Source organism: Eleutherodactylus coqui, chromosome 3 (assembly GCF_035609145.1).
Source record: "Eleutherodactylus coqui strain aEleCoq1 chromosome 3, aEleCoq1.hap1, whole genome shotgun sequence".
In the NCBI taxonomy this organism is placed as follows: Eukaryota; Metazoa; Chordata; class Amphibia; order Anura; family Eleutherodactylidae; genus Eleutherodactylus; species Eleutherodactylus coqui.
In genome coordinates this window covers 206860578-206931725 of record NC_089839.1, presented here as the reverse complement: position 1 = coordinate 206931725, position 71148 = coordinate 206860578, and the positions used below count along the sequence as shown (strand labels likewise).

At 48.8% G+C, this 71148-nt stretch overlaps 2 protein-coding genes across 6 annotated transcripts; one reads left to right on the top strand and one right to left on the bottom strand.

The window, feature by feature from the left end:
- The first annotated feature begins 20938 nt into the window (after nt 1–20938).
- Nucleotides 20939–69614, top strand: HEMK1 (HemK methyltransferase family member 1). 4 transcript variants are annotated; one of them, XM_066596902.1, is made up of 11 exons: nt 20939–21008; nt 52158–52352; nt 61575–61666; nt 62724–62817; nt 63227–63349; nt 64280–64344; nt 64417–64466; nt 65926–66031; nt 66159–66254; nt 66329–66442; nt 68386–69614. In XM_066596902.1, exons 2-11 carry the CDS (start codon nt 52161–52163, stop codon nt 68417–68419), a joined length of 966 nt encoding a protein of 321 aa, XP_066452999.1. In that variant the 5' UTR covers nt 20939–21008; nt 52158–52160; the 3' UTR covers nt 68420–69614. The 4 variants fall into 4 exon arrangements, with proteins under 4 accessions (XP_066452999.1, XP_066452998.1, XP_066452997.1 ...); XM_066596901.1 differs by lacking the exon at nt 20939–21008 and adding an exon at nt 47889–48141; XM_066596900.1 differs by lacking the exon at nt 20939–21008 and adding an exon at nt 47889–48194.
- On the bottom strand, nt 33589–47792 carry C3H3orf18 (chromosome 3 C3orf18 homolog). 2 transcript variants are annotated; one of them, XM_066596904.1, is made up of 6 exons: nt 47649–47792; nt 46438–46670; nt 43146–43171; nt 41046–41163; nt 35844–35949; nt 33589–34279 (listed from the first exon to the last, which is right to left on the bottom strand). In XM_066596904.1, exons 2-5 carry the CDS (start codon nt 46612–46614, stop codon nt 35869–35871), a joined length of 402 nt encoding a protein of 133 aa, XP_066453001.1. In that variant the 5' UTR covers nt 46615–46670; nt 47649–47792; the 3' UTR covers nt 33589–34279; nt 35844–35868. The 2 variants fall into 2 exon arrangements, with proteins under 2 accessions (XP_066453001.1, XP_066453000.1); XM_066596903.1 differs by having other exon boundaries at nt 33589–35949.
- Nucleotides 69615–71148: the final 1534 nt, after the last annotated feature.

Here is a 71148-nt window from a genome sequence, read left to right as displayed (position 1 = left end):
GACTGCCATTGAGGACTTTTTTGTTTATCCTCTCGGAATTCCTGCAGCGTAAAACCGCGGGCGTATCCCGCTCCGTCCATGGGCAGGAGGCCTAAGCTGTTTATGTAGAGAAATTCTGTATATAACTGTGCTATGGTGTTTAGGGCTCTTTATGAGGTATTAGGCTCAGCGTACCTCTTACCTCACGATCTACGATCCCTGCCATGATGGAGACTTGCGGATCTGCCTGATCTCAGATGATTGAGAGGTTCTCTGTATAATTTGGTAATGACAGCAATGACATTATAATTAACAGGATAATTATGCCTGGCACCATGTCAGGGCTGCGCGAACAGAGCGGACAACATGGCTGAACTCATTATATGTAATTATGGACAAACATGGCGGATATGTCACCAAGACTCATTACCTGCATCTGCTCTACACTGTATGAAAGAAGCTGCTGAAGAAAGAGCTCCTTGTCGGGCTTAGATACAGAAGTTCAACAGACAGTGTCACACATGATGGGATTAGATACAATGGCTCAGCAGACAGTATCACACATGATGGGATTAGATAGAGCGGTTCAGCAGGCAGTATCACACATGATAGGATTAGATACACAGCTCAGCAGACAGTATCACATATGATAGGATTAGATACAGGAGTTCAGCAGGCAGTATCACACATGATAGGGTTAGATACACAGCTCAGCAGACAGTATCACACATGATAGGGTTAGATACACAGCTCAGCAGACAGTATCACACATGATGGGATTAGATACAGCGGTTCAGCAGGCAGTATCACACATGACAGGATTAGATAGACAGCTCAGCAGACAGTATCACACATGATGGGATTAGATAGACAGCTCAGCAGACAGTATCACACATGATGGGATTAGATACAATGGCTCAGCAGACAGTGTCACACATGATGCGATTAGATATAATGGCTCAGCAGACTATATCATACATGACAGGATTAGATACAACAGACAGTATTACACGATAGGATTAGATACACTGTTTAGCAGACAGTATCAGAGAATGACTGGCTTAGATACTGTGTTTTGAACATGGTGCTGTGTGGTTCTGTGATGCATGATACACCCCTCCCCCGCACTATATACCTCCGCTGTGCTCAGTATATACCTGTCTCTTTCCATCTTGATCTATTTTTACTGTTCACGGATGAGGGAGAGATGAAACTTTAGAAACTTGCTTGCAGCTCACATCTCCCCTCCGCTCCCCCCAAATCTCTCTCCTTCCCCTAGCTGTCACTGTTAATAACCAGGCAGACATCTTTATCTAACCCCGGAGCTGCGGCCTCTCGGGCTAATGCTTTATGGGAACCTTCCATTGATTTGGGTTAATAGAGAATAAAATTGCCTCTTAACTGCGTCCTGCTCCTGTTTTTAAATCACGTCCTTCCAGACAGCAAGAGCGACGCATCGTGGAGGGGGCCGACCTCTGCTTGTTGGGGGGGTTACAGAATCCATACCGAATACACCATCATTGAGACCTGGAAATAGGAAATGGGGGGAAAGGAGGAATACTACAGGGGCTTGCAGCATCACCTACCGCACCCCAAAATCCAAGCCAGTGGGTGCACAGGCCAAAATCTTACTGATGTCGCCACTGCTCTCTAGTGAATGGATAGAACATATTCTCTATAATGTCGTTGCTGCTCCTCTAGTAAATACATAGACGGCATACTTAGTGATGTCACCACTGGTCTCTAGTGAATGAATAGACTGCATTCTCAATGATGTCACTGCTGCTCTCTAGTGAATGGTTTGGTGGCATTCTCATTGATATCACCACTACTCCCTAATGAAAGGATAGGTTGCATTCTCAGTGACGTCACCACTGTTCTTTAGTGATTGGATAGGTTGCATTCTCAGTGACGTCACCGCTACTCTCTAGTGATTGGATAGGTTGCATTCTCAGTGACGTCACCGCTACTCTCTAGTGATTGGATAGGTTGCATTCTCAGTGACGTCACCGCTACTCTCTAGTGATTGGATAGGTTGCATTCTCAGTGACGTCACCGCTACTCTCTAGTGATTGGATAGGTTGCATTCTCAGTGACGTCACCGCTACTCTCTAGTGATTGGATAGGTTGCATTCTCAGTGACGTCACCGCTACTCTCTAGTGATTGGATAGGTTGCATTCTCAGTGACGTCACCGCTACTCTCTAGTGATTGGATAGGTTGCATTCTCAGTGACGTCACCGCTACTCTCTAGTGATTGGATAGGTTGCATTCTCAGTGACATCACCACTGCTCTCTAGTGATTGGATTGGTGGCATTCTCGGTGATGTCACCGCTGCTCACTTTTACATGGATAGGCAGCATTCTCAGTGACATCTCATGTAGGGGGGGGTAGTCTGGCTCTTTATTAGCAGTGATATAGTCTCCGTGTCTCCTGGAGAGCAGCGTGACGTGGCGGGAAGCATGTCATGTACATAAAGCAGCACTGTAATTGGAGATATAACTCCTGTAGCAGAACAGAACAAGCGCTGTAACATTTCCATCTGGATCATTACTCTGAACAGTTGTGGAATCACCGTTGTCTTGAACACTCATTCCATTCACGTACGGCCGATGATCACCAGACACGTCTCCGGGGACAATCGCAAAAAATGGCTTCATCACTGAGTGCAAATACACCAACCTGAGTGCCACATTATGTCCCCTGGAGACGGCTCTACCGGCAGTCGATAATCCCACTACTTGGGTTCGAGACGAAGTATAGAAGAAGGAAAAACATAAAAGATTTCAGTTTGTTTTCCAATGCAATTGTACTGATAATGGGACACATTGAGGGTGGAAAGAAATTGGAAATGATTCATTTTTGTCAGATTTTTTTTAACAAGACAATAACATAACATTTTAACAGGGGTGTGTAGCCTTATTATATCCACTGTAGGTAGGCAGATAGTCCAGTATAATCATACAATCCCAACATGATCGGTAGTAGGAGGTTTGGAGGTGTAGCGGACAGCGGAGGCGACTATGGTAGATTGAACATGTTTTCTATAAAGGCCTCTGGTTGTCCGTGCGCAGAACGAGCACCTTGAGCGCCGGCACGGCCCATCTCTTTCATGTCTGCCTCCTCTCAGCAGCACTTCAGCAATATTGCACAGCATGTGAGCAATTAACACACACAAATGAAAAACAAGCAATAGGATTTATGGCTCGTCTCACTCCAGCAGCTCCGGCACTGCAATAGGATTAAATCTAAAATATGAAGCGTAACTTTCCAGTTATATTACTGCCATTATTTATATCAGGTGCCGATCAGCCATTAGGAGAGACGCCATGTAAAGACGCCAGGCGAAAATAACACCCCAAAATACTGCACTACAATACACTCTGTTAAAAGAAAAAACAATCACGCCTACGAAAGAAGTTGTTGTTTTGCTGCAAAACTCGTCCCGCAATTCCATCTCAGACAGATATGTAAATGATGAGAGTTGTGGTGATTAGATGAACGGTCTTGTCACCTGAGGCCCTAAAAGTGGTTCCCCCCTTGGCCTATAAAGGCTCTCAGAGGCTCCTTGTGTGTAGTGACCTCTTCTTCTGCTTGTGTGGAGCTTGTTGACCACTAGACGCCTCTACAAGGCAGAGAAGAGATGTCACCCCGTTACCAAAGTCTGAGAGGGGCGCATTATTGGGATGTGAGAAGCTGGATGGTCGTATCGATGAATTGTCTGATCGTCCAACAACCATGAGTAGTTCCAACTGTTTCGTTGTTCGCCATCCAGAGACAGGTGGTGTCATCCTTATACCCCTGCGTCTGTAGGAATCATTTCCAGGCGCTTGGCTAAAGGACATTTGGTCTCCTGGCGGCCATTACATGTACTGCTTTGACCTCCACCATCACCTCTGTTTCCAGTGGTGTCGTGAAGAATTATACTAGATGCTACAGAGTGGGCCGGGTTTTCTTCAGCAACTAATCCAGGTTTAGTTTGGGCGCTGACAATGGCCGTAATCGTGTCTGGAGACCTCGGGGTGAGAGTTTCAATCCTGCCTTTGCTGTGGAGCGGCACACTGCCCCCTGCTGGTGTGATGGTCTGGGGGGCATCACATATCAAAGTCGGTCATATGTGGTAGGTACGTAGTAGTACGAGGGACAATGACAGCTCAGCGATATGTTCAGCCACATGCGTTTATCTCATGGCAGCTTTCAAGTGGCATTTTTTATCCGGATAATGGTCGGCCGCACACACAAGGGGGTCACAGGAATGTCTCCACAACATTGTCACACTTCCGTGGCTGCCCAGTCGCCAGATTTATCAGCAATAGAACATGTATGGGACCATCTGGGATGCGAACTTCAACAGCCTCAGAGTTTGCACGATCAGCTACAGCATATGTAAAGCGAAATGCCGCAGGATACCATACGAAACCTGTACGCCTTCATGCTCGCCCGAATCACATCTTGTATCCAAGCTAGAGGCAGACCAACAGGATACTAGAGCCTCCATGCCCCCTTGTATCACATCTTGTATCCAAGCTCTAGGCAATATAATAGGGTACTAGAGCCTCCATGCCCGCCTGTGTCACATCTTTTATCCAAGCTATAGGCAGTACAACATGGCACTAGAGCCTCCATGCCCGCATATATCACATTTTGTATACAAACTAGAAGTGGTACAACAGGGTACTAGAGCCTCCATGCCCCCCCGTATCACATCTTGTATCCAAGCTACAGGTGGTACAATAGGGTACTAGAGCCTCCATGCCCCCCCGTATCACACAAGCTAGAGTCGGTACTAGAGCCTCGCTTCAAGGGGTCAATATTCCACAATAAATTCTCCTTTTGCTCTGATATTGTAACCACTTATATCAATGTTACAATCACACAGAGAAAGTTTATTTCCATTCCGACAACTTCTATGGGAGGGATTGGTTTGATAACAAGTGTATATGACTTATCCTGAGTTATATCTATCTTTATCCATTTAGTCAGGGCCGACTCTCGGACACTGTATGGATCAGCCCTCTCCTCGCGGTTCTGTTTTGTGCTGCTTCTTTCAGTTTGCTCATTTGCACCTTCCTGTCGGCTTTGATAGTATCAAGTCATAGCTTCTTTGGCAGCCAGGTCTTCTGTAATTTAATAATGAATTTGTTCGCATTTTGTACCGAAGCACGAGAGTCTCTCTTTCATAATTTTGCCCTCCAATGAAAGCTTTGGTTTGATGCGGTCAAGAACTGTTTTGTTCGTGATCTTGGTGGTCCAAGGAATATATAGGAGTTTCCTCCAGCACCAAAGTTCGAAGGCATCAATTTTCATCAGGTCTGTTTTCTTCAGTGTCCAACCTTCGCAGCTGTAAGTTGTAATAAGGAAGTTGATTGCGTTCACTATCTGGCATTTCGTTACAATGCTTATGTCTTTGCTTTTCCAGATTTTATTCATACTTAACGTTGTGCTGCAATAGCGCAATTCTCCATTGCAGTCAATTTTCGATCAGAGGAAGATGAAGTCTTGAACTGCTTCAATTCCTTCATTGTTGATTATATTTTTTCCTGCACCGTAACCGGCTGTTGTCATGATATTAGTTTTCTTGCTCCTCAAGTCTTGGCCGACTTTTTCACTTCCTTCTTCAAATTTTAGTATCATTCGTTCACGATCTTTCTAACTTCTTGCCAGCAAGATTGTATTATCTGCAGATCTGAGATTGTTGATGTTTCTTCCACGCATCTTGATTCTGATGTTGGATTTGTCTAAACTGCATTGCCTCAAGATCGCCTCTGCATACAGGTTGAACAATGCAGGGAATAAGATGCAGCCTTGGTCTACGTCTTTCCTGATTCTGAACCATTCTGTGTCCCCGTTGGAGGTCCTGACCGTAGCCAAAATGTTCCCACCAGACGTTTAGCGCCAAACGGACCGCACCCTGGCTGAGTGTGAAGTAGGGGGAAGGACTATGTTGGTACTCCTTATTCATTTTTTCCTATGTGGCCATCCGAATCTAGTGGATCACCCCGTAGAGGTACACCCATTTGTTTTTCACACGCGGTCGTCCTGAAGTCTGGGATCACCGGGTGGAGGTACTCTCAAGTCTAATACCTGCACTGCAAATCATTGTCATTTGTGCCTTGTATGCAAGAAGTTGTTCCAGTAAACCTTTGCCAGGCCCTGACCATTCCCAGGGACCTGAGGTACGTTACTTCTGTCTGCGGCTTCATTTATTTACCACCAAGGGTCATACCAGTGGGTAATGGAATGGTGGAGTCACCCATAACATCTGCTATCCCTGTTCTCCAGTTTATTGGGCATCCCTATCCTAGGTGTGTCCAGAAGAGGCCCAGCGCTACCCTGGCCGAGGCTACGTGCGTCCCTCCGGGAGAGAGCATGGAAAGTGCCGCCGTGACAAGTCAGCATCTTGCCCTCCCAGCTACGGGACACTGCAGCCACAGCTTGTTGTGTTCAAAGCAATTGATGTCTTTGCTGGGCCTTTTCCATGATCCATCAGAGATTGGCATTTTAGTTTCTTGTTCGTTTTCTTTTATGAAAAATGGCTTGTGAATCTACTATCGCAGTTATACATTCAGTAGGGTTTTGCTTGCATGCGATATTAGGGCTATTGTGCGGTAGTTTGAGTATTCTCTGGGGTCACCTTTTTTGGGAAGCGGCATGAAAACTGACCTTGCCCAATTTCTTAGCCACGATTTGGTTTCCCAAATCTTGCAGCCGAGGGCTGTTGGTGTCTGGACTGGCAGAGCTGCATTCACTATTCTGCTGATGGAGTCACTGTGTACATACATTACTTATCCTGTACTAATCCCGAGTTACATCCTGTATTGTATTCCAGAGCAGCACTCAGTATTCTGCTGGTGGAGTCATTGTATACATACATTACTTATCCTGTACTGATCCTGAGTTACATGTTGTGTCATACTCCAGAGCTGCAATCACTATTCTGCTGGTGGAGTCACCGTGTACATACATTACTTATCCTGTACTGATCCTGAGTTATATGTTGTATTATCCTCCAGAGCTGCACTCACTATTCTGCTGGTGGGGTCACTGTGTACATACATTACTTATCCTGTACTGATCCTGAGTTACATGTTGTATTATACTCCAGAGCTGCACTCACTATTCTGCTGGTGGAGTCACTGTGTACATACATTACTTATCCTGTAGATCTTTTATTATAAAAGTATGAAACATAACAATAAAAGCAAACTGTAACAATAGTAAATAATAATAATACAACCGTATACAGAGATAAGGCCCTTCACCCAGAGTCCATGGTCCACAAACAAAAGAAACCCCGTGTCTGGACTCCCCTCCCCCCTGCCGCACACTCGCACACACACTCAAAGCAAAACACAATATACCTAAAAGAAGAGCATCCAGCTATCCAGAAGATAAAACTAAAACTAAAACTCCAGGTCCAGCCGTACCGCACTGAAACCCCATCATAAACAAAATTAGGCAATAACGTAAACATAACATATATATATACCAATAATTAACTAAATATGAAAATAAAGACCAAGCCAACCGGCATACAAAAATAACTAAAGAAAAATTTTTTTTTTTTTTTTTTTTTTTGGGTCCCCAGTGCAGCTCGGGGGCCATGCCCGCTCCACCAGTCCGTGCCCAGAGTTCTAAAGTTCAGGACGTGCCAAGCCACACCAGGGTTTTTGTTTTTTTTTTAATATATATAAACTGTACAACACTCTGCCTGCCGCAGCCTGGGGGCCATGCCCGCTCCACCAGTCCGTGCCCAGAGTTCAATGTTCGGGACGTGCCAGGCTACGGCTCAAGGCGTGAAACCACTCCCCCCCAACCCCCCACCCAACCTAACTACCACCCAGAACGTGAATATATACATATAAAACATACAATAACCAATATACATGACATACACGATATACATTAACATAACCCGAAAGCCTAAGGTCGGCTCACCTGCAGCCCTACTTCACTCCATTTTGCCCAAATCAAAACAAAAAGCTTTATGGTGCCCTCACAGCCCGCCACCGGGATTGGAGGTGATAAGCCGGGCACAGATATCTTAATGTACTATCCCTTGCATTTTCTCCCTATTCTTTCCCTAATTTGCCCTAGACTGTCCTTAGTCTGCCCCTCAGTCTGACCCTTCATGGAAAACTGTCCCTGCCCTATCCCTCCTCTCTCCCTATCCTGTCCCTCCTCTCTCCCTACTCTGCCCCTAGAAAATTAAGAAAAACAAACTGTCCCTAACGAAATACAAGCCCTCTCCATAGGAGAGAAGCTTTAGATGTGCCCAGCTTCTCATACTCCAAAGAACGCACCTTCACCAGGTCACCCAGGATGTTCCTACATACCGTATCCACGGGGAGGACTTTCAGTTCCGTCGAGATTAAACACCGTGCACTCCAGATGTGGAACCTGACCACTAGGCTAACTAGAAATAAAGTGCAGCGGTCCCTGCCACCAAGGCCTCTGAACGCTCCATAAGCCCACTCCGCATAGGAGAGGTATGCCAGCTGAGGCCAGCCTATGGAGACCCCTACCCGTTGGTAGACCTCTGTATTAAAGGGGCACTGAAGCAGGAAATGCTCCATGCTTTCCAGCACGTCGCTGCACTCCTGACGGGGGCAACCCCTGTCAATCAGAGGCCTGCTCTTCAAGTTACCCCTTACATACAGTCTCCCGTGAAAGCAGCGCCAAGCCAAGTCCCAAAACTTCAAGGGGACCCGGGTTGAATTCAGTAAACGTAACCCTCCCTCCAGGTCCCGACTTGGGCAGTCCTTGAGCGCCAGGGGCTTCTGGAAATGGGTCAACAGGACTCTTTCGTCGAGGAGCCTCCTCGTCAGAGTCCTGATCTCCCACATCCCCAGACCCCACCGGCGTATCACCTTCAGAACCAAGGTAGCGTAAGCCGGGAGATGTCCGTGCTGCGTGCGAAGGTCCTTCACTCGCCCTCCTGTCTCCCATTCCTGGAAGAAGGGCCGAAACCATCCCCTGCAGGAGTAGACCCACGGAGGAGCCCTCTCTTGCCAGAGGTTGCCTATGTTGATCTTAAAAAAAGTGTTTACAAGAAACACCACGGGGTTGACCATAGACAACCCCCCTAGTCTCCTCGTGCGGTATGTAACATCTCTCCTGATCAGGTTCAACCTGTTCCCCCACAACATTAGGAAGAACAGGTTGTAGACCCGAGTCCAGAGAGGTTCTGGCAAAATGCATACGCTGCCCAGGTAGATGAATAACGGGAGCAGGTATGTTTTGATCAGGCTAATTCTTTCCCGAAGGGTCAAAGACCAACCCTTCCACTGGTTTACCTTGTGAGTTGCACCATCCAGCCTGTCCACCCAATTTTGCATGGGGTAATCCCCCTGGCCGAATTTGATGCCAAGTACTTTTGCTGAAGTTTGGGGCACCGGAAGGGTGTCCGGGAGATCAAACGTAGGATCCCCCCTTCCTAACCAGAGACTTTCACACTTATCCCAGTTGACCATAGACCCGGAAGCTTCCGAGTAGCGGTCCACCTCCGACACCACAAACTCCGCCTCCTCTCTCGAGGACACGAAGAGCGTGACATCATCGGCGTATGCCACTGCCCTCAGGGTAGCCTCCGGCACCGCCCGGTCCATCCCGACCCCTGCTATAGGTCCACAATCAACCCTCCTAAGGAAGGGATCTATCGCAAACGCATACAACAGGGGACTTAGAGGACAGCCCTGGCGGACGCCGGACCCCACCTCAAAAGGGCGGCCGGGCCAACCGTTCACCAGCGGGAAAGTCTCAGCCCCTGCATACAAAGTTCGCAGCCAATCAACAAACCCCACTGGCAGGCCGTATCTCAGAAGGACGGACCAGAGGTACTCGTGATTAACCCGATCAAACGCTTTGGCCTGATCCAAGGACAGCAGGTACCCCTCCCAGTGACCAGCCCTACCCTGCTCCACTGCCTCCCGGACACCGAGAACAGCGCTAAAGGTGCTACGGCCTGGAACAGAGCAATGCTGCGCCCCCGAGAGGAGCCGGGGTGCAAACTTGACCAGCCGATTAAACAGCACTTTTGCCAGAACCTTCCTGTCCGTATTGAGAAGCGCTATGGGACGCCAGTTCTCAATACGGCTCGAGTCTTTACCTTTTGACAGAATGATCAAGGCCGACCTCCTCATTGACTTTGGCAGAGTGCCCGAGGAAAGACACTCATTTAATACCTCCGTCAAGAGGGGACTCAAGAGGTCCTTGAAGGTCTTATAATACTCAGATGTTAATCCATCCGGACCTGGCGACTTTTTGGGCCGGAGCCCATCAATCGCCAGTCTAACTTCCTCTTCTCTGATCTCTTCTGTCAAAACGCCAAGAGAGGTGTCCACCCCTGGCCCAGGGACAGTTTCAGCCAGGAAAGCCGACATCACTTCCGAATCTAGATCCCTCTTTCCCAAGAGTTGCGAGTAGTAGGATCTGACGACCTCCAGAATCCCTGATCTGGATCGATTCAGGGACCCCGTACTGTCAATCAGTCCAGTGACCACTTTACTATTCACTGACATCCTACAGTTTTTGTAAGGGTCGGGCGAGCGGTACTTCCCGAAATCCCTCTCAAAAACCAAGGATGCGTGTCTGTCATACTGGCACGTCTTGAGTAAAGATTTCACTCTGGAGATCTCCTCGCGGCTACCTCCAGTCGAAACGAGATGTTCGAGTTTCCTCCTCAGGCCATTGTACAGGCGGTACCTGTCCAGGCATCTGAGGTTGGAGAGCTCACGGAAGAACCTCGCCGCCCTCCTCTTGAACATCTCCCACCACTCTGACTTACTGCTACAGAGATCCAGTAATGGTACCTGGCTCTGCAGAAAATCCTCAAAGGACTGTCTTATCTCTGCTTCCTCCAGGAGTGATGAATTCAGTCTCCACAAACCTCTACCCATCCGGGGGGTCTCTGCAACATTCAGAGAAAACAAAATCAGACAGTGGTCGGAGAATTCCACCTCAACAACGGACACTGGTGAAGAGATGGCTTCCTCCTTCAAATAAAACCTGTCTATTCTAGACCTGCTCTGACCTCTATAATAGGTGAACCCCTCGTGGCCTGGGGTGTGCCGGATGTGGACATCCACCAGGCGAGCCTCGCTAGCTACACTATTAAGTGCGACGCCATCAAAAGTCAACCGCCTGTCTCCAGAGCCTCCCCTATCGCGGGCTCTTGTGACTGTATTAAAGTCACCTCCAAAGACAACTTGGCGGCTGGTAAAAAGGTAGGGCTTGATCCTCATAAAGAGACTCTTCCTGTCCTTTTTTGACTGGGGACCATAGATGTTTACAAGTCTCAATTCTTGTCCCTTCATGAGGACATCTAAGATCAGGCACCTTCCCATTTCTAATTCAATTACTCGTCGGCATTCGACCGCTGCGGTAAAAAGGACCGCCACTCCGCTATACGGCTCGGCCGCAAGAGACCAGTAGGAAGGGCCTGACCTCCACTCCCTTTTTGCCTTATGTATGGCTGCCAAATCAGACAGCCTGGTCTCCTGCAAAAATAAAATGTCGGCTTCAACGCGGCCGAGAAAATCAAAGGCCGCAAATCTAGCCGTATCTGACTTAATGCTGGCAATGTTAATTGATGCCAGAGTCAGCGGAGTGGGTGCCGCCATCATGAGTGATTAAATTAGATGGCTTTCTTCCTCACACCCGCTTCTTCGGGGTCGGAGGAAAGCCCCTTGCTTCTTTTTTTGGACACAGATGTGTCCATAGCAGGGGATCCCCCGACCCCATCGTCCTTGTTTCCAGGCTCCAGAGTAGCCCCCTCCCCGGAAGGAACTAGGCCTCCACGAGGAGGAGACTCAGTGCCCCCTGTTGACCCTTTCTTTGCCCCAGGCACCTTGCCCTTCGCTTCCCCCTCAGAGGAGGAAGAGATGTCTTGAAGGGCCCGGTACCTATTGGAGAGTCCAACTGGAGGCGAGCAGGCTTCTCCTTCCAGTACTTGGCCAGGGGTGGGAGAAGATCTTGAATCCCCCCTTCGCTTTCTCCTAGTGGCACCTAGCTTACGCCGTTTCTCTAACCACCTCTTTCCTTCCTCATCCACACTCTCATAGTGGGAGGAATCTGAAGAGTTGGTCTTTCCCTCCTCCCTCTGGATCCTCCTGTCCTCTTCATCCACTTCGCTGTCCCTCAAAGCCTCAGCCGCGAGATTTGCTTCAGGAACAGGGGCCACCATTGATCCACCTGCTGTGGGCGCTCCTGTCAGCTCCCTGCTCCGTCTGCGCTTGTCCTGACGCCTCTGCTCAGCAGGCGTCTTTTGCCGGTTCTTCCCTGGCTCCTGAGCTCCTCCACCTCTGCTAGTCCCCTCACCCCCAGAGGCCGCACCGTGGCCCCCATCCGTAGGTGCTGAGACCGCATTGGCAAAGGAGCGTGGACAGCGACTGAATGGGTGACCAAGGTCACCACACAGGTTACACCTAATCTCTGCACAGGAGGTGGCTAGATGACCCACACCCCCACACAGAGCGCACTTCAAGGTCTTACAAGCGGCGCTCAAGTGTGAGGGGTCGCCGCACCTGTGGCAGAGCTTCGGCTGCCCCTGGTAAAAGGCCAAGATACGATCCCTGCCGAGGAAGGCTGCAGAAGGTATGTGTGCCACTGAGTTTCCTGAACGCTTCAGCTTGACCATGAATGTCCAGGCCCCGGACCAGATGCCGTGCTCATCCCGGTTCTTTCTGGGCATGTCTGTCACCTCTCCGTATCGACCGAGCCACGTCATAATATCAAAACAAGAAAGCGACTCGTTACGAGTCAAAACGGTCACCTTCTTGACTTCGTTCTGGCGAGACACCACCTGGACGGCAAAGTCTCGCCAGCCGGGCTCGCTTTTCATCAGCTCGTAATTCCCCCAGAAGAGTTCTAGCCCCTCTGGGCGAACGAAGCTGATGTCAAACTCAGACGTGCCGAAGGGATGGATCAGGGCAAAGATGTCAACCGCCCTGAAGCCCATCTTCAGTAGAAGCTCCACTACTCTCGCCCTCGGGGGGCATGTATCATTGCCCCTCCAACGAAGACGGACCACATTCCTACGACCTGCGTCCTGCCCGGGTGTTGGTAGGGACCATACGGTCTCCCCCCTTTGCTCTCGGAAGGCTCCTAAGCCGTGTCTCTCTGTCCAAAGAGATAGGTTCACCTCTCTTCCTCCAACTGTGATTGAACTCTCCCCCTTCCGTAGAGCCCCCAGGAGGCGCTGTTGCAATACGCCCTCTCTAGAGCCTGGAGACAAGGAGGACCCCTCCCCTCCAGCGGCGACACTGGCATAACTCCTACCAGCTGTGGTCGCCACCGGAGGGGCGACTGGAACCTGTGATGTGCCCTGACCATCCCTAGAACCTGTGCCTATATTTACAGTAGGTGCCCCTGTGCCGTGAACAGTAGCTGCAGCCCGTGCCTCCGAGTGCGTCGGAGCATCAGACACACGGGCCGCACCAGACATATCCACACCTTTCATACCAAGACCTTTCATACCAAGACCCTCTGGACCAGACTTTGGGTTGGAAGCAGCTTTTTTATTTTGGGCCTTGGTAGACCTTGGGGGTGGCACTGCTGCCCCATCTTGCGCAGCTGCAACCACCGTAATGACCCCCCCATGGTCAGCACTCTGCATTCCAGCACTTTTAGTATTTTTATTTTTGCTTTTTTCCTTACTTTTGCCAGCAGCCTCCGCATCACTGGGTGCCTGGGACCTAGACTGGGACCTAGACTGAGGGACCCCTGCAGACCGACCTGTCGCACGGGGGACCCCCGATCCCGACCCCGCAGCACCCTCCGCATCACTGGCCTTACTGGTGCTGGCAGTTCCGCCACTGCCAAATTCTTTTGCCACCTTGCCTTGTCCTGTGCTGGCCGCCCTGCTGGCTGTTTCTGTCACTGCACTAACTGAAACAGGGACAGAGGACCCGGCCAGTTTAACTCCTTTATCCCTGTTCCCATGTTCAAAACCCACTGCAGAGTCAGAAACCGGGGTTCTCAGGGTGGGGGTGCCTTGATCCGACTTTGCAGCCAAACCAGCGCCCCCCGTCACATACACAAATTTCTCCTGCACCAAATTCTTTTTTTTTCCTTTTTTTGTCTTGATTTTCACATCCTCTTCTGGTAAATCATCACCAAACTTAAGGCTGCTCATATTAGGGGGGGATTCCAACAGCCTTATCTGCTGCATTATTAAAGCGCCCCCATCGCTTTTATCTTCCTCTGGATCTGAATCCCCGGAGGTTAGAGGCAGCGCAACCTGCTCCGGCCGGAGGCTGCTGGTGGTTGTAGTGCCACTCTGGGTCTGCTCTCCTGAGCAGACAGGCTGTTCCCTCAGGCTATCCTCAAAGGCATCCTCATCAGAACAGTCACCACCGCTGTCTCCATCGCTGGAGTGATCAGCCTTCTTGTGACCACTGTATCCTGATGCCATTTTGGAAAATCTATCACCGTTAAGTAACTTTTCCCTAAAGGGACCACTTTGCTCCAGAATCCTGTCCCTCTCCTCCTTGCACCTTTGTATGCAATCTTTACAGTCCTGTATAGTCTTGCTTATTACATCTTTCTTGCCTTTAGCAGCGGTCTGGTCCTTTAGCGACCTGGCCGACCGCAGCTTCTCCTTCTGCAGGAGGATTTCTCTCCCCGCACGCTCATAGTCCGCCATGCTGGTGGCCAGACGGGAGGCCAGCTCTACCACAGACTCCCCTTTCCTGCGATCACTCCACTGCGGCTTACCTCCTTTGCTGAGCGTTTGGCTGCGAGTCTGACTGCGGGTCATCATTTCGCTTCCGGCGCTGTCAGATGCGGCTGCACCAACCTGCTGGGCCATGTCACTGCGCCTGCGACCCGGACCCTCTCTCTTCGCAGCTTTACTAGCTGCTCCGGCTTTCCTGGTTGTTGCTGCTGAAACCACGTATGCCGCCAGCGCCGCTGATGGTGTTGTCGCTGCCTTCTCAGCATTCCCCCCCTCCGACCGAAGCCGGGGGGGGGGGGAATTGCGTGGCTCCATAGAACAAGAAGCCCAGATGAGTGCACTGATCCTGGGATCCAAAACAGGCTTCCAGCTGGGACTGCAGCCACACCCTGGTTCTCTGAGGAGCTCCAACAAACCACACCTTACTCCAGAGATGCACTCACTATTCTGCTGGTGGAGTCACTGTGTACATACATTACTTATCCTGTACTGATCCTGAGTTACATCCTGTATTATACTGCAGAGCTGCACTCACTATTCTGCTGAGTTTGTTACAATATATCAATGTAGACAATCTTCTGTGACCTAAACGTAGCAATAGTACAAATTCTTCCAGTGAGGACAGGTTTGGACGTAAACAGGAACGGTTTAATTCACTGACAACAAACAGAGATATTGCATATTTTAATTAATCATTTAAATAATTTTCTCATTTCTTAGAGGCTGAAACTGAAGCCAACAAAGCCGAACAGTCAGAACGTTTCTGCCAGGAGTCTCATCACTGTCTGTGCGGATGAGGGGGGTGATTATTCTGCTCGGCTCTCATCGCAACAGGATATTATGTGCTGATGGACGATGCCGGCCGTAGGTTAAAATTAGCAGTGGAAATGAGTATGGAAATACGGTGATGAGACGGGAGAGGAGGAGGAGCCCTCCCATCATCCCCGATCCAGCCTTGCAGGCTGGTCATGACGAGTAACCACCGGTGACCATAGCTGTGGCTTATGACCCCCGCTGTATGCTGATCACAGGACAAGGGTGGACACAGTACTAATATACTGTATTCAGGAGGCCCCTAGGTCACATGTGATCCTCAGCAGCTGGTATGGGGCTTTGCTCTGTCTTGAGACCCCTTAGTCACCCTCTTATATGGAGTCATTAATACTCCATTCACAGATGCTCAACAACAACCCCTTCTATAGACTCGGAATGGTTTACAGCAATGTTCCCCAACTCCAGTCCTCAGGGACCCCAACAGGTCATGTGTTCAGGATTTCCTCAGTCTTGCACAGGTGATGTAATTATTGTCGGTGCCTCAGATATTACCACAGGTGTTCTTACTATAGGTTATCCTGAAAACATGACCTGTTGGGGGTCCCTGAGAACTGGAGTTTGGGAAACACTAGTTTACAGAATGACCCCCTAGTTCTCTATATTGTATTGGTCTATTGTGTGTCAGTCTTCACTGCTGTTCTTGAATTCTATTCATGAACCAGGTAGCTCAGGATGAGCATGTTAATAAGTCCCAGTAGTGAAGAAAAGTGACTACGAATGATGAGATCGATACGTGATCTATAATCTGTCCTGTGATACAGCGACAGTGCGTCCTGTCCGAGAGGGAGGGGGTTGCATTACGATTAATTTTTTTTGGAATGGCTTCACAATGTGTTTACAGAATTAAATATCGTACCTCGCCGTTCCTCGCTAATTCTGCTTCTCGACTGATAGGAGAAGATGACGGCGAGCTGAAAACATCATTATTATGCAATTAGTCTCAGCTTCCGATAAATTAATATTCCAGAGGCGGAGTCTTCCGCCTGCACAGAAAATCCCGCTCTTCTGCATGAAATTAACCTTTCGTTCGCATCGAGAACGTTGGAAGCGGTAAAGAACAAAGTCACGGAGAAATCACAGGAAGGCGGAGCAGGTCGCAGGATGGCGCAGCTAACGGATAGCAGGGAATAGAAAAGTGTTAAAGATGGAGTAAAATAATAAAATGTTCTGATCTGTTTAATGCGCGGCGGAACTGAAAGTAATGACCCCCTCCTCCCAAAAAGAGAAACAATCAGGAAGCAGGACGAGCGCAGCAAATGGATGGGAGCATTATGTAGAAATAATGGCATCGCTCAACCTCGTTTTTACACTGTCAGACCACTTTGATTAAGTGTTAAATGCATCGCTCAGAGCAGACGCCGCATGGAGAGCAGCAATTTTACCGTACGTTTCCTGAAGCTTTTGTTTGAATGTGAAAGGTGGGAGCGATGGAAACCGAGAAGATGGAGACCAAAAAGATAGAGGGGGGGGGGGGGGGGTTGAGGAAAAGCGACATAAGAAGGGAAAGAATAAGACGTAGAGGTCCAGGATGCCAGGGGGTCCAGACAGAGGGGTTATGACATAGGGCACCTGTGCAATGATATCATCAGACTATAACCCAGTACAAATGATGACATCACAGTTGGAGGTGTAAACAAAGTAGAGGCAGCACCTTACAGATGCACTTACAGGTTGCATCCCCTCACCCCATTGCTTATTGGACAGGTTGTAGTCTGATCTCTTGACCACAAACCCCTGAGCTGGACCCTGTAACATATTGTGTCGTTCGTCTATACGCTGGGGTCGGTAGTGTGATGTAAGAGATGGCAGGGGTAGGTCTGGATGGCAATACTTTCCCCTAATGGGCAGGGACAGGATCTGAATGGCTGTAATTCGTTCAAGCAGGCAAGGGACAGGGCATGAATGGCCAAACTCCCCTCCAGTGGGCAAGGGAAGGGTCTGGATGGCAATTATGCCCTCCAGTGGGCGGAGGTAGGGTCTGGATAGCCATACTTTCCATTAGTGGGTGGGGGAAGGGTCTGAATGGACATACTCTTCCCCCCAAAAAAGGCAAAGGCAGGGTTTGGATGGTCATAACACCCTCCAGCGGGCAGGGACAGAGTCTAGATGACCACACTCCCCTCCAGCGGGCAGGGACAGGGTCTAGATGACCACACTCCCCTCCAGCGGGCAGGGACAGGGTCTAGATGACCACACTCCCCTCCAGCGGGCGGGGAGAGGGTCTATATGCCCAAACTCCTCTCCAGCAGGCAGGGTCTAGATAACCAAACTTTCCATTGGGGGGAGGTAGGGGGTGGAGAGCATTCATCATATCTCAAGTAGACTCTGGATATTAAGGTAATGAGGGGAATGTAATTACAGGGATTAACCTCTTCTTGACCGTCAGGAGCAGTGATGGGAGCCATGCAGGGGTCCGCTAGTTCTGTACCCCCTCCCCTCGCTGACAATGTCGCTGTCCTCTTTAATAAAGTGTTCTAGAGGTAATTAGTGACGTGTAATGACAACTAATTATCCGGGTATCTCATAAGAGGCCAACAGGAGGCATCAGCGTTTGTCACATGTAATGAGGGGAATAATTAGAGCTTCTCAAAGGATGAAGTATCAGGTGCAGCAACGTCTCTGAAAGCTCGGTGAAAATAATGGCGTTATCCTGCTCTGCACCTCAATATAACACTGCTATTCCCTACTATAACGCAGCTACATCTCTCACCGCTCAGCCAGAACCTCCTGCGCTATCCTGCATTACACCTCACTATAACACTACAAGACTGCGCTAAGACTCCGCTACATCTGTATACTATGACTGATCAGTGGGAGATGCAGCTGAGTTATAGTGCAGAATAGCTGTGCTATAGAGAGGTGTAGTGCGGGATAACAGTGGATGTTCTGGCTGAGTAGTGGGAGATGTAATAATGCTGTGATTACATGTATCTGCACTGTATCACGTCACAGTAGAATACCGCTATTATGTGTATCTATGCTGTACCACGTCACAGTATACTGTTATTATGTGTATCTGCATTGTACCATGTCACAGTATAGTACCGCTATTATGTGTATCTGCCATATACCACGTCACAGTATACTGTTATTATGTGTATCTGCATTGTACCCTGTCACAGTATAGTAGCGATATTATGTGTATCTGCCATGTACCATGTCACAGTATACCGCTATTCTGTATATCTGCGCTGTACCAGGTCACAGTATAGTACCGCTGTTACGTGTATCTGTGCTTTACCACATCACAGTATAATACCGCTATTATGAGTATCTGTGCTGTACCACGTCACAGTATAATACCGCTATTATGTGTATCTGCGCTGTACCACATCACAGTATAATACCGCTATTATGTGTATGTGCGCTGTACCACGTCACAGTTTAATACCGCTATTATGTGTATCTGCGCTGTACCACGTCACAGTGTAATACCGCTATTATGAGTATCTGTGCTGTACCAAGTCACAGTATAATACCGCTATTATGAGTATCTGTGCTGTACCACGTAACAGTATAATACCTAATACATGTGCCTGCACCGTACAAAATCAAACTATAATACCACTACTACATGTAAATGCGTAGAATAACACAGCTTTATTTTCATACACTTAGTGTGAACACCCAGTGTAATCTCACACTACAGCTCAGTATAACACCGCTATACCGACTATAACTTAACTACATCTTCCACCTTCAGCCAGAACATCCAGTATTATCTGGCACTACACCTCCATATAACACCGCTATACTGCATTATAACTCAGTAGAACACAGCTACACTGCTCAGCCTGCACAATACCTCGCTGTCAGACACTCACTGGGGTCCACACAGCATGTGCCATCAGTGACAACCACTCATGGGGTCAGGAACTTGCTCCGAGCAGTTGTCATGTCCCCTCTCCCGCTACTCCTGGCAGCTGATACACAGAGCACTACTTGCAGGGAACGACATGGAGCGCGCAGTAAAAGGCCCCTCCCAGGGGAACGAATATGAAGCCTGTCCTGAGGCGTGATGAAGGGATAGCGGGCTGATAAAATCCACAGTGATTGAAGTGACTCTATTAATATGGCTTCATCCCATAATATGGCCGCCGTTGCGGCACGCCGGCGACAGGTGCACGTTAATTTAAAAGCACTCTAAGCTGCCATCCATCTTGAAATAGCTAATTTACTGCACTCTGTCAGGCCTCTCACAACACTTGAAAAACAACTGCAACCAACAGACGTGTGTGGCGCACATTAATCCCACCGCAGATGAGAGGATGACCATGAGACGTAGGCGCCATCAGGTGGTCACACTGGAGAGTGCACTAGTAGAGATCTCAGTCGTCATAGCATGCAGGCTCACTCATCCGCTATATAGAGGAGAATGAAGCAGGCACCGCTGAGAAATACGTAGGAATGAAAACCTGTTCAGCAGACTGCATGTAGATAAATATAACAGCAGTATTATAGTGTGACGTCTTACAGCGCAAATACATGTGATAGCGGTATTACAGTGTGACGTGGTACAGCACAGATACATGTAATAGCGGTATTATAGTGTAACGTGATACAGTGCAGATACATGTAATAGCTGTATTATACTGTGACGTGGTACAGAGCAGATACATGTAATAGCAATATTATAGAGTGATGTGGTACAGCGCAGATACATGTAGTAGCAGTATTATAGTGTGACGTGGTACAGTGCAGATACATGTAATAGCGGTATTATAGTGTGACGTGGTACAGTACAGATACATGTAATAGCAATATTATAGAGTGATGTGGTACAGCGCAGATACATGTAGTAGCGGTATTATAGTGTGACGTGGTACAGTACAGATACATGTATTAGCAGTATAAGGGCGCCCACCCACTGGCGTTTTTTTTTCCCTGCGAAATTCGCAGCATTTTTTTTTCTGCAGGGGTCTATGGGACTTGTAATGTTAAAACCGCGATCGCGCAAAATCGCAATTTACCGCGAATCGCGGTAAATTGCGATTTTGCTCGATCGCGATTTTAACATTACAAGTCCCATAGACCCCTGCAGAAAAAAAATGCTGCGAATTTCGCAGGGAAAAAAAAATGCCAGTGGGTGGGCGCTCTAATAGTGTAACGTGGTACAGCGAAAATACATGTAATAGCAGTTGTAAGACACTGAAGGGGTTAATTGTGGACGGTCGCTATATTTCGCTAGGGTTCAGTTATTATGCCCATTAGGTGAAGGGAGTTCGTGCCTCAGGTCTTATTCAGACGACCGTATATCGGCTGGGTATTCACTCTCAGCAGGGGGAGGAGGCTGGAAGAGTCGGGAGCAATGCACTGAGCTCTCGCTCCCTCTCCGCCCCTCTGCACTATTTGCAATGAGAGGGGGTGGGGCTAAGTTATGAGACTCAATGCACTGCTCCTGACTCTTCCAGCCTCCTCCCCCTGCTGAGAGTGAATACCCGGCCAATATATGGTCGTGTGGATAAGCCCTCACTTCGTGAGACACGGGGAAAAACCAGGGTGTGACGTGATCTTCAGCAAGGTTAGTTGCTGGAGATGTGTTTGTAAAACATGTTTGGGCACTCTTTTTTTTTTTTTTTTTTAAATGGATGGCAGGCTTGGTAGTGGGGCTGTCCATTCTACCTCCTCCTCTCCAGGTCTTATTAGGGGGAGGCTAGCTCCCCAGGTGTAGAAGTTGGGTAATTAACCCAGTCCATAAAGTCTGCAGCTATGCAGACAGGGAGGAGGCTGGGTGCAGCTAGAAGCCGCATGCCTCATGCGATGCTCTATGCCATCCCATCCCATGCTATCCCTGACCCAGTGAAGAAAATGGATTGTGTGGTTTTTCGTGCGGCTGCAGCAAGCCGTACGTGTAGACAGGTATGAACTCTGTATAGTAAGTGCTGGATAAGCAGGATTTTGTTTATGCCTGAAGTTAAGGCTCTGTTTTGTTTATTTTTGTGCTTTTAAAATAAACACAGGCCAAGCCTTTATGGACTCATGTCCACGGGGACAGATGCGCACGCGTGATCCACGCCCCATAGGGATGCATTGGACACTCGCAGGTAATTAAATACCTGCAGATATCATTTTCCCCTGAGGCGCGGATTGCGTGTGCGAGAAAACACCCGCAGCATGCTCCATTTTAAGCGGGTCTCCCGCGGGGACGGCTCCCGCAGGCTTCTATGGAAGCCGTCTGGATCCGCGGAACACCCGCAGCTGAATTCCTGCTCTCCGGCGCGGAAGAGCAGGAGTTAAAAAGAGTGCACAACGCACGTGTGCGGCACGCTGCCGGAGTGCCGAGCACATCCGCCAGGCCGAAGAAAGAAGAAGGCTGCGACGGAGGGCAGATCCGCAGCGTGCGGACAGGTAAGTAATGCTTATTTTTAGGCCTCATGTACGCGAGAAAGGAGGGACCCGCTGCGGGAGTCTGCATGAAGAAGCCGCGCTGGGCCTTATTTTCCCCGTGGACACTAGGCCTCAGGCCGGCTGTCCATGGGCGATGCAGTATGCTTCGCCACGGGAGCCGCCGGTCGGTAGTAGGAGCCGCTGCCGAATCTCTGACGGTCAGCCCTATCTAATAGATAGGCTGACCGCGGAGAATCGGAGAAATTCGCAGCATGCTGCAAATTGTCCGCCGTGAGCAGAGAATCGCAATGATTCTCCGCTCGTGGACAGGTGCGAGCGCTTTCCATAGCAATGCTATGGGAAGCGTCGGCCGGCGGGATTTGCCGGCAGTTTACCGCTGGTGAATACACTGCCGTGGACAGGGGGCCTAACTATTGTCTTGGTCTCTGACTGCTGTTCACATTGCAACCCCGTGCTCTACCTGAGCTGACTCTCCCACACAGTATAATACTGTAACGTGGTACAGCGCAGATACATGTAGTAGTGGTATTATAGTTTGATGTGGTACAGTGCAGATACATGTAATAGCGGTAACTTAGTTTAATATGGTTCAGTGCAGGGTCATGTAATAGCAGTATTACAGTGTGACATAGTACAGTGCACATACATGTAATAGCGGTATTATAATGTGACATGGTACAGTGCTGATACATGTAATAGCTGTATTATACTTTAATATGATACAGCGCAGATAAATGTAATAGCGGTACTATAGTGTGACGTGGTACGGAGCAGATACGTGTAATAGTGGTATTATACTGTGACATGGTACAGTGTTGATACATGTAATATCGGTATTATAATTTAATATGGTGCAGATACATGTAATAGCAGTATTGTACTGTGTCATGGTACAGTGCTGATACATGTAATAGCGGTGATATAGTTGAATATGGTACAGCGCAGATACATGTAATAGCAGTATTGTTACCATGCGGCGGTTGTGGCTCCTCCCGACGTGGCGGTGTGCTGGGTCCCGCAGTCGGGGCGCGTCCCTTTGACTTGTGGTCCGGCTGCGCGGTGGCTCGCGGCACCGTGTGCACGCTCGGTAGTCCTGGTGGCGCCGTGCACGAGCTCCCTTTTCATGTGCTATGGGGAGTTGGACTTCTCCCTCTCTCCGCCTCTGGGCGGAGGCTTCTGTTTAAAAGTCTGACAGTGACTGCAATCACTGCCAGTTATTGGTTTCCCTCAGGTTGCTAGCTAGTCTGCATCTGTAGGTCTCCTGCCTTGGTCAGCTTGTCTGCTATTTTGTTACCATCTGCCAGGTTGTTCCATCTGCCTCGGTACTATCAGTATTGTTTCATGTTGCTTTTTTTCCATCTGCCTGTCGATAGTCTACCCATTTCATCTAGGTACGCCAGCGCTCCGTCTCGGTCCCTAGATAGCGTAGGGACCACCGCCCAGATGCCTGCCTGGGGTTAGCCAGGAGTGGAGGCAAGTAGGCAGGGACAGGGGTTGCGGGTAAGATCCAGGGCAACCCGGGCTGGCGTATCCAGGGTGGATTACTGTAACAAGTATTGTGGTGTGACGTGGTACAGTGCTGATACATGTAATAGCAGGATTCTAATGTGACATGGTAAAGTGCAGAAACGTGTAATAGCGGTAATATAGTTTAATATGGTACAGCGCAGATACATGTAATGGCAGTATTATAGTCTAATGTGGTACAGTGCTGACACATGTAATAGCGGTACTTTAGTTTAATATGGTACAGTGCTGATACATGTAATAGCAGTATTATAATGTGACATGGTAGAGTGCAGATCCATGTAATAGCAGTATTATAGTGTGATGTGGTACAGTGCAGAAATATGTTACAGCTGTATTCTAGTGTAATGTGGTACAGCACAGATACATATAAGTGCGGTATTACAGTGCTCCTCCTGTTCCTCCGCTATGCTGAGTTGATGCCCTTCTGTCCAGCTCTCCTCATGTAATGCCCCATGTCCTACTCGTGAGAAGGCACAGCAAACCTTCTTGCTCTGTCACGTACGGATGTGCCATCCTGGAGAAGGACGACTACCTGTACAACCCAATTGCTCTGTAGGTACCCTTCATGTACCAGTAGTGACAAGAACACCATCAAAATACAGAACTAGAGAAGAATCAGGGAAAAGGAAGGCGGAATTGTCTCCAGTCCCAATTTGGGTTCTCTTGCTGCCATCTCTCCAGTACTCCCATTTTCACTTTCATTCGCACCAAAGCAGGCGAAATTGATTTACAATCACTTCTGCTTCCCAAGGTGAGTCTCAGTAGAGTGTAAAACAAACGTCTGCGTCCGTAATACGGATGTGTATCCTGGCCTGAAGCGCTGCCGGTTCTGTTTTTGGGTGATTCTTGTGTAAGAATTGCCCATTCTTTCCTATGGCAGGTAAAAAAAAAAAATCACATCACACTCGTGTCAATGCAAGTTTTAGGCTTTTTTTTTTTTTTTTTTTTAATATTATGGAAAAACATACATTTGTCATGTGTATGAAAACCGAATGTACTGCGTCGTGTTTTTTCTCGCAGGCAAAAATTGCAGGTTAAATATTGTGATATCGGTCAGAGTTTATTGGACTGATATCACATTCATAAATACAGCCTCATTTGCAGCACCAGAGCGCCCCCGGAGGCATCCGAGATTGGGAGGTTTAATTGCGCTAACGCTGTATATTCAGGAGTGGTTTCCATCTTACTGCAGCGCACTTTGAGTAAGTGTAATTGCACCGCTGTGCACGGAACATTACGCAAGAACACATTGCGCTTTACCATTTTCTACTACGTAAATTGCAGATGTTTTCTCTGTGATTCAATGTTGGCCCTGAGCGGTTGCGCATAGGCGGCAGCGTGTGAGCGGTTGCGCATAGGGGGCAGCGTGTGAGCAAGTCTATCTTCACTACTTCCGTAATTTAATTGTAGATCTCCATAAAGACGAGCTCCATGCCTGGCAATGTCATCCAGTGTGCTACTTGTGCAATGCATACGGTCCTTGATCAGCCGAGCGAGGGTGCATACTGTTGCGCAAGATGGGTGCACATTGCACATTTAGAAGCCCAAATCCTGGATCTAAAAGGGGAAACTGGCAATAGTGAGAGCCATTGACAACATGGAAAGGAGTTTGGTGTTCACTGAGCAGGCGCTCGCTGGGGTAGAGGTGGGGGCGGATGCTAGTACGGAAGAGCAGGGGGAGCAGGCAGTAAGCTGGGTGACAGATAGAAGGAGAGGTAGAGGGAAGAGAACCATGAAGGCTAGTCCTGAACTGGCACAACACAACAAGTTTGCAAAGTTGGCAGATGAGGGGGATGCCATTACAGAGCCAGCACCACTGCAGCACGACACGCCCTCTGAACGCCAGGGGAATGACTGCTCCAGTGAGATGGGGAGCGCAGGGCAGGCTAGACAGGTCCTAGTGGTGGGGGACTCAATTATAAGGGGGACAGACAGGGCAATCTGCCATAAAGACCGGGATCGTCGAACAGTGTGTTGTCTTTTTGGCGCTCGAGTTCGACACATCGCAGATCGGATTGACAGATTACTGGGAGGGGCTGCTGAGGATCCAGCGGTCATGGTGCACACTGGCACCAATGAACAAATTAGTGGTCAATGGAGGGCCCTCAAAAATAATTTCAGGGACTTGGGGTCCAAGCTTAGGGTGAGGACCTCCAGGGTAGTTTTCTCGGAAATACTACCTGCACCACAAGCCACACTAGAAAGGCAGCAGGATCTTAGGGAGATAAACAAGTGGCTCCAGAGTTGGTGTAAGAAGGAGGGTTTTGGGTTCCTGGAGAACTGGGCTGACTTTGCTGTCGGCTACAGGTTCTACTGTAGGGATGGGCTGCATCTCAATGGGGAGGGTGCAGCTGTGGTGGGTGAGAAGATGGCTAGAAGGCCGGAGGAGTGTTTAAACTAGGGACTGGGGGCAGGGCAAAAAGAGAAATAAGGGGATAGTTAGCACAGCTAGCGACCTGGGTCTAAGCAATGGGAATGGGGGTCGAGCTGGAGGAGGGGTTAGTACAGTTAGAACTGACAGATCAGCCAATAGTACCATTAGTAACAATATGACTTTAAAGAACAAAAAAAACTGTATAAATTGTATGACCACGAATGCAAGAAAGTTGATCGGTGAAGTGGGTGAGCTTGAAGCGAGAATGACTAATGAAAACTATGATATAGTCGGAATAACGGAAACATGGCTTGATGATAAGTGCGATTGGGCGGTGAATTTACAGGGTTACAACCTCTTCAGAAGAGACCGTGGAAACCAGAAAGGAGGAGGGGTATGTCTGTATGTTAAATCATACTTAGGGTGCCTGCACACGAACGGAATTTCCAGCGCGTTATTTTAGGCACATTATCTGCCCCAGACCGCAGCCAATATACTCCTATGAGGATCCGCAGTTGTCCCCAGACGGACGGATTTGTATCGCGTTTTTTCACGCGCGTGAAAAAATCTGCGACCTGTTCTAATTTGGGTCGGATTCTGCGCGTGAAGCCTCCAATGCAAGTGAATGGGTGCGTTTTTTCACGCAGTACATCTGCAGTGCAGCTGCGGATGGAGTCACTGGTTGCTATGACTACAGGAAGTAGGCCTGGTAGGAGGCGTCCCAACACACAGCACAGAGCTTCACAGGCAAATTTGTAGAGGGAGATAGGTAGTATTTCTTGCCAATGCAGGATGTAAGAATGCAAAATCTGTAGTAATGAATTCCTCTTGTGAATTTTTTTGCAGTGACTGAAATAAAGTCACGCTGGAGAAGCGCCTGAAAAAAGTTACATGGATCAACCATGCCCACAAAGACATCTGCTCACCGGGTGAAAGCATGTTGCCAGAATAATTTAACGGTGCTCGCACAAGCAAGAGGGACAAAACGGAGTCTGGGTGTTGGTTTTTAAGCTGTTTTCCAAGGAATGGGCAGTTCTCTAGGGGTTGGGTTTACAATAAGGGGTGTCTGCTGGTTTTTCTGCGCGTTTTTTTCCGCAACACATCCGCGCGTGATTTTTCACGCATCCGCACCTATCCGCAAGCACATTTAGGTACCATACGCGCGTGAAAATCCGCTAGCGGAATCCGGAACGCTCGTGTGCAGGCGGCCTTATGCTGAGGCTACAGGAGGATATAGGTGCAGGAGATGAACAACACGTGGAATCTCTGTGGGTAGAAATACGGGGAGAAAAAAATAACAAAATCCTGATAGGGGTCTTCTATAGACCACAAAAGCAACAGAAGAAACTGAAACCTTACTATTAAGGCAGATAGAAGAGGTGTCAAACTGCAACAAAGTAATTATCATGGGGGACTTTAATTATCCAGATATAATATGGGAAAACGAAACCTGCAAATCTCACAAGGGTGATAAGCTCTTGAGATCAATTAAAGATAACTACTTTACCCAACTTGTGCGAGAGCCAACTAGAGGGAAGGCCATCCTGGACTTAGTACTAACTAACAAACCGGACCGAATAAAGGGGGTACAGGTTGAGGGGCACTTGGGGAACAGTGACCACAATATAATTAATTTTCAGCTGTCATTCAATAAGAAGCCTTATCAGGGAGCGACAAATAAACTAAACTTTAGTAAAGCAAAATTTGATCAGCTGAGAACTACTATAGGTAACATTAATTGGGACAATATCCTCAAAAATAATAGTACAGAGGACAAATGGGAAAAGTTTAAAAGGATCCTAATCGCCTCATGTGAGCAGTTCATTCCCTTTAAAAATAAAAGAACTTCAAGTACAAGGAAACCAATGTGGCTCGACAAGACTGTAAGGGGGGCAATAAACGAACAAAAGAAAGCGTTCAAACTACAAAAGCACGAAGGCAGCGAAGAAGCGCTAAAATCGCACAGGGGAAAAAATAAAATATGCAAAGATAAGATCAAAACTGCTGGGGAGGAGGCAGAAAGACTGATCGACAAAGAGAGCAAAAACAACCCAAAACTATTTTTTAACTATATTAACAGCAAAAGGATTTGAACTGAGAGCACTGGCCATTTAACAAATAATGCAGCAGAAATCATTGAAGATGATGGAGGGAAGGCAAATCTATTAAATAGTTTCTTTTCAAGCGTATTCACGAATGAAAAGGAAATGCCACATGAGATGCTGGGGACCATAATGAATCCCTCACAAAATATTTCACACCTAACGCAGGAGGAAGTTCGGAACCAGTAAAAGAAGATTAAAATCGATAAATCGCCAGGCTCAGATGGAATACACCCAAGGGTACTAAGGGAACTAAGTGATCGAAAGGGGTCCAAAAGAGAGCCTGGTAACTACAGGCCGGTAAGTCTCACTTCAGTAACGGGAAAAATATTCGAGGGGTTTCTGAGAGACACCATCCTAGAATACCTCAAGGAGAACAACGGTATAACGCCTCACCAGCATGGATTCATGAAGGGTCGATCGTGTCAGACCAATCTGATCAGCTTCTACGATGAAGTAAGCTCTAGGCTGGACCTGGGAGAGTCTATTGATCTCGTATATCTGGACGTCTCTAAAGCATTTGACACCGTGCCGCATAATAGGCTGATATATAAAATGAGACAGCTTGGATTGGGTGAAAACGTGTGTAGTTGGGTAAAGAACTGGCTCAGAGATAGAAAGCAGAGGGTGGTAATAAATGGTTCATACTCTGATTGGGCCACCGTTGCTAGCGGGGTGCCACAGGGCTCAGTATTCTGTTCAATATATTTATCAACGACCTGATAGAGGGGCTGCACAGTAAAATATCAATATTTGCAGATGACACAAAATTATACAATATAATCAATGCAACGGAGGACAATGTCCGGCTACAAAAGGACCTAGATAAGCTGGGGGCTTGGGCAAAAAAAAAGGCAAATGAAGTTCAATATTGATAAATGTAAGGTTATGCACATTGGCAGGAGAAACGGATGTCACCAATATACACTAAATGGGGTACTGCTAGGGAAAAGTGATATGGAAAAAGACCTGGGTGTACTAGTGGATTGTAGATTTAACTGGAGCAGCCAATGTCAGTCAGCTGCTGAAAAAGCTAATAAAGTCTTGGGGTATTAAAAGAGGTATAGGGGCGAAGGATGAGAACATTATTCTCCCACTATATAAGGCACTTGTCAGGCCTCACATGGAATACTGCGCACAGTTCTGGACACCGGTGCTCAGGAAAGATGTTACAGTGCTGGAGGGGGTTCAAAGAAGGGCAACTTAACTAATAAATGAAATGAAGGGACTGGAATACCCAGAGAGGCTATCAAAATTGGGGTTATTTACTCTAAAAATAGAAGGCTAAGGGGTGATCAAATAACTATGTATAAATACATTAAGGGACAATACAAGGATCTCTCCCATGATCTGTTTATACCCAGGACTGCGACGGTAACGAGAGGGCATCCGCTACGTCTAGAAGAAAGCAGTTTTATCGCCAACACAGAAAAGGGTTCTTTACTGTAAGAGCAGTTAGACTGTGGAACTCTCTGCATGAGGATGTGGTGATGGCAAAATCCATAGAGGAGTTTAAAAGGGGACTAGATGTCTTTCTGGAGCGGAAGGATATTACAGGATATAAATCTAAGATTATTTGTTAATCCGGGTATACAGGCAGGTAGGAACTATTAGGGGTTGATCCAGGGATTAGTCTGATTACCATTAGGGAGTGGGGAAGGAATTTTCCCCCAAAAGGGCTAATTGGCTCCTGCCTCTTGGGGTTTTTTGCCTTTCTCTGGATAAACAACACAGGAGGATAAACAGGCTGGACTAGATGGACATTGTCTTCATTCAGCCTTACATACTATGTAGAGATGAGCGAACGTACTCGGAAAAGCACTACTCGCTCGAGTAATTTGCTTTATCCGAGTATCGCTGTGCTCGTCCCTGAAGATTCGGGTTCCGTCACGGAGCGGGGAGCTGCAGGGGAGAGCGGGGAGGAACGGAGGGGAGATCTTTCTCTCCCTCTCTCCCGCCCGCTCTCCCCTGCTCCCCGCTGCGACTCACCTGTCAGCCGCAGCGGCACCCGAATCTTCAGACCCGAGCACAGCGATACTCGGATAAAGCAAATTACTCGAGCGAGTAGTGCTTTTCCGAGTACGCTCGCTCATCTCTAATACTATGTTACTATGTAAAGTTCCTATTTCTGTGATAGCAATGACTAAAAACTGGAAGTACATGTGTCAGCGACTGAAGAAACAATGTGACTGTTGTCTGCTCTGGAGTGTCTTCGTCAGGCGGAAAGCTGCAGGTCTCGCGTGCGTTGGTGCTGTATTCACACTGGATGAGGAACACGCAGAATACAAAGCCAGTGTTATTCTATGGCCCAGATGTCAAACACAAGACCAGAGATGCAGGCTGGGTGCGTGGAATTGCCTGTAGGGGTGCTATCCAGCCAGAGGCCAATTCGGGTTGAGGGTGGGCGGCTAATACTACTGGGGCCGATATTGGGGACACTATTACTACTGGAGCCACTATGGGGAAGGAGAGGGACACTACTACTACTGGCGCCAGCAATAAAGGGGACACTTACTATCGGGGCAACTATGGGGGTCATTTACTACTGGGGCCACTCTGGGGAAGCATATTACTACTTGGGTCACTACTACTGAGGTCATTAATATTTCTGGGGTAACTATGGGGCTCATTATTACTACTTGTGCCACTATAGGGTTACTATTACCATACAGTCTTAGAATTTCAATCAGCCCTTTGAAGGCAACCATGAGGCTGATGTGGCCCTTGGTGAAAATGAGTTTGACACCCCTGTTCTATAGGATTCTGCGGAACATTTTACCCTCTGCACTATACATGTTAATATGCTATAAACTGCTTTATTGTACAGAATGTTCCCCATACACACACACACTGCTAGGAGAAAATGCAGTATATAATATATCAGCCACATTTCAGCACTGAGACCTAATGCAATCATCACCTCCACTACTTTATCCAGCACCCTCATTGCATTGCTGCAGGGGTTTAACCCCTCAGGACCGCAATAAAATAGTGCAAATTAACCCCCCCCCCTGCAGTTTAGGAGGAAAAGGGTAAAAGACATTACAACTTGGACAGACAGAGCTTGTTCTACCTCAAACACATATAGCTCCAGTTCTATCAAGACTACCAACTCGCCAAGATTCCTGGCTTTAAAATGACACCACAAGCATGTTGGTAGGCCTGATAGAACCGGAGGTACAGCCATTGGAAGTGGGGTTGGGAACACTGAATTTACAGCTGTCACTTTTCAGTCCGTGGGTGCAGAGCAGGGAGGAGCAGGCAACAGAGAAGATGTGTGATTCTCATATTGCTCCCCCTTTCCAAGTAGAGGAGTGACATGAATTTTGTTCAAGTCATCACCCACCATCAACCAGAGAGCATATTTGCTTTCTAATTGGCACATATGGGGATCTTTTTTTCTAATAAAATGAGTGAAATTATAAGGACTTGCCCATCTAATCACTCCTCTACATCGTTTAACACTGCAGCTACTGCAGTCATTACTGACTATGGCATTTAAAAAAAAAAAATTTATAGAAAAACATTTTAAAAGCTTTTCCCCCCTTACACAAGGCTTTAAATACTGGAGACATAAAAGAAGAAAAAAGTATGCATAATTGGTATTGTCACATCCATAACCAGGGTTGACATCAGCACTCAGCAAGCTTGGGTAAATGCCAGGGGGAACCCACTCCACCTGCTGACCATGATGTCCTATTTGGAGAGAAATATGCGCTAATTATCATAGTCTAGTGCATATGCAATAAATACAAGTTACACGATTGTAATATGCAGGCTGAATACGCTAGTCTGAGTGAGCTCTTAGACCAACGTATGAAACCCCCACCAATCTAAGTCTATAAGCCCCTTTATACTTCATTTTGCCATTTTCAAGATTGTTTTGCCATCAGTAATTGGGAACATTCAAGGACTGAAAACCTGTCCTGTGTATACAGCATGGGGTTTGCTACACTGCATTAAAGTCCCTTTAGGCCTCTTTCACACGGGCGACAGCGATATTGACGTGAGAAAAACACAGCGATATAGAATCTGTGTTCTGTGCGATATTGCTGCGTTTTCTCGCAGGGATATCGTGATTTTGTGTCGCTACGAAGTCACACGACTTTGTAGCACTCTTTTGCTGGGATTTGAAATATAAGCCCTACCCTGAAAATAAGGCCTATCTGCATAAAAAAGCAAAACACAATACTTCACGTAACAGGCGTTGTCAGGTCAGGGGTTCAAAATCCCCGCCGCCAGGAAGTGCTGGCTGTGATTGGTTCTCGAGTGCCACGGATCAGCCAATCACCGCAGCACTCGATGAACCAATCACAACTATTCAATAAGATGGCTGCGATTGGTTCATCAAGTGCTGTAGTGATTGATACTCGAGTGCTGTGGCTCAGCCAATCACTGCCAGCGCTTGCTGGAGGCAGGGATTTTGAACGTATGACCAGGAAGCGCTGGCTGAAAATTACAAGCAGGTTCCTGGAGCTTCAGCAGAGACGTGCGGCGGACCTGGCAACGTCTGTTAGATGATGTATAGTGTGTTTTTTTGTTTTTTTTTATGCAGATTGGCCTTATTTTAGAGCTTTTACAGTAGGACTTCCTACTGTAAAAGTTGCATCGCCCTGCATAAAAACCGTGTTTTTGTGCGATGCGATACAAATGAAAGTTCCATAGGGAAACATGGGCTACAAAACATCGCAAATCGCAGCTGTATAAAGCATGCCACGATTTTGTACTCTCGCAATGTAGCAGCCTACAAAACATCGCTAATGTGAAGGAACCCATTGCAAAGCATGGGCTTAACATGCATGCGATTTGTAGCACTGTTGCCTCGCGAGAAAAATCACGCAGTTTTTTTTCCCCTGTGTGAAACCGGCCTTAATGGGATGACTGCTGGGCACAGCCGCCCCAGAGACTATTGATCCTGTGCTTTACACAGGAGCAATAGTCGTTCTGTGACTGGAAGCAGAGTGCGCTAGAGATCACTTGCAGCCGCCCGCCTCCTTTCACTGTGAACAGGCAGTCGATCAAGGACTGAGCACCTCCTGTTTACACGAGCTGATAGTCTCTCATTTTGTAGGTGAGCTAAAAACCAAGAGACTCGACAAATGAACGATTTGTTGTTTAGTTCTGTCGGCAGTTACTCGTACACGGACCAATTATTGCCAGAATTCGCCATTTCCAGCGATTATTCGGGTGATAATGACCTCCTGTAAAAGGTACCCACAACCTACACAAATCTCTCCCCTGTTACTTTGTTACAATGTATCGGGCAGGAGTCGAGTTGGATATGACTAGGGCCCCCTGCACACGGGCGGAAATTCCGCGGCGGGATTTCCCGCAGAATTTCTGCCCGTGGAAGCTGCCATAGGATTGCGTTAGAAAACGCAATCCTATGCAGACGGCCGCGATTTGTCCGCACGAAAAACAAATCGCGGCATGCTCTATTTCTGTGCGAGGCTCGCAAAGCCCCGCACAGAAATGTCACTCCCGGGCTGGAGCCGCGGGAGAGGCGAGTGCCGCGCTGGTCTCTGCAGGGGTTCAGGTCGGGTCCCGCTGTGAGAATTCTCGCAGCAGGATCTGACCCGGACGTCTGCAGGCGGCCTAAAACAAATCCTCCGTAAGGGGAAATAGTAGTGCCGTCTCCTCACCTTCCCCCATCTAGTATGTTCTAGCGGGATCAGCCTGATTTTGGCAATGAAGTGCGCTGGGGTGACAGGTTGGGTCAGTGCTACAACAAAGAGGTTAGAATCAGCTTATTTCACAATTAATCTCTTTAATCGGCTCCTGCACAGATACAGAAGATTAAATTACAGCAAGTACGAGAGTATCCCTCTCCGTTGGCCGCCGTCTGTGGATTACGTGGTGCACAAAAACATTTCCTTATTATTTTGTGCTCCCGGGAAATCCATGACAGCTGTAATCGTTGAGCTTTGCCTTGCTTAGACTCTGTCCGTTCCTTAGATGGCGACACCAGGGAGCGCGGAAGCCCGGGAGGCTGATTTGATCATTCACAAGGCTGCCCATTACCATCCGGGAGCTTTGAAGAATTTTTAATGAAGCACAATAGATCCAAACAAATTAATATCAAATGAGCCCGCCGACAGAAAAGTACAAAATGGCGCTGCCAGGGAATCTGTGGTGCTCAAATGGCATAGCAGTCTGCATGTGATGTTAACCCAGGGGTTAAACAGCTCGGCCTCCAACGCACAGCGTCCAAAATCGAAAGACTTTTCTGACACATAAGACGAGGGAAGCTCCGTTGGTGCAGTGAATGCTCTGCTGCAGGACGCCAGAGGGGTGAGAGCGCCTGCGGCTCTGTGAGGAGGGGCGGAGTGCACTGTAGTGATATTAAGGCACACGCACAGGAGAGGGTCCGGCGGTCGTTGTGGAGCAGCACAGCCGGGGGTGTGGAGCAGAATCTCGCCGATACACTGCGTGCAACATCTGTAGAAGTGGGCGGAGTTTAATAAACAAATCAGCTTCTGGTGTATTAATTACTTTCATGATCGTGTCAGAATGTCGACGATATGGAAAAGCAGAAATCAGCAGACAGAGACAAAGGCGAGTCTGAGGACATGTTAACCTCCCAGGTGGAGCGCTCTCTCTGCGGGGGCTATTCCTGCCCAGGTGGAGCGCTCTCTATGCGGGGGCTATTCCTGCCCAGGTGGAGCGCTCTCTATGCGGGGGCTATTCCTGCCCAGGTGGAGCGCTCTCTATGGGGGGGCTATTCCTGCCCAGGTGGAGCGCTCTCTATGCGGGGGCTATTCCTGCCCAGGTGGAGCGCTCTCTATGCGGGGGCTATTCCTGCCCAGGTGGAGCGCTCTCTATGCGGGGGCTATTCCTGCCCAGGTGGAGCGCTCTCTATGCGGGGGCTATTCCTGCCCAGGTGGAGCGCTCTCTATGCGGGGGCTATTCCTGCCCAGGTGGAGCGCTCTCTATGCGGGGGCTATTCCTGCCCAGGTGGAGCGCTCTCTATGCGGGGGCTATTCCTGTACAGGTGGAGCGCTCTCTATGCGGGGGCTATTCCTGTACAGGTGGAGCGCTCTCTATGCGGGGGCTATTCCTGTACAGGTGGAGCGCTCTCTATGCGGGGGCTATTCCTGTACAGGTGGAGCGCTCTCTATGGGGGAGCTATTCCTGTACAGGTGGAGCGCTCTCTATGGGGGGCTATTCCTGTACAGGTGGAGCGCTCTCTATGGGGGGGCTATTCCTGTACAGGTGGAGCGCTCTCTATGGGGGGGCTATTCCTGTACAGGTGGAGCGCTCTCTATGGGGGGGCTATTCCTGCCCAGGTGGAGCGCTCTCTATGCGGGGGCTATTCCTGCCCAGGTGGAGCGCTCTCTATGCGGGGGCTATTCCTGCCCAGGTGGAGCGCTCTCTATGGGGGGGCTATTCCTGTACAGGTGGAGCGCTCTCTATGGGGGAGCTATTCCTGTACAGGTGGAGCGCTCTCTATGGGGGGGCTATTCCTGTACAGGTGGAGCGCTCTCTATGGGGGGGCTATTCCTGTACAGGTGGAGCGCTCTCTATGGGGGGGCTATTCCTGTACAGGTGGAGCGCTCTCTATGGGGGGGCTATTCCTGTACAGGTGGAGCGCTCTCTCTGCGGGGGCTATTCCTGTACAGGTGGAGCGCTCTCTCTGCGGGGGCTATTCCTGTACAGGTGGAGCGCTCTCTCTGCGGGGGCTATTCCTGTACAGGTGGAGCGCTCTTTATGCGGGGGCTATTACAGTACAGGTGGAGTGCACTGTGTAGTGGATATTACTGTATAGGTAAATCTCATGAGTAGGAGGTATATAGGATTTGTAGAGGGTCTCATTAACACCATATAGTACAGATTCTATAAGCCAGGGCCCCCAATGTATTTCTCTGCCCTCCAGCAGAGCACTTTGGATGCAGCAACATGCCAGCCCTTTCATTACTGGGCCAGCAGGGGTGAGGAAGTGAATGATGTCACCCCCTCCAGGGTAGGGTGACACAGATACGAGGTGAGTCACAGTGACACTGACCCCTCTCACAGGACTTCAGCCTCCCTCAGGCGTTGATAGAGTTGGCGACGTCAGTAAACACCAGGCGGGTTGGTCTCTGCAGAGGGCACAGGCTGGTGAGCAAAACCTGAAATACAAGGCAGATAAAGCGGGATCACACACTGGAAATTAATCGCACACCGCGGATTATGTGCTGCACATAGATAAACGGTGCAGATAAGGGTTCGCTAGACACATTCACTGCACCTCCGAGGATCTTACGGCACCCCCTCCCTGTCTATTACTCTTCATACACATCTGATACTTGTAAGATAGAGTTGAAGCGGAGGACCAACGTAGATTTCTATAGATGTGAGTCCAGCGCCAGTGATGGCAGAGCGATTCTTGCTCTCAAAGCAGCTGAAACAGAAACGGGATCGCAACAGGCTCCATTAGGAGTCACTGGGTTCCGTCTGGTGCCGTTCTTAATAGAAGCCATGATGCATGTGCGAATACAGCCTGATGTCTGACTGATCCCTAGTTACATCCGGAGCTGTATTCAAAATTCTGCTGGTTTTCTGTTAGCATTCTGGCGATTGTTTCCCTATTGATTCAGTCGCTTTGCTGCTCGATGAGAGAAGTAGGGTCCATCCTACTGTAGTCTAAGGGTAGGTTCACACTGTGGAAGTCACAGTTTTTACAGTTGGAACACACAAGAAAAATTAAGTGGAGAATTCTGTCGTGTGAATACCACAATGATACAACCATATCTACCACAATGCAATGCAGCAGAGAGTCGTGCAATATGGGATTTCAGTGAGACCATGGAAGGCATCAGCAGTAATATTGGGAAGCATACAGTTATACACTGAATGGCCCCTTTATTAGAGCCCCCTGTCCTCTCAAGATCTTTTCTGTATGGAAATTCTTCCCGTGACCCCGGAGAGCAGCATAAGGTCACGCAACAAGTTTTCTATGAATTAGTTCCAGTGTCAATCCACATTAGATGGGAAAATCCAGCGATCTCAGCGACTTCCAGTGAGGCCTGATCATCGGTGCTGGACTAGCCGGGGCCAGGATTTTCTCATACAACGGTGTGGAGAGTATACAGAGAATGGCGTGATCAGGAAAACATCTAGCAACAGGGGATCCTGTGGACGGAAACAACTCATCACCAAAAGGGGGTCCGAGGAGGATGTCAGGAATCGTTCTGACCAACAGGTGCTGCACAGTCATGCGAATACAATACAGGTGCTCCAACTAACGTATCTGAACACACAACTCTCCATTCCTTAGCACGGATGGGCTATGATGGCAGACGACCAGTTCCAGCACCATTGTGTATAAGAGAAACAAAGGCGAGACCCCAGCGGACAAAAGAACAAAACTTGTATCACCGAGCAGCGCAAAATCATCGGTACTGTTGTACCTTGTCTCCACAAGAACAATGGGTGAAGACAAGATGCACGCCCACAAGCAATGCCGCCAACTGGATAGGTTGGGCCTTATCTTCCCTGCCGACTCCTGTCAATCACCTGTCCGCCGCTCGGCCTTGTCCCCTTACTGGCTCCTGCGCTGTGAGTCTCCTCACTGCCGTCACATATCCCTGGAATAATGCAAAGCCAGCGAGGAAACTGACAGCGGCTGAGCGAGTGCGGCAGAGCAAGGAGGGCTGAAGGCAGAGCGGCGGGACCACTGACAGCTGAGGCCATGGAAGTGTCAAAGCGACGCAGATTTTGGAGCGCTGATGGGAGGCTGCCGGGGATAGTCTTCACGGGGAAGGCGCTGCATCGGAGCTGGTAGGTAACAACTTCCAGGAGGTCACAGTGTTAGAGATTAAGAGTAACACGGTTGGCATCAGCGGACATGGGATGTCTCAGCCGGGACATCTCAAACAGGGTATTGTTGTATCTTGTCTCCTACCAGCGCAGATGAAATTATCGGCAGTGAGCTTACATGCCAGAGGGGTGTGTACAACTGTCACACTGACCCTTCCCTACTAGTGTAAACGGCCAACCCATGTCTTCACCCCTAGTTCCGGTGGAGACAAGATACAACAGTACCAAAAATCATCTGCTCATATGGATCCAGATTTCTGTTGCACTGTATGGATGGAAGGTCAGAATTTGGCGCAAGCAGCATGAATCGATGACCCTTTCCTGTCAGCCTGTTAGAACATGTTAGCATCTCCATCTTATGTGCAGCAACTACAAGAAGCTTCCTGTTTCCAGGGGCCAATATTCCTGCTGAACGTTTTCATCACCTACTAGAATCTACACCACAATGAATTGCTGCGGTTCCGATGGCCAAAGGAGGTCCAATGTGCTACTAGATGGGGGTCTAATAAAGGGTCCTTTCAGTGTATTAGGCATATATAGTACTGGGAAGCTGTGACGGTTCAGCTTTCGTTAGGGTTTTGCACTTTTATAATGATGTATGTACATTACCCGTACAGATAACTATTAGCTCTGATAAGAGCAGCGGTGCCCAAGCTGCTGCGCCTCTTATCTCACATACAGAATATGAGGTTATTACATATGATCTTCCCAAAAACAAGGCCCTCCAAACTGATATTTAATGACACTCAGATACAGAAGTGTGATATCATTGGAAGAGAAACTCAAAAAGTCTTGTTGCACAACATCAAAAATGTTTCCCCCTCAGAGGTGTCAGTGCAGCCCCCTTTGTCACTGGACACACATGGAGCCAGTAGACAAGTTCCTGTCGTACACCTTGTAGCGGATAACCTTTGTTAATCACAGAAAATGCCTTTAACCTCTTCCCTTCGCAAGGCGTAAATGTACACCCTGGGTAAGAAGGGGTTCTCGTGACAAACAGCACTAGTGGGGATCAGAGAGTACACTAATCCCACCAGTTAACCCCTTACATGACACGATCAATGCTGATCATGGCATGTTCAAGGTTCACTGAGGGAGGGTGCTCCCTCTAGGACATCATCAGCACTCTGTCATGGGTGCCATGGCAACCGGATGGCAGTGAATGGTGTCTGGGTCCGCCATGGCCTGTGTGTGCTATAATAAGTGATAATGCATTGCAGTACAGGAGTACTGCTGTCAGAGGTATAACTTGAAGCTTCTGGGCCCCAATGCAAAACCTGTAACAGGGCCTCCAACTATAATACTTTATTCATCGTACTGGGCTCCCTATATGGAGAAGAGAGGCCTTATGGGCCCCCTAAGGCTCCTGGGACCGGGTGCAACCAATTCCCCTATGGTTACGCCCCTGACTGCAGTGTATTACCAGAGGAATCATAGCATCACATGAGACATAAAAAAAATGTAAACAGTGGTTTCCAACCCACAGAATAAAGACAACGGGTCATTTTTCCTACAATGGGACCATTTTTTTTACATTTTACACCACTTAAAATTCACTACGTTTTTGAACACATTAAATGGTACCATAAAAAAATGAAGATCTTCCTTTTAAGAACAAACTCCTATGCTTACATCAACGAAAATTAAAAAAAAAAAAAAAGTATAAAAGGAAACCCCAAACCTGGGTACTAGTTAAAGGGTTAAACGGTTCAATAAATAAGATGGCTGCCTCCCCATTGTGGCTTGGTAGGGGTTTTCACAGTTCCTAAAATTCTAACATTTCCTCTGCACTTGTCCTATGGTTTTCAGCTTGCAGTAAACACCTAGAGACAGCAGAGGGTGCTGCTAGATAAAGAAAAGAAAGTAGTAGGACCTGTTGTTGTTAGCCATTATTCCCTGAGATAATAGGGAAACAATAGTCTTTTGCAGGTTTGAGTATGAAATTGTTCCATTAAAGCCCCGTTTACACACACAGATAGTCGCTCAAAATTAATCAGAAACTGACAGTTTTGAGCTATCATTTTGCATTAGCTACTAATGGGCTAATCAGCCCATTAGTAGCTCACTAGCTTCATTTGAGTGTATTTAGAGAACAGTGGGTGGTCTGTTCTCTAAATACATCGCTATTGTTCTCCAGCGGGACAGTAGCTGAAAGAATGTTATCGGCGCTGCACACGTCCATGGGACGATGGATTTTAAGCGGAGCTGAACTGACCGATGGACGAAAAGTGCCCCGCACAGAAATAGAGCATGCCGCGGTTTGTTTGCTGCGCGAGATCTCGAGCGGCCGTCTGCATAGGATTGCGTTTGTTAGCGCAATCCTATGCAGGCTTCCAGCGGCGGAAATCCCGCGGAATTTCGCCTGTCTGCAGGCGGCCTTACATGTAAAGCTCATAAATATTTTTCAGCTCTCATCAGAACAGGCTGTATCCCTGGGGGTCCCAAACCTCTTCTGTATGGGGAAATAACTATAAGGGGCAAGTTGTGGTCACACCAAGCCCAGAAGCTTGTGGGGAGGGGAGAGGAGGGAAGGCGGGGGTGTCAAAGGAAGTGCAGTACTATACAATGACTGGCTCTTTATTAGAGTCCACAAGGTGATAAAATTGTTCTGCTGGAATATTGGCCCCTGCGGACAGGAAGCCTTTTGCAGTTGCTACAGATTAGATTGAGGTGCTGACATATTCACAGCTAACAGCAAGGGGTCATCGATTCATGCTGCTTGCGACAAATTCTGACCTGCCATCAGCACAGAAATCTGGATCTATCTGACCAGGTGATGTTTTTCTGCTGCTCAGTGATACAAGTTTTGCTCTTTGACTCAATGATGCTGGAACTGGTCGTCTGCCGTTATACCCCATCCGTGCTAAGGAACGGCAAGTTGAGTGTTTGGATACATTAGTTGGAGCACCAGCATTGCATTCGGCTGCTCCTATTGTTCAGAATGATTCTTGACATCCTCCTCGGTTCCCCTTTCTCTAGATGTTTTTTCTTGATCATGCCATTCACCATTCTCGGTATACTCCCCACATTATACAAGAAAACCCACGCGGTTGGCAGTAACATCCCGGCCCCGGCTAGTCTAGCACCGATGACCAGGCCACATTTGAAGTCGCTTAAATTGCTGGATTTTTCCCATCTAATGTGGATTCACACTGAAACTGATCCATGGAAACCTTGTCATGATTTTATCCTGCACTCTAGGGGCACAGAGAGGATTTCCATAGAGGGAAGCACCAATTACGAGAGGGACATGGGCTAATAAAGGGTTCATTTACTGTAAATGATGCATCATAGTTTTGAGCGCTGCTACCAGTTTTACATTGGGTCTTAGGGATTTAATAACCCCCCTTGGCTCAGGTGATGGGTCAGTGTAGTACACCCCAGCCTATACCACAGACACGCTCACCTTTCCCTGGGGTTGCAGATCCCGGTTTGGTTCCAGTAGTTCTTGCTCCAGATCTTCCTGTTCCTCGGCCGGGTCAAAGTTGTACATTGGCATCAGCTGATGGCGGAGTTTCTCCAACCTGACATGGAAAGAAGAGACATCGGATAGCGAGGGGTCACTGTGCAATACCAAATATATGAGAGACAGCGAGAGAGGAAAGAAATCACAAAGGAGGACGGAGGCTACTTCAGGAGCATTCATGGATCTGGTCCGGGAGGTAGCGGGCCAAGAACACGTACAGAAACACAGAACTACACGGCTTGGCATGAAGAACCAGATCTAACGGGGCTTTACATTAATCTCTCCTGTGCCCTGCGAGTGGCTGCTCTGGGTTTTCCTATTTTGTGTATATAGGAGAAATGTGATACAAGCAGAAAGTGGGAGGACCAGTCACAGTGTACATACAGCACGGCGGGAGCAACATGCAGCTAACGGGACGGTGCAAGGAAGAGGGCAGAAAACAGAGGGATGAAAGGGGCAGCACCCTGCAGGATGGCAAGGCGTCAGACCGATAACAACCATTCATTACAGGTAACTAATCTGCCTACAGTGAGGACACAATATAAATCAATACAAGACCATAATCCAACCATACAAAGCAGACACGACCAATCAGTCTACATAACATGTCTATACTGAGCAGACATGACCAATCAATCCAACACAGTAACCCGTTCATATGGGGCAGACACCACCAATCAATCCAACACCATAACCTCGTATTGGCAAACCTATGGCACGCGTGCCAGAGGGGGCACTCAAAGTCCTCTTTGTGGGCATGCGTGCCAATGGCTAGTCGCCATGCAAGTGCTTACCAGCCAGGGTGCCGCAACTCTCCGGCTGGTAATCACTTAGCGGCGCTGTGTGCACCTGGGATCCTCCTCCCCTGACTCTCTTCCTTGGTTCCGCAGGAGGAGAGGAGAAGGTGTCTAGGCACACACTTCCGCCTGCAGCAGCTCCGAGATAGAAGCAGCAGTGCTTAGACTACAAGGAGGAGGTAAGTATATGGGTTTCGGGGGAAGGGGGGGTGCTATTACTACTGGGGCTACTGTGGGGGTCACTATTACTACTGGGGCCGATATAGGGGAGACTATTGGTAGTAGTGTCCCCTATATCGGTCCCAGTAGTAATAGGATTACTAGGGAGGACACTAGGGTTAATATGATTATTGGGGGCAATATAGGGGACACCATTACTACTGAAAAGGCCTTATCTTTTTTATATAGACGGAGGTAAAAATCATACGCAGACACGAACAATCAATCCAACACCATAACCCATTAATATGGGGCAGACACAAGCAATCAATCCATGTAAATAACCTGTCCATACAGGGCAGACGCAACCAATCAATCGAAGTCCATAACCCATCCATACGAGGTAGACACAACCAATCAGTCCAACACCATAAACTGTCCATACGGAGCAGAAAGTAGCAGTCAACACAGAACCATAACCCATACAGAATAGACACAACCAATCAATCCAATAACAAGGTCAGACAACACCATAAACAATCCAACACCATAACTCATCTATACAGGGCAGACATGACCTATTGATTCACATACATAATTCATCCATATGGAGCTGAGGCTGAATCACTACAAGAACATAAAACCCGTACAGAGCAGACCCAATCAATCAATCTGAGCTGCTCAGCAGACATGACCAATCAATACTGTAACTCAGGGGTCCCCAACTCCAGTCCTCCTGGCACCACAACAGGTCATGTTTTCAGGATATCCTATAGTAAGAACACCTGTGGCAATGTCTGAGGCACCGACAATAATTACATCACCTGTGCAATACTGAGGAAATCCTGAAAACATGACCTGTTGGGGTGCCCCAAGCACTGGAGCGGTGCACCCCGCTATAACTAGACAGTCGTGGCCCATGACATCAGCATTCATCTCCACAGCAGACAGATCGGGGGTCCGAGCGCCACGTTATTATAGGACCCCGGAGACGCCCTTTAGATATGGTCACAAATCTAGTTCCACTCAGACAAAGGGGAAAAGGTGAAGTAAATCGGTAATGATGGCGTGGCGGGGAGCTCACCTCTTCTGCTTCCTGATGTACAGAACCTGCCGGCAGCGGAGCAAGAGACAGGGAGAAACAGAGAATTCAGAGGAGAAACAATGAGACAGAGCTGGACAGACACCTAGAGCGCTGCGGCGGGACATAGTCCGCAAGCTACACGTCACCAGCGCAGTACATTCTCTGCGATCCTGACCCCCACCAGCTCTTACACTCCAGTAATAAGGTATATAGCATGCTCTTGCTCAGATCATGTGACTACAGCTCTGGGGGTGAGTGGAGTATAAGATATGTCACAATTACCAAAAGTAACATTTGTAGGTTTGATAAGTGGGTTCAAAAATGGCGATACAACAGTGAATGTTCAGCAAGCAGCCGGGTGTAGAGTCACCAGAGCACAATCACCCAGAGCAGATTTTGGTGCGGATCTGCACCAATACTGCCGATTTTCCGCTGCAGAAAAGTCACAACCGTTCCGCTCCGTGTAAATGTACCCGTTAGGCCTCCCTCACACAGGCGTTTTTGTATAGCGTTTAGCGCTGCCTTTTCAGCGCTGCACTAAACGCTGTACAACACTCCCATTCATTTCAATGGGGCCATTCACACAAGTGTCAAAACGCGGCGTCTTCAACGCTGCACCTTGACAGTGATGCATGTTCTATCTTTGGCTGTTATCAGCCATTGCAATGAATGGGCAGCGGTTTCAGCTCAGCTAAAAACATGGCACAACTTGGTAGCACGTTCTTGGCAGCGCTAAATGCAAGCGCTAGCTGGACTACCAAAAAAAAGTAATACTCACCTAGCAGTTTCCGTTCAGGTCCCCGCCGCCGTTTTCTGGTGCTCCAGGCAGGCCGCCGGGCACTTGTCAGTGCTGACAGACCATCTATTACTGGTGACAGGGATTGAAATCCCTGCCTCCAGCAAGAGATTGCTGTGATTGGTTCAGGAGCGCCAACTCAGCCAATCATTTGAATGACATCATTGAATGGCTGTGATTAGTTCATCGAGTGCCGGCTCCAATTGGCTGAGTTGGCGCTCCTGAACCAATCACAGCAATTTCTTGCTGGAGGCGGGGATTTCAATCCCCGTCACCAGCAATAGATGGTCTATCAGCGCTGACAAGTGCCCTTTTTTTCCCCCCCAAGCTTCCTTGGTTGCATTGGGAGGCATTTCACAGACGTCTTTTTTTTTCAGAGCAGCGCTAAACGCTGTGATTGACTCCCATTGTTTTCAATTGAGCCTCTCAGATAGCCGCTCGATCACAGCGCTGTCCAGTGATTTTCGAGTGGAGCCTCTTCTATTTTTGAGTGTTCAGCGCTCCTCACCAATGATGAGGAGTGCTAAAAGCCGGCATAAAACGAATGTAAAACGCAGCGCTTTCAGCAACGCCTGTGTGAAGGAGGCCTAAGGCTAGTTTACACGGGCACATTGGAATTGCGTATTACGCACGTATTATACAAAATTCACTGACAATCAAATGCATTGATGTACGCAGTTTCGCTCACACTTGCATATGTACATTACGTTTTACGCAAGCACTAAAAAAAAAAAAAAAAATAAGAAAAAAAAAAGCAGCATGTTCTATTTTGCCGCATATTACATGTGAGAGCCCATTGTTCTTTCTGGGCGAATAATCAACGCTGTCTATAAGCGATCACGTTGCAGCATTTATACGCGCCGTTGTACGCTGTCATACACAGCACAAAAATTTTAAAAAAATCACTGACATATGCGGCGTATTACGCACATGGTGGTGAGAGCCTGGCCTTAGGGCTAGTTCACACAGGCGTGTACATATTTTGGTAGCGTAACTACACCCTGGGTATTTTGGCCCTTCTTTCGGGTCTTTGTGTGCATAAATACACAGCGTATTTAAGTGCACAAAAATAATCTAAAGAGGCCATCGTTTTGCTGCGCAATTACACAGTTAATGCACGGGTTTCCTGCGTATTCGCACTGGCCCATTGACTTCAATGAACTATTTTGTTGTGTATTCCGCCCCATAACAGAACGTGCGGGGTATTTTTTTAAGCGACCAAAAGTCATGTGAAAAAAGCTGCACAAGTGAATGAACCCCTAGTAATCAATGAGCTCTGGTCATTGCTTAAACCGCTGCGCAAATATGTACGTGTAAACTAGCCTTTAGGTTCCGTTAGCATCCGTCAGGAGCCCCCATAACGGCTTCTGTCTAATTAGACCAGAAAAACAGCGCTGCGTGCAAATCAACAGATGCGACTAGAACCAATGGGGTCTCTCGGGAGTCAGGTGGTGTAGGTCATGTGATCGGTCTGGCAGAGTAAGGCTGAGTGTCCATGGGCGGGACGGAATATCGTGAGCGGGGGAGCACTAATGTCACCGCGATTTTCTGCAATGATCCTATCTTAATGATAGGTTCACCACGGAGAATCACGGCATGCTGCGATTTTTAGACGCGAGCAATTTTTCGCTTGTGTACATTGGGCTGCACTTTCCATAGTTATCCTATGGAAAGCGTGTCATGCGTGCTCCGCGTACGCAGCAGATCACGCTTTGATAAATTGCCCGTGAACACTCAGCTTTACTGTGACTTCTGCCATCAACAACAATATCTCCATATACAGTGGAGTCACTGTGTACATACATTACTTATCCTGTATTATACTCCAGAGCTGCACTCCCTATTCTGCTGGTGGAGTCACTGCGTACATACATTACATATACTGTACCGATCCTGAGTTACATCCTGTATTCCAGAGCTGCACTCACTTTTCTGCTAGTGGAGTCACTGTGTACATACATTACTTATCCTGTACTGATCCTGAGTTACATCCTGTATTATACTCCAGAGCTGTACTCACTATTCTGCTGGTGGAGTCACTGTGTACATACATTACGAATCCTGTACTGATCCTGAGTTACATCCTATATTATACTCCAGAGCTGCACTCACTATTCTGCTGGTAGAGTCACTGTTTACATACATTACTTATCCTGGGTTACATCCTGTATTATACTCCAGAGCTGCACTCACTATTCTGCTAGTGCAGTCACTGTGTACATACAATACTTATCCTGTACTGATCCTGAGTTACATCTGGTATTATACTCCAGAGCTGCACTCACTATTCTGCTGGTGGAGTCACTGGTACATACATTACCTATCCTGTACTGATCCTGAGTTACATCCGGTATTATACTCCAGAGCTGCACTCACTATTCTGCTGGTGGAGTCACTGTGTGAACACAATCAGGTGGGCAGCCTGTCTCTGGTGACATCTGCACTCGGTGTCTGGTACAGGTGGAGCAGGATGTAGGCCTACATGAACCCACCTACCATTGCCAATGCCAATCCAATGACTGTCACAATGCCAAGGGACAGGAGCCAGGTGCCCACAGTGGGTGTTGCGGCAGTGATGAGGCCCCCCGTGCCGTTATAGGGGGAAGTAGCAGTGCCCGGCTCTGTAGTGACCCTCAGCTGGAGAGGGGGCAGCACGCTGCTTTGATTGTTCATGGCTGTGGGGTCGTCACCGTGAGTCAGGACACATAGTCACACGTTCCACAGCAAACCTGCAGGAGAAGAGACAGAAGACGTTACTGAGTGTACCGGAGGGTCTTCAAGAAATTGTCCATCCTCCTCAGCTACAGCATGACTTGTACTCCAGTCACACCCAGAGCTGCAGACATCATAAACACCAATATGAGACATGCAGAGTTTTATGGTAACACTACATCTTCCACAATACACCGCAACCGAGCATGCTCTGTAGACACTGAGTCAGCAGCGAGAGATTGTCTTGAGAGCCAACAGTAATTCGGAAGAATGGCTACTGCAGCTCTAGATGTGATTGGAGTAGAAGATCAGTTAACACTATGATCATGAGTGCAGCTCTGGATGAGACTGGAGTAGAAGATGAGATAATACTATGCTCATGACTGCAGCTCTGGATGCGATTGGAGTAGAAGATCAGATAACACTATGATCATGACTGCAGCTCTGGATGCGATTGGAGTCACCCCGCAAACCTATCGACTTCAATGTGCCAAATAAGCAGAAGTCCCGACATGATACAATTAGAACGGCAGCTCTGAATGTGACTGGCGTGTAAGACAAGATTTAACAATGCCATTAGGACTGCAGCTCTGGAGGTGACTAGAGTATAAGACGTGATACAATGAGTGCAGCTGTGGTTGTGACTAGAGCGTAAGATATGACATCTCACGATCACCGCACGATAAGTAAATGGCGTAATGGGGCGGATATTTTTCGCAGACGATGGGACATTGCGGTCATTTGAGGTGCGCCAGATACGTACGGCTGGGACACGTGGGGGGTCCCTTCCCTGCATTATGTCCCCAATTACTGCAGGTAAAAGAATAGAACTGTGATGTTCATCCCACAGCGTCAGTCAGACGACGGTTTCCATGACAACCACCGGTCGGTTCACCCCACAGGCTGAACATTACAGGTTCATTATTCAGACACTGTCCACTAATTAGAAGACACGACCGTATGATTATATGATGTACGAGCAGGAGGAGTCTCACCTGTGGGTGTGGAGCGGTGCCCGGCCCGGGCGGAACGCCCTCCTCTGTGGCGGCCCTCGGCGGCTTTAGTTTCGGCCCCGCTCTCCGCCTGTGACTAGATGCTTAACCCCGCCCCCTCTCAGTCAGAACTATCCTCTGATTGGTAACTAGGCCTGCCACTCACTAAGCAAAGTGAGGCGGGGAAAGATGTCGGATGCGCAGTTGTACCAATACGCATGCGCGGGTCGTGAATGAATAAACAAAAGGCTTTTCTCATGGACGTAAGTAGCCATTTTTACTAAGGGCGCTCCCGTAGTGCTGTGCAATGCTGGGCCCGATTCTCCGTCTTCTTTACAGGATGACGTCTTCATAATAGCTCCTGAGCTGAAGACCGGAAGTTGGATTTTTAATCAAAAAGTGTTTTGACCCCGAGTGGTCTGCTCCTGAGGAAACAATACTGTTGTAGGAACTAATGTGACAAGGGTCATATTTCCTGAGGACGCCGGAAGTGGAGGTACCAGAGTATAGTGCGTGATCTGTTAACCCCTCTGCTCCCAGGTAGGATCAGTAAGTTGCTGGGGGTCATGCTGTGACTTGTAGTTCCACCATACATATATAATCCTATATGTAAATAAGAAATTTTCTTCTTACGTGTCTCGTTAACCCTTGAGACGTGACCTTTTTGCTTTTGTTTTCTCCTTCCCACTTTTAAATAAATCATACGTTTTTTTAATTTATGTTTCAGTCATCTCACCCACAAGGGCTTGTATTTTTCAGTAGTATGTAAAGCACCACTTAATGTACTGAAAAACGTAAAACATTTCTGAGGAGTGCAGCGAGAAAAAAATGAAATTGCGTTTTTCTCTTGCGGGGGATCTATGGTAGTGTGACTAAAATTCATATGTTGCAGAACATGCTTCACCGGAAACCAAATACTGGAATGTCCGTTGAGAAGTGATCGCCACCCCAAGAATTTCGTAGCTTCCTTACAATTAGGGCGGTTTCACACGGGCGATGTGAGAGTAAAACGTTGAATTCTGAAACCAATGATTGTCAATGATTTCCTTCACATTTGCGATGTTTTCACTGATGCGATGTTGCGAGAAAAAAAATCGCAGCATGTTCTTATCTTTTTACGATGTGTGATTTTTATTTTTTTTTCTATTTAAAGCCCCCATGTTCACCTATGAGCTTCCTTTTTATGGCATCGCACGTTTCAGGATTAGAAAATCCTATTGACTTTTGTGGTAAAAAAAAAAAGCGTTGAGATTATTCTGTAAAAAAGCAAACAAAGGGGCGATTTTCTTGCGGCAAAATCGCGATCGCTTGTGTAAAACGAGCCCTAGGGCGCATTTACACAGGCGAGTGCAATATCTATCCGAGAAACTTAAACGGTATTGCACTTGCAAGGCCGCGATTTGTATGCGACTGCAATGCATTTTGCAAGAAAATCACATTGCGCTCGTATCGCTAAACTTGTCAAAATATGCAACGCCAATTCCGTAAAAAATGTGCGCTTATGCTCCACTGAATCCAGCCTAAGAGCTGTCTGCTTCCAATACAAACTGTCATCGCTAAGGGCCCACTCACATGGGCATATTATCCGTGGTTTTAACTGACTGAATACAGGTAGTGCACGGATCCATTAAAGTAAATTAAGGTATTTGCACGGGCGTTCTTTTTTTTCTTTTTTTTTTTTTTTTTAGACAGTTTTTTTCTTCTTGTGCGTGTGAAGAATGGACAACACACGGGCGTTAAACATGCACCATAAAACGCCTGCATATAAACACAGTGAAATCGGTCCATTTTTCATGGACCGAAATGGCATACTTCCGTGTGCACAAGCCCTAATACAGAGGTAGAAGACGGGATATGGTGCAGTAACACTTCGGCAATAAGAGGAGGATGGGGCCTTTCATTATCCTCACAGACCGCAGTGCTAGGGCGCGTTCACGCAGTGGTTTTACTTCACTGTGAGATTCCGTCTGGGGGTTACTTCACAGGTGCCGGAACCCCCGAACGGAAACAAACAGAACCATTCACTGTCATTTGTGCAACGGACGCCCCTTTGTTGTCCTCTGACAAGGGTCCTGTTACGTTTGGAGTATAGAATAATAGTTGTCTACGTTATTCTATACGCTAAATATAACGTAAGGGACACTTGGAAAACGGACACCAAAATGGAGTCTGTGTCACTAACGACAGTGAGAGGTTCCTTTCTTTCCTGTCCGGGGGTTCCGTCACAATGCTTTTTTCTGCAACTGTGATGGAATCCCACGGCCTAGTGAAAAACAGCATAAGAGCAATTCAATATGGCGAGTCTTCCTGTGCCGACATCAGATTTCACTTCCTCCTCCGGGGCATAGTCTCTCCCAGCCACTGAAGGGTTATATACATCCACATTAGCATAATCACCCTCTGATAGAACTAATTATTTAGGGCTCCTTAACAACAGCGGTTGGGGTTCCATTTTCCTATTCCACCCAGGGAGCAGGCGCCACCTGGCTAAATAGAACCGTCTTATTACGGAACTGAACGCCACAGGATGGACAACATTGAATATAATGGGGTCTGTTTGATTTCCAGCCAGCAGTCCGAGATTTTATCGAAATTGACAGGACAAAATAGCGCCCAAATAATGCCGCTGTACATAAGGCCTTTGTAGTACCATCACATGGGGGATATGATACTTCTATATAGTGCCTAAATAATGCTGCTGTACATAAGGCCTTTGTAGTACCATCACACGGGGGATATGATACTGCTATACAGTGCCCAAATAATGCTGCTGTACATAAGGCCTTTGTAGTACCATCACATGGGGGATATGATACTGCTATATAGTGCCTAAATAATGCTGCTGTACATAAGGCTTTTGTAGTACCATCACACAGGGGATATGATACTGCTGTATAGTGCCCAAATAATGCCGCTGTACATAAGGCCTTTGTAGTATCATCGCATGGGGAATATGATACTGCTATATAGCGCCCAAATAATGCCTCTGTACATAAGGCCTTTGTAGTGTCATCACACGGGGGATATGATACTGCTATATAGCGCCCAAATAATGCCGCTGTACATAAGGCCTTTGTAGTATCATCACATGGGGGATATGATACTGCTATATAGTGCCCAAATAATGCAGCTGTACATAAGGCTTTTGTAGTACCATCACACAGGGGATATGATACTGCTATACAGTGCCCAAATAATGCAGCTGTACATAAGGCTTTTGTAGTACCATCACACAGGGGATATGATACTGCTGTATAGTGCCCAAATAATGCAGCTGTACATAAGGCTTTTGTAGTACCATCACACAGGGGATATGATACTGCTGTATAGTGCCCAAATAATGCAGCTGTACATAAGGCTTTTGTAGTACCATCACACAGGGGATATGATACTGCTGTATAGTGCCCAAATAATGCAGCTGTACATAAGGCTTTTGTAGTACCATCACACAGGGGATATGATACTGCTGTATAGTGCCCAAATAATGCAGCTGTACATAAGGCTTTTGTAGAACCATCACACAGGAGATATGATACTGCTATATAGCGCCCAAATAATGCAGCTGTACGTAAGGCCTTTGTAGTACCATCACATGGGGGATATGATACTGCTATACAGTGCCCAAATAATGCTGCTGTACATAAGGCCTTTGTAGTACCATCACATGGGGATATGATACTTCTATATAGCGCCCAAATAATACTGATATACATGACCCTTGTAATACATTAATGCAGGGAGTCATAATGCTGTCATATAGTGCCTCTGTAATACCAGCATACAGGGAACATGATACTGCCATATAGCACTCAAATAATTCTGCTATACATAAGGCCCTTGGAATACCATCATACATGGGACATGATACTGCCATATAGTGCACAAATAATGCTGCTGTGCATAAGGCTCTTGTGATATCATCATACGAAGAACGTGATACTGCTGTAGAGCACCCAAATAATGCTGCTCTACATAAGACCCCTGTAATACATTAATGTTGGGGGACATGATAATGCCATATAGTGCCCAAATAATGCTTCTATATATAAAGTCCTTGTAATACCATCATATGGGCACTTTACGCTCTCATATAGCGCCCAAATAATGCTTCTGCTATTATAGTTCCCACAGTCACTCAATTTTCCACGCACCCTGAATTGCATGTAACAGGGAATTGAGATTTAAAATTGCACGCCCACCACTTCTCTACTGCTGATTTTAATATACTGGTGTCAGTCTTCACTGTAGTTCTAACATTCTATTCATAAATTAGACAGCTCAGGATGAATAGTAGGGTAGTGTCAATGATGCGGTTTATAGGGACTGTTAGGGTGGTGGCCAGGGGTCAAAGACAGAACTGAAGGTGATGATAATGAGTTTTTATATCAGTGGGTAGCAGGTTGTCAGCTGCATATAATGATCTGTGGGTGCAGATTGGGTGCTCAGCCACCTCTTTACTGTCTGATTGCTGCATCCTGATCTCACATTATGAGTTGTTCTCTCTCACTGCAGGTCATGCGTCTTTTATTGCGATGTTTTGTTGCCAGAGTTGCCCATACGCCAGTACCATGCCGAAGGATGGGAGCAACCGGAATGACACCGGATAAGCTGGTATCATATTGGCAGAAGGTCTTCCACAAATATGGGATTCCCGAAGCGAAGGACTCCAGCCGCATACTTGTAGCTCATGCATTGGGTGCAAAGACCGTGAGTGCAGACCGTTAAAGACTGAGGGCAGTATGTAAAAGAGTGTAGAGCAGAGAAGCTGGGAGCAGGATGCAGAGCGAGAGTGCAGAGCAGAGCACCTGGGAGCAGGATGCAGAGCGAGAGTGCAGAGCAGAGCACCTGGGAGCAGGATGCAGAGCGAGAGTGCAGAGCAGAGCACCTGGGAGCAGGATGCAGAGCGAGAGTGCAGAGCAGAGCACCTGGGAGCAGGATGCAGAGCGAGAGTGCAGAGCAGAGAAGCTGGGAGCAGGATGCAGAGCGAGAGTGCAGAGCAGAGAAGCTGGGAGCAGGATGCAGAGCGAGAGTGCAGAGCAGAGAAGCTGGGAGCAGGATGCAGAGCGAGAGTGCAGGGCAGAGAAGCTGGGAGCAGGATGCAGAGCGAGAGTGCAGGGCAGAGAAGCTGGGAGCAGGATGCAGAGCGAGAGTGCAGGGCAGAGAAGCTGGGAGCAGGATGCAGAGCGAGAGTGCAGGGCAGAGAAGCTGGGAGCAGGATGCAGAGCGAGAGTGCAGAGCAGAGAAGCTGGGAGCAGGATGCAGAGCGAGAGTGCAGGGCAGAGAAGCTGGGAGCAGGATGCAGAGCGAGAGTGCAGGGCAGAGAAGCTGGGAGCAGGATGCAGAGCGAGAGTTCAGGGCAGAGAAGCTGGGAGCAGGATGCAGAGCGAGAGTGCAGAGCAGAGAACCTGAGAGCAGGATGCACAGCGAGAGTGCAGAGCAGAGAACCTGAGAGCAGGATGCAGAGCAGAGAACCCGAGAGCAGGATGCAGAGGGAGAGTGCAGAGCAGAGAACCTGAGAGCAGGATGCAGAGGGAGAGTGCAGCGCAGAGAACCTGAGAGCAGGATGCAGAGCGAGAGTGCAGAGCCGAGAACCTGAGAGCAGGATGCAGAGCGAGGGTGCAGAGCAGAGAACCTGAGAGCAGGATGCAGAGAGAGAGTGCGGAGCAGAGAAGCTGGGAACAGGATCCAGAGGGAGTGCAGAGCAGAGAAGCTGGGAACAGGATGCAGAGCGAGATTGCAGAGCAGAGAAGCTGGGAGCAGGATGCAGAAAGAGTGCAGAGCAGAGAAGCTGGGAGCAGGATGCAGAGAGAGAGTGCGGAGCAGAGAAGCTGGGAACAGGATGCAGAGGGAGAGTGCAGAGCAGATAACCTGGGAGCAGGATGAAGAGCGAGAGTGCAGAGCAGAGAAGCTGGAAGCAGGGTGCAGAGCAGAGAACTTGGGAGCAGGATGTAGAGGAAGAGTGCAGAGCAGAGAAACTGGGAGCAGGATGCGGAATGAGAGTGCAGAGCAGAGAACCTGGAAGCAGGATCCAGAATGAGAGTGCAGAGCAGAGAACCTGGGAGCAAGATGCAGAGAGAGAGTGCAGAGCAGAGAAGCTGGGAACCGGATCCAGAGGGAGAGTGCAGAGCAGAGCACCTGGGAGCAGGATGCAGAGCGAGAGTGCAGGGCAGAGAAGCTGGGAGCAGGATGCAGAGCGAGAGTTCAGGGCAGAGAAGCTGGGAGCAGGATGCAGAGCGAGAGTGCAGGGCAGAGAAGCTGGGAGCAGGATGCAGAGCGAGAGTGCAGAGCAGAGAAGCTGGGAGCAGGATCCAGAGGGAGAGTGCAGAGCAGAGAACCTGGAAGCAGGATCCAGAGGGAGAGTGCAGAGCAGAGAACCTGGAAGCAGGATCCAGAGGGAGAGTGCAGAGCAGAGAACCTGGAAGCAGGATCCAGAGGGAGAGTGCAGAGCAGAGAACCTGGAAGCAGGATCCAGAGGGAGAGTGCAGAGCAGAGAACCTGGAAGCAGGATCCAGAGGGAGAGTGCAGAGCAGAGAACCTGGAAGCAGGATCCAGAGGGAGAGTGCAGAGCAGAGAACCTGGAAGCAGGATCCAGAGGGAGAGTGCAGAGCAGAGAACCTGGAAGCAGGATCCAGAGGGAGAGTGCAGAGCAGAGAACCTGGAAGCAGGATCCAGAGGGAGAGTGCAGAGCAGAGAACCTGGAAGCAGGATCCAGAGGGAGAGTGCAGAGCAGAGAACCTGGAAGCAGGATCCAGAGGGAGAGTGCAGAGCAGAGAACCTGGAAGCAGGATCCAGAGGGAGAGTGCAGAGCAGAGAACCTGGAAGCAGGATCCAGAGGGAGAGTGCAGAGCAGAGAACCTGGAAGCAGGATCCAGAGGGAGAGTGCAGAGCAGAGAACCTGGAAGCAGGAGCCAGAGGGAGAGTGCAGAGCAGAGAACCTGGAAGCAGGAGCCAGAGGGAGAGTGCAGAGCAGAGAACCTGGAAGCAGGAGCCAGAGGGAGAGTGCAGAGCAGAGAACCTGGAAGCAGGAGCCAGAGGGAGAGTGCAGAGCAGAGAACCTGGAAGCAGGAGCCAGAGGGAGAGTGCAGAGCAGAGAACCTGGAAGCAGGAGCCAGAGGGAGAGTGCAGAGCAGAGAACCTGGAAGCAGGAGCCAGAGGGAGAGTGCAGAGCAGAGAACCTGGAAGCAGGAGCCAGAGGGAGAGTGCAGAGCAGAGAACCTGGAAGCAGGATCCAGAGGGAGAGTGCAGAGCAGAGAACCTGGAAGCAGGATCCAGAGGGAGAGTGCAGAGCAGAGAACCTGGAAGCAGGATCCAGAGGGAGAGTGCAGAGCAGAGAACCTGGAAGCAGGATCCAGAGGGAGAGTGCAGAGCAGAGAACCTGAGAGCAGGATGCAGAGCGAGAGTGCAGAGCCGAGAACCTGAGAGCAGGATGCAGAGCGAGGGTGCGGAGCAGAGAACCTGAGAGCAGGATGCAGAGAGAGAGTGCGGAGCAGAGAAGCTGGGAACAGGATCCAGAGGGAGTGCAGAGCAGAGAAGCTGGGAACAGGATGCAGAGCGAGATTGCAGAGCAGAGAAGCTGGGAGCAGGATGCAGAAAGAGTGCAGAGCAGAGAAGCTTGAAGCAGGATCCAGAGGGAGAGTGCAGAGCAGAGAACCTGGAAGCAGGATCCAGAGGGAGAGTGCAGAGCAGAGAACCTGGAAGCAGGATCCAGAGGGAGAGTGCAGAGCAGAGAACCTGGAAGCAGGATCCAGAGGGAGAGTGCAGAGCAGAGAACCTGGAAGCAGGATCCAGAGGGAGAGTGCAGAGCAGAGAACCTGGAAGCAGGATCCAGAGGGAGAGTGCAGAGCAGAGAACCTGGAAGCAGGATCCAGAGGGAGAGTGCAGAGCAGAGAACCTGGGAGCAGGATCCAGAGGGAGAGTGCAGAGCAGAGAACCTGGAAGCAGGATCCAGAGGGAGAGTGCAGAGCAGAGAACCTGGAAGCAGGATCCAGAGGGAGAGTGCAGAGCAGAGAACCTGGAAGCAGGATCCAGAGGGAGAGTGCGGAGCAGAGAACCTGGAAGCAGGATCCAGAGGGAGAGTGCAGAGCAGAGAACCTGGAAGCAGGATCCAGAGGGAGAGTGCAGAGCAGAGAACCTGGAAGCAGGATCCAGAGGGAGAGTGCGGAGTAGAGAACCTGGGAGCAAGATGCAGAGAGAGAGTGCAGAGCAGAGAACCTGGGAGCAAGATGCAGGGAGAGAGTGCAGAGCAGAGAAGCTGGGAACAGGATCCAGAGAGAGAGTGCAGAGCAGAGAACCTGGGAGCAAGATGCAGAGGGAGAGTGCAGAGCAGAGAAGCTGGGAACCGGATCCAGAGGGAGAGTGCAGAGCAGAGCACCTGGGAGCAGGATGCAGAGCGAGAGTGCAGGGCAGAGAAGCTGGGAGCAGGATGCAGAGCGAGAGTGCAGGGCAGAGAAGCTGGGAGCAGGATGCAGAGCGAGAGTGCAGAGCAGAGAAGCTGGGAGCAGGATCCAGAGGGAGAGTGCAGAGCAGAGAACCTGGAAGCAGGATCCAGAGGGAGAGTGCAGAGCAGAGAACCTGGAAGCAGGATCCAGAGGGAGAGTGCAGAGCAGAGAACCTGGAAGCAGGATCCAGAGGGAGAGTGCAGAGCAGAGAACCTGGAAGCAGGATCCAGAGGGAGAGTGCAGAGCAGAGAACCTGGAAGCAGGATCCAGAGGGAGAGTGCAGAGCAGAGAACCTGGAAGCAGGATCCAGAGGGAGAGTGCAGAGCAGAGAACCTGGAAGCAGGATCCAGAGGGAGAGTGCAGAGCAGAGAACCTGGAAGCAGGATCCAGAGGGAGAGTGCAGAGCAGAGAACCTGGAAGCAGGATCCAGAGGGAGAGTGCAGAGCAGAGAACCTGGAAGCAGGATCCAGAGGGAGAGTGCAGAGCAGAGAACCTGGAAGCAGGATCCAGAGGGAGAGTGCAGAGCAGAGAACCTGGAAGCAGGATCCAGAGGGAGAGTGCAGAGCAGAGAACCTGGAAGCAGGATCCAGAGGGAGAGTGCAGAGCAGAGAACCTGGAAGCAGGATCCAGAGGGAGAGTGCAGAGCAGAGAACCTGGAAGCAGGATCCAGAGGGAGAGTGCAGAGCAGAGAACCTGGAAGCAGGATCCAGAGGGAGAGTGCAGAGCAGAGAACCTGGAAGCAGGATCCAGAGGGAGAGTGCAGAGCAGAGAACCTGGAAGCAGGATCCAGAGGGAGAGTGCGGAGTAGAGAACCTGGGAGCAAGATGCAGAGCGAGATTGCAGAGCAGAGAAGCTGGGAGCTGAATGAAGAGCGAGAGTGCAGTGCAGAGAAGTTGGGAGCAGGATGCAGAGAGAGAGTGCAGAGCAGAGAAGCTGTGAGCAGGATCCAGAGGGAGAGTGCAGAGCAGAGAAGCTGGGAGCAAGATGCGGAATGAGAGTGCAGAGCAGAGAACCTGGAGGCAGGATGCAGAAAGAGTGCGGAGCAGAGAAGCTGGGAGCAAGATGCAGAGAAAGAGTGCAGAACAGAGAAGCTGGGAACAGGATCCTGAGAGAGAGTGCAGAGCAGAGAAGCTGGGAGCAAGATGCAGAGAGAGAGTGCAGAGCAGAGAACCTGGAAGCAGGATCCAGAGGGAGAGTGCAGAGCAGAGAACCTGGAAGCAGGATCCAGAGGGAGAGTGCAGAGCAGAGAACCTGGAAGCAGGATCCAGAGGGAGAGTGCAGAGCAGGGAACCTGGAAGCAGGATCCAGAGGGAGAGTGCAGAGCAGAGAACCTAGGAGCAAGATGCAGGGGGAGAGTGCAGAGCAGAGAAGCTGGGAACAGGATCCAGAGAGAGAGTGCAGAGCAGAGAACCTGGGAGCAAGATGCAGAGAGAGAGTGCAGAGCAGAGAAGCTGGGAACAGGATCCAGAGGGAGAGTGCAGAGCAGAGAACCTGGGAGCAGGATGCGGAATAAGAGTGCAGAGCAGAGAACCTGGAAGCAGGATGCAGAGAGAGCGTGCGGAGCAGAGAACCTGAATACGGATGCAGAGCAAGAGTGCAAAGCAGAGAATCTGGAAGCAGGATGCAGAGAGAGAGTGCGGAGTAGAGAACCTGGGAGCAGGATGCAGAGCAAGAGTGCAAAGCAGAGAATCTAGAAGCAGGATGCAGAAAGAGAGTACGGAGTAGAGAACTTGGGAGCAGGATGTAGAGGAAGAGTGCAGAGCAGAGAAGCTGGGAGCAGGATGCGGAATGAGAGTGCAGAGCAGAGAAGCTGGGAGCAGGATGTAGAGGAAGAGTGAAGAGCAGAGAAGCTGGGAGCAGGATGCGGAATGAGAGTGCAGAGCAGAGAACCTGGAAGCAGGATGCAGAAAGAGTGCGGAGCAGAGAAGCTGGGAGCAGAATGCAGAGAGAGAGTGCAGGGCAGAGAAGCTGGAAACAGGATCCAGAGGGAGAGTGCAGAGCAGAGAACCTGGGAGCAGGATGCAGAGAGCGAGAGTGCAGAGCAGAGAACCTGGGAGCAGGGTGCAGAGAGCGAGAGTGCAGAGCAGAGAACCTGGGAGCAGGATGCAGAGAGCGAGAGTGCAGAGCAGAGAACCTGGGAGCAGGATGCAGAGAGCGAGAGTGCAGAGCAGGGAACCTGGGAGCAGGATGCAGAGCGAGATTGCAGATCAGAGAAGCTGGGAGCAGGATGAAGAGCGAGAGTGCAGAGCAGAGAAGTTGGGAGCAGGCTGCAGAGCGAGAGTGCAGAGCAGAGACGCTGGGAGCAGGATGCAGAGGGAGAGTGCAGAGCAGAGAACCTGGGAGCAAGATGCAGAAAGAGTGCGGAGCAGAGAAGCTGGGAACAGGATCCAGAGGGAGAGTGCAGAGCAGAGAAACTGGGAGCAGGATGCAGAGAGAGCGTGCAGAGCAGAGAACCTGAAAGCAGGATCCAGAGGGAGAGTGCAGAGCAGGGAACCTGGGAGCAGGATGCAGAGCGAGATTGCAGAGCAGAGAAACTGGGAGCAGGATGCAGAGCGAGATTGCAGAGCAGAGAAGCTGGGAGCTGAATGAAGAGGGAGAGTGCAGTGCAGAGAAGTTGGGAGCAGGATGCAGAGCGAGAGTGCAGAGCAGAGAAGCTGGGAGCAGGATCCAGAGGGAGAGTGCAGAGCAGAGAAGCTGGGAGCAAGATGCAGAGAGAGAGTGCAGAGCAGAGAACCTGGAGGCAGGATGCAGATAGAGTGCGGAGCAGAGAAGCTGGGAACAGGATCCAGAGGGAGAGTGCAGAGCAGAGAACCTGGGAGCAAGATGCAGAGAGAGAGTGCAGAGCAGAGAAGCTGGGAACAGGATCCAGAGAGAGAGTGCAGAGCAGAGAACCTGGGAGCAAGATGCAGAGAGAGAGTGCAGAGCAGAGAACCCGGGAGCAGGATGCGGAATGAGAGTGCAGAGCAGAGAACCTGGAAGCAGGATGCAGAGAGAGCGTGCGGAGCAGAGAACCTGAAAGCAGGATGCAGAGCAAGAGTGCAAAGCAGAGAATCTTGAAGCAGGATGCAGAGAGAGAGTGCGGAGCAGAGAACTTGGGAGCAGGATGTAGAGGAAGAGTGCAGAGCAGAGAAACTGGGAACAGGATCCAGAGGGAGAGTGCAGAGCAGAGAAGCTGGGAGCGGGATGCAGAGCGAGATTGCAGAGCAGGGAACCTGGGAGCAGGATACAGAGCGAGAGTGCAGAGCAGAGAACCTGGGAGCAGGATGCGGAATGAGAGTGCAGAGCAGAGAACCTGGAAGCAAGATGCAGAGAGAGAGTGCAGAGCAGAGAAGCTGGGAGCAAGATGCAGAGAGAGAGTGCAGAGCAGAGAAGCTGGGAGCAAGATGCAGAAATGTGCGGAGCAGAGAAGCTGGGAACAGGATCCAGAGGGAGAGTGCAGAGCAGAGAAACTGGGAGCAGGATGCAGAGAGAGCGTGCAGAGCAGAGAACCTGAAAGCAGGATCCAGAGGGAGAGTGCAGAGCAGGGAACCTGGGAGCAGGATGCAGAGCGAGATTGCAGAGCAGAGAAACTGGGAGCAGGATGCAGAGCGAGATTGCAGAGCAGAGAAGCTGGGAGCTGAATGAAGAGCGAGAGTGCAGTGCAGAGAAGTTGGGAGCAGGATGCAGAGGGAGATTGCAGAGCAGAGAAGCTGGGAGCGGGATGCAGAGCGAGATTGCAGAGCAGGGAACCTGGGAGCAGGATACAGAGCGAGCGTGCAGAGCAGAGAACCTGGGAGCAGGATGCGGAATGAGAGTGCAGAGCAGAGAACCTGGAAGCAAGATGCAGAGAGAGAGTGCAGAGCAGAGAAGCTGGGAGCAAGATGCAGAGAGAGAGTGCAGAGCAGAGAAGCTGGGAGCAAGATGCAGAGAGAGAGTGCAGAGCAGAGAAGCTGGGAGCAAGATGCAGAGAGAGAGTGCAGAGCAGAGAAGCTGGGAGCAAGATGCAGAGAGAGAGTGCAGAGCAGAGAAGCTGGGAGCAAGATGCAGAGAGAGAGTGCAGAGCAGAGAAGCTGGGAGCAAGATGCAGAGAGAGAGTGCAGAGCAGAGAAGCTGGGAGCAAGATGCAGAGAGAGAGTGCAGAGTAGAGAAGCTGGGAGCAAGATGCAGAGAGAGAGTGCAGAGCAGAGAAGCTGGGAGCAAGATGCAGAGAGAGAGAGTGCAGAGCAGAGAAGCTGGGAGCAAGATGCAGAGAGAGAGTGCAGAGCAGAGAAGCTGGGAGCAAGATGCAGAGAGAGAGTGCAGAGCAGAGAAGCTGGGAGCAAGATGCAGAGAGAGAGTGCAGAGCAGAGAAGCTGGGAGCAAGATGCAGAGAGAGAGTGCAGAGCAGAGAAGCTGGGAGCAAGATGCAGAGAGAGAGTGCAGAGCAGAGGAGCTGGGAGCAAGATGCAGAGAGAGAGTGCAGAGCAGAGAAGCTGGGAACAGGATCCAGAGAGAGAGCGCAGAGCAGAGAACCTGGGAGCAGGATGCAGAGAGAGAGTGCGGAGCAGGATGCAGAGCAAGAGTGCAAAGCAGAGAATCTGGAAGCAGGATGCAGAGAGAGAGTGCGGAGCAGAGAACTTGGGAGCAGGATGCAGAGAGAGAGTGCAGAGCAGAGAACCTGGGAGCAGGATGCAGAACAAGAGTGCAGAGCAGAGAAAATTAGAAAAGGGTGTAGAGTGAGTGTGCAGAACAGAGATCATGGAAGCAGGATGCAGAGAACAAGCGCAGAACAGAGGCGCGGGCGGAATGCAGAGTACAAGTACAAGTACATAGCAGAGAACATAGGTGCCAGATACAGAGGAAGAGTGCGTAGCAGAGTACATGAGAGCAGAACAGAGAACTTGAGGGCAGAGATGTCTAGAGGGGACGGGGGTCTGGTGGGGAAAGGAATGAGGGTGAGGAGCAGGGCATAAGGGAGTCTGGATGAGAGGGGGGGAGGAGGAGAAAGGAACATGGCTCCGGGGAAGGGGGTCTGGAGAGGAAAAGAATGGGAATCTGAAGGGGGAAGGGGCAGAGAGGGGATGGGGTTCTAGAGGGCAAAGGGGAGATCAGGAGAAGGAAGGAACAGGTTTCTAGAGGAGGTAGGGTGAGGGGGCTGTGGAGGAAAAGGAGAGGACAGAGAGGTCTGCAGAGGAAAGGGATGGGGTGAGGAGGAGGGGATACAGGGGTCTGGAGGGGGAAGGGGCAGGGGGAGTCTGGTGGGTAAGTAGGGTCTGGAGGGAGGGGACAGAGTGGTCTGGGGAAGCAGGAGGAGACAGTGGGGTCTGGAGGAGGATGGGACAGGGCTCTGGAAGAGAAAAGGCGGTGCGAAAGGAAGAGGGGAAAGGGGCTATGAAAGGGAAAGAGGTGAAGGGGCGGAGGAGGCAAGAGGGAAAGTGGGGTCTGAAGGGACAAGGAGGTTTGCCTGTCAACGGTTTAGCATCGGGTTAGAGGGTACACTGACTCCATATGTGACTGTTCTCCTTTCTTGCAGTTTTACGGTATAGGATCCCGTGCAGCCCGTTCTCCCGTATCTGCAGATCAGCTGCTGTTCGTAGAGAAAATGGCGCAACAACGTCTGAAGAGGTGAACAAACTCGATCCTTCCTGTTGATACGAGGCGGCGCATCAAAAATCACTAATATTGTGTTTCATCATTTTTACATCTCGGACTAAGTAACAGAAATCCATCATCCTTGTACTGGTCCTTCTTTACATCGTATATTATACTCCAGTCACATCCAGAGCTGCATTCACAGTTCTGGTGGCGCTTTGCTTTCTAACTTGCAGGACCTCACATCTCACTGCTGCCTCCTGCTGGTCAAGTCTCTATAGAGCATGCATTGTACATGGTAATAGATGAGTGCTAGGAAAAATACATTTCCCAAAATGCACTGCACAAAAGTGTAATGTTTTGTGGAATTTCAGTGAAACAATTGGAGCCCATTCTCATGGCTTATTTTTTTACAGTACGTGCGTGTTTTTACGTGTGTAAAAAAAAAAAAATCGCCCCATGTCCTATTTTCATCCGCATCACGGACTGAAATAGCCCATTAAACTCTGTGAAAAATCGGGACATCAGTTGGGCCTTCTTGCGTATTTTTTTGCGCGAGGGAAAAACGCAGTGAATACGGATGCAAGATGGATGTAAAAAAATGCACATTTTTCACGGACCAAAATTGCATACGCCTGTTTTATTGAGGCCTTAGACTGCGCAGTGCTTTCGATTCCAAACTATAGCCCGCAGAACTGTGAATACAGCTCTGGTTGTGACTGGAGAATAAGATGCACTGCAGAATACGTTGGCGCTATACAAATAAAGATTATTATTAACATCAGAACTGCGAATTCAGCTCTGGATGTGATTAGAGCATAAGACATGATGTAACTGCAGGATTGTAAATGCAGCTCTAGATGTGACTTGAGTATAAGATGTATAACTGCAGGATTGTCAATGCAGCTCTGGATGTGATTGGAAAATGGGACTAACCGGTGGTTAGTACAATATGGATGAAGCTGCGGATCAGTGCAGAATGAGCCTGTTTACCCATAATGTGCAGTGTGTATATATAAATACGAATGTAGGAGGCGCTCCTCGCATTTTTTCACTGCATCTATGCATTTCTTGTTTCTCCTCCCTTCAGGGTCCCGGTCCAGTACATCATTGGGGAGTGGGACTTCCTAGACATGACATTAGAAATGAGACCGCCAGTGCTTATCCCGCGGCCGGAGACGGAGGTAAGAGAGATGTGGGACAAGCATCTTATCTGCTATTACAGTGCAGCTGCGATTAGTGACTGCAGCTCAGTTGCATTGTCTGCCCCCTTCTCCCTCATGCTTTGCACTGCAGCTCTGCTTCTTCCGATTGGCTGCTTTGTATAAGCACAATCTCAGCAGGAAGTCAAATGCTGGGAGATGATTTCCAGCCTGATTCTAGACTACAAGGAACTAAACGATCCATGAGAAAAAGATGATGATTAGGAAACAGCTACACATAGATTGAGGGGAGGAGCCTTAGCAATGGGGAGGAGCATGAAAAGCATCGGACAGATAGGGGGAGCCCAGGAGGCAGGGGCTTGATGTGCACAGTGTGACCACCCATAGACCTGGATGACTAATACGGTGATGCCGTGTGTCTCTGATACAGGAACTAGTTGGTCTGGTGATATCGGATTGCGAGGGGCTGCGCCATTCTTCAGAGACCACAATTCTAGAGGTCGGTTGTGGATCAGGAGCCGTGTCCTTGGCGTTACTCCGGAAGTTCCCTCAGGTAATGCCATTTCCTGCAAATAATCAGCATTTTTTTAAAGGGGGGCTCCAGCTTTAATCGTGTCTTACAGTTAAAGGGGCTTTGTGGGTGACAGCTCCTTTCTGTTGCATGTAATGCAATGTCTGCACTAGAGCTGACCTCTTCGGCTTTCTGCCACTTCCCGTCAGCTACGTGACCACGCCGCTTAGCAAACCTGATTAAAGGGGTGTTACTCCATCTTCACAGAACACGGCCGGACCCCCTCCCTCTGTTTTACAGCATATGCGCGAGATGGGGGACGGACAAGCCAGATGGGAGTTGTTTCAGTCGCATGGTACTATGACACGACCGTCCACTAGGGGTATGTCCAAAACTGTGATATGGGGGAGTGGTGGTCGTTGCCAGTGGCAACCAATTCTCTTTTGGCGGCATCGATGGGAAAGTGGTGAATATGCACAACTTATCCCTGGAGAGGTCCGAAGTGCAGACAGAAAATAACCTATGTGGGCAAATAATCTGCCTGTGGTAAAGAGCGCCGACTGACCATGAACATGGCGGTCAAAACTTGTTAATAATGTGTACGTGGGCAAATTATTACTACTATAGGGATAAACGATTGTTATGATCGGTCGTCCACGTATAGAATGCATATGTCCAGGGCACGAGGGAATGTGCGGCTAATGAGCAAATGTTTTTAAGATGCGATCAGCCGACGAACGAGTGCTTGCTTGCTTGTTCATCAGCTCATCTTGTGTCCATTCATGCTTGATTCGCTTCAGGTGAAGTTTGGTTCCACTTATCGGCTGATATAAGAGTGCCTTTAGACAGTAACATTGCTGGCAGTGCCCATTGTGCCTCATAAAATGGTCCAGGGTTTGCAGATTCTGTCTTGAAGAATGGCGTCATCGCTCCTCATATTTACGTGCTGACCTCCTCGTGTCTGTTCTTTAGATGCGTGTTATCGCCATAGATAAATCAGAAGCGGCTGTGAGTCTGACCAAGGATAACGCTGAGAGGTGAGTCCCGGAAATAGGGCGAGGATGCCGGGCACCACTGTACGCTCCTGACTCTGTTCCTTCTTCCTCTAGGCTCGGTCTACGGCACAGAATTCACATTCTCCAGCACGACATACTGACCGGTGAGACGTGGGCTATGGTCGGCCGGGAGATTTAACTGTCATGGTATTTCTCATTAGGGACAGCTGAGATATCCATTAAGGGGTGGGGGGGACATTGTCATAGACAGATCACTTCTGTCATGGATGATCATTAAGGGTACATTCATGCGGAGTGGAGTTGGTGTGCATTTTCCACAGGGAAAAATCCACACTAAAATCATCATCAAATTTCACGTTAAAAACTGCACTATGCTGATTTTGTAGCAGATCCGCAGTAATCTTCTCTCCTTCAACTGAAAGGGTATAATAGACAGCGGATCCACATCAAAATCTGCCCTAAATTGTACAGATTTTGATACGAATCCACACCAAGATATGCAGCACAAAATATGCTGAAAAGTTTTTCATGAATCCGCATCAAAATCCGCTATGTATGAATGCACACTTCAGGGGTATTCCAATCACAGCAAGTTATACCCTACCCACAAGATAGGCTGTGGTCCCACAACCTATGAGGAAATTTCAGTTCCAGTGCATCCTAAAGTTTGGACAGTGGAGATTCATTTCAGTGGGACCGCCAGAGGTAGTCGAGTTCATGCACTTGGCTATTTCCATCACTGCTATTGAAGTGAATGGAGTGAAGGCGTACATACACAATCTCCACCGTCTAAACCTCAGGTCACGCTGGGAACCCCACTGATCAGCAAGTTATCCCCTATCCTGTGGTTTGGTGATAACCTGCTGTTGTAGGAATAACAGGATAGTGGGATAAATGTTTGATTCCTGGGGGTCCCAGTGATACTCAGGAAGCACAGCTTGAACGCCCTATCTGAATGGGTAGGCAGTGCACATCCATGACCACCATCCATTCACTTCCAAGGGATGGAGGAAGATTGCCGAGCGAGGTGGGACTCTCGCCTATCCCAAAAACAAGGCTCTGGAGCATCTTCGCATGAATGAAGCGTTGGTTGCGCCTGCGCCCTGCCAATGTAGTAATTGCAGTGAGAGCGCCGGAGGTTGCTGAGCACTTGAATCCAGCTATCTGGTGGTCCTATTGAAACGAATAGAGCTGCTTCATCCATGTGGGGATCCCAGTGGCTGAACCCCCACCAATCAGCTAGGGGTTGGCTTAATGTTACTGGAATACCCTTTTAATGTGTGTTTATTATTACAGATTTGTTGTTTTCATGACATCATGAAAACAACAAATTTGCAATAATAAATATACATTAAGGCCTCCTGCACACGGGCGGGTTGGAACCTGCATGCGTGATTCCCGCAGCGGAGTTTAACCCGGTGCCCAGCTAGTGACCCCAGCTTACCTGTCTGGCAGCTGTCAGGCCTAAAAGGGCATTCCAAGTCAATTTGCAGCTGCGGCTCCCCAGCAAGTAGTTTCGCAGTTACTTTCAGTATTGCTAAATATCAGCGGTGGGGAAAGAAAGTATTTATAATGATGGCATTTAACTTTTTCACCCCACAGACCCCGTAGAGCGACTTCAGGATCTGGGAGCTGTATCTGCTCTGGTCAGTAATCCTCCTTATATATTCACAGAGGATATGACTCAGCTGGAGCCAGAGATTCTCAGGTAGGGGCTCTAAGGAGTTGTACTTTTGACCTTTCCTTTCTGTAGACCCCTGTTCTTGACACCCCCACAATTAGCTTTGGTGATAACTATTGCGGTTGCTGTGTAATACGCCACAGAATATTCCTAGATATGAAGATCACTCTGCATTAGATGGGGGTCTTGATGGGATGGATGTGATGAAGGGGATCCTGCGGCTCGCCCCGCTCCTGCTAAAGGCTGGAGGGTAAGTAACCACTGAGATTGATGTGGTGGTGGGGGGTCAGGATCTCCAGTGTCATCTGCTGCTTTAACTTCCAGGGACGTCTTTCTGGAGGGAGATCCTCGGCATCCTGAGATGGTAGTAAAATGGCTGGAAGACCACCCAGGGGGGCGACTGCAGCTCTTGCAGGTTGTGGAGGATTTCTGTGGCAGGTACGTGTTGGGGTGTCAGATATCTTTATATAGGAAGCAGTTTCTGGGGACATCAAACTGTGCGTAGCAGAAATGTTGGCGTGTCCAGCATTCTAAATGTGCCCCATATTGTGCTGCACTTACCTTCAAGAAACCATGACGCCCCAATGCACTTTATGTTAGAGCGAGTGGTGACTGGCCAGAACATTGTCATGTGTCTATCACTTTGTTACACAAACTGACGTACAGATATGATGGCTGATATCTAAAGCGTTTTTCCAATTCACGTTCTTTTCCTGCTGCAATGGGCAAGATTGGCGTTAAAGGGGTATTGCAGTAAAATATAGTCATTCCCTATTCACAAGATAGGGGATAAATAGCTGATCGGTTAGTTTAAGTGATTGGCTATTTCCGGCAATGTTGGTCATTTACCAGACTCTCAGGGGGACGTGGTACCCCCGATCTGGCATTCAGGAGGTGTGGGGGCGTTGTACTATCAGCGGCACCCGCACGATCAGCTAGTTATCCCCTGCTCTGTATCTTACTGTAATACTCCTTTAACTCTGTTTAAGTACTCCGATGCTGCAGTTACTGCTGACCATACCAGTGGCTGTATAGAGGGAGGGCCTCGTCCTGTAAACCCATCCCTGTCCCCGTGATTGCGGGGTGCTTACATCAAGCGGGAACCTAACAGTGTTCTCTCCGGGTCTGCCGTATACTGGAGCCCATTAGGCCCACTGGATTCATTATAGAAGCAATCAAAGGATCGCTGAGCTATGTTTCCTGGGGGAACTTGAACGATAACTAAAGTTCTGACATGTCATAGTTACATCAGAAATTCTGATCGGTTGCTGAGACCCCCACTGATTGCTGAAACAAAGGGGTAGGAGCACTCAGCTGAGTGCTGGGCCTATTTGGCTGTCATCGCAAGCAGTGTACAGACCCCATAGACTTTCTATGAAGCCCATACACCACTCCGAGCAGTGACGAAAACAGATGAATGGGCACAGCGCTTAGATGAGTGTTTCTGCCTGTTTGTTTCAGTGATTGGTGGGGAGTCTAAGCACCCATAACCCCTGATCAACACTTCTGACATGCCTCTCTGAGATGTCAGAAGTTTTTAAAAAGTTTAGTTTCTCTTTAAAGGGAACCTGTTGCCAAGATCTTACCCCCAAACCAAGTTTAACCTCATCCTGCCCCAGGGTGTAAATTTACACCCTGGGTTAGAAGGGGTTCCCATGAGTTCTCATACACTTACATCCTATGGATGGCGCCAGTTCAGAAGCTGAGCCTGTGCCATCTGCTCCGAGATGTGGCTGTAACTGACCTTCACCCCCCCCCCTTAACCCCCGATCCGCATCATAATCCCTTACATGCCACAATCTATGTTGATCACAACATATAAAAGGTTTACAGAGGGAAGGGACTAAGGTCGGTTACGTCATTGGCCCTCTGCCATGTAATTGCAGAGGGCTGATGGGTTGCCGTTGCAACTGGATGCCAGTCAGTGGTGTCCAGGGCTGCCATGGCCTTTGATTGCTATGAGTACTGCAGTGTATTTTCAGAGCGATGATAGCATCGCAGGTTCATGTCCCCTACAGGGACATAAAAAATTTAAAAATATTAGAAGACGCATGTAAAAGTTTAACCCCCCCCCCCCCCAAAAAAAACCACAATAACACATGTTTAGTATTACTGTATCCGTATTGACCTGTACATTAAATTTAACACCCAAATGGGTCATATGTACCCCAAAATAGTACCAGTGAAAGCTAAAGCTCATCAGCTAATTATCCCCTATCCTGCCACTAGGAGATGACTTTTAATCTTGGCACAACTCCTTTTATGTAGCTGTTAAAGGGGTCATGGGGTTTGTTACGGGGAGTGTCAGGGTTACGTAATATACGGACTCCATCCAGACATCCTATCTCACAATCTGACTTCTGTCCCTCTCCCTTCCTCAGGCCTCGGTTCATCCATCTACAGAGCTGCAGCTGAAGGTTTATTCTTTTACCTCTTCTGAACTCTCTGCCCCGACGCCGGGACAAGTCACATGGTCAGACACTAAATCCCTCCATACCTGCGTATCTCATTTCCATGCTCAGTCTGTAAGCATCAGCACTTGCCTTCCAAGTTCATTGAGGTCGCTCTGCTCAGAGAGATGCATCATGGGAAGAGATGTGAAAAACTACGTCCAGAGTGCCAAACTAAAATGCATGACCCCCTCACTCATCGTTTAGGGAGTCTTCACGTGTAGCAGAATTTGCATGGGCTTTCGGCAGCAGAAACATACACTTCAAAATATATGTCAAAATCCATTAGTGCAGATTTTGACGTGCGTTTTGACACAAATCAGCAGTAGACTTCACCAGCTACAATACATTGGGAGAAATCTGCTGCGGATCCGCTTCAAAGTCTGCATCGGAAAAGCAATGCAAATTCTGCTCCATGTGAACACACCCCTATGCCTCATGTCCATGGCACGCGTGGATTCCGTGCAGGGAATCCCTCACGGAATTCAGCACTGCCGCGGCCAGTGAGCCCTGCTTACCTGCATTTCCCCGGCAGCAGCCTCTGCGCGGATCCCTCCACCTCTGGCAGATTCGTGGCACATCCGCAGTGTCAGCTGGGGGTGTGCCTTGGATCTGACGGCTTCCATTGACTTCAATGGAAGCCATCCATGTGGGAACCGCACAAAAATGGAGCATGCTGCGATTTGTTTTCCGGACCAAAAGGTCCACAAATCAAATCAGCATGTTTAAATCCATTTGCGGACGCCCAATCATCTCTATGGGCAGCTTGATTTGCGGATCTCCCACAGGGACTCCGCAAATCAAATTTGCCCGTGGACATTGGTCCCTATAGTCAATGTCTCTTACTATTCCTTGTACATCCAGTAGGCAAGATCCATAGTTCTGTAAGTCCTCCTGATTAATGAATAGAAATGAATACAATGCCAGAATTACAGTACGGACTGTCACACACAGGCAGAGTAGGAGGGAGGGAGTGGAGTTGATATAACCTGAAATAGAAATGAACTGCACCCCAAGAAAATGCAGGACAGAAGAATATATCACTTCATGAAAAGACGACTTGAGGATTAATGTTTCCAGATTTTTCTTTTTTTTTTTTTTAAATGAAGAATGAAGGTTCTTTAATTCATTAAAAATCAACCTGATGTGAAGAATGATAATTATTCCTTTTTTTTTTTGCATAATCATTTAATAATAATAGAGGGGGCGGGGTTGTGACTACCTCTCAGACATGATATAGGGACTGGTTTTTGGCAGTAATAGACGACTCGCTGTTACTGTAGTATAAGGTCTGCGGATCTCATGTCTGATCACATGAAATGATTTCAGTGATGTCATCACCAGGGGCGTGGCTGAGACTACCTCTCAGACATGATATACAGGCTGGTTGTCAGTAGTAATAGATTAATAGCTGTTACTGTAGTATGTGTGGATCAGCAGTACAAGTTGCACCAACGAGTAGCCAAAAAGGTAATAGTAGGAGGATGGATTCTGGTGGAGTTTCCCTTTAAGTACCAATCCCTGTATAAGGAATTGCTGTCCGCCGCTGTTTTAACTTCCCCTGTATACTTAGAGTTTTCTCTTTGCTCCGTCGCTCCCCCTCTATCCAGGGAATTGTGAACTGTTGTTCTTTCCTAGAAGTCTCCGTAACAAAGTCCGTAAGTCTGGAGAGCTTTCCAGGAATTCAGTAATGAGTGATGAGGATTGTACAGATGTTGGACGCCGGCTGATTACCCTCTAAATTTCTGTCCTGCTCTACTAATGAGTAATACATGACACTGTTTAGTCTGTGGCTGCTGTGGAGGGTTCTGATTGTCAGCTCTGTGGACAAGGTTTTGCTGCCTCTGTTTTTTTTGTTGCAGTTTTTCCTGTGTGGGTTGTTCTGCACATCGCTCCGGTGTCCAGCGGGGGTCTTTACGCTTCCTGGCGAGGTCTCCACTTTTGTTAAGTCTGATTCTTTTCTATCCTAGTGGAATCTACGCTACAACAAACTTCTACGGTTCTGGAGGCCAAAAGAGGTCCAATACACTATTGGATGGGGGTCTAATAAAGTCACCGTTCAGTATATTAATCATGTGGCAGTCCCATGATTCCATGTATATAGCAGATTTTACCTTCACTTGAACACATTGCACTTAGCTCCATTCTAATCCACCCCTTCTAGTAACATTAAGCAGCGGAAGCCCCCGAACTGTTACGGAGTGTAGGAAACAGACGACCCCTCTTTTTTTTTTTTCATTTCTTGAATTACTGATCTTCCTGACGTTATTCTACCCTAGAAGTGAGTTTTTTTCACCTTTTCTGCATCTGTCTGACAACCCAGAACATTTGATAATACGGAACCTATTGGGTCGTCTTGTAGTATGAGGGGTATAAAGGGTGTACGCTTTGGACAGTGGTTTGTAATTGCAGAAGCCCCCCTGACCCTAATGACAAGGGCCCCCTAATAGGTCCTGCTCTGAGATGTTGTTCTACATGATGTGGCGTGGCCGGCGTCTGACCAGGCATTCCTGGAAGAGCCCTGCACTGCAGAATAGGGGATTTGTCAGATTCCTGACTGGGGAGAATTCTTGTCTCTGCCGAACGCATCTGTTTATGCGCCAATTTCTGGAAAATGTCTAAATAAAGATTCATGGAAAAGTGAAGCGGAGAAGATCAGCGGTGGACAGAAAACATAAACGGCCCTGCAGCCCC

Excerpts from the sequence above, each read along its gene's own strand:
- HEMK1 (XM_066596902.1), top strand. The coding sequence starts at position 52,161 with ATGCGTCTTTTATTGCGATGTTTTGTTGCCAGAGTTGCCCATACGCCA. Across the intron at positions 52,353-61,574 it reads ATGCATTGGGTGCAAAGACC|TTTTACGGTATAGGATCCCG; the intron begins GTGAGTGCAGAC and ends CCTTTCTTGCAG. Across the intron at positions 64,345-64,416 it reads ACCAAGGATAACGCTGAGAG|GCTCGGTCTACGGCACAGAA; the intron begins GTGAGTCCCGGA and ends TTCTTCCTCTAG.
- C3H3orf18 (XM_066596903.1), bottom strand. The coding sequence starts at position 46,614 with ATGAACAATCAAAGCAGCGTGCTGCCCCCTCTCCAGCTGAGGGTCACT. Across the intron at positions 43,172-46,437 it reads TTGGATTGGCATTGGCAATG|GTTCTGTACATCAGGAAGCA; the intron begins GTAGGTGGGTTC and ends CGCTGCCGGCAG. Across the intron at positions 41,164-43,145 it reads TACATCAGGAAGCAGAAGAG|GTTGGAGAAACTCCGCCATC; the intron begins GTGAGCTCCCCG and ends TTTCCATGTCAG.